Source organism: Gigantopelta aegis, chromosome 6 (genome assembly GCF_016097555.1).
Source record: "Gigantopelta aegis isolate Gae_Host chromosome 6, Gae_host_genome, whole genome shotgun sequence".
In the NCBI taxonomy this organism is placed as follows: Eukaryota; Metazoa; Mollusca; class Gastropoda; order Neomphalida; family Peltospiridae; genus Gigantopelta; species Gigantopelta aegis.
In genome coordinates, this window is record NC_054704.1 from 61,055,372 (window position 1) to 61,127,460 (window position 72,089).

The 72,089-nt window shown below is 36.7% G+C and overlaps 2 protein-coding genes across 2 annotated transcripts; one reads left to right on the forward strand and one right to left on the reverse strand.

Annotated features, from left to right (window-relative positions):
* Positions 1–2,328: 2,328 nt before the first annotated feature.
* LOC121376083 lies at positions 2,329–40,022 on the forward strand. Its single transcript, XM_041503861.1, has 10 exons — positions 2,329–2,472; positions 8,019–8,190; positions 12,644–12,741; positions 16,000–16,110; positions 18,722–18,886; positions 26,744–26,847; positions 28,885–29,002; positions 29,329–29,337; positions 31,215–31,370; positions 38,186–40,022. Exons 1-10 carry the CDS (start codon positions 2,400–2,402, stop codon positions 38,308–38,310), a joined length of 1,131 nt encoding a protein of 376 aa, XP_041359795.1. The 5' UTR covers positions 2,329–2,399; the 3' UTR covers positions 38,311–40,022.
* Positions 40,023–62,537: 22,515 nt separating this feature from the next.
* On the reverse strand, positions 62,538–66,103 carry LOC121374654. Its single transcript, XM_041501763.1, has 2 exons — positions 65,660–66,103; positions 62,538–64,827 (listed from the first exon to the last, which is right to left on the reverse strand). Exons 1-2 carry the CDS (start codon positions 65,950–65,952, stop codon positions 63,642–63,644), a joined length of 1,479 nt encoding a protein of 492 aa, XP_041357697.1. The 5' UTR covers positions 65,953–66,103; the 3' UTR covers positions 62,538–63,641.
* Between the last annotated feature and the right edge of the window lie 5,986 nt (positions 66,104–72,089).

Below are 72,089 nucleotides of genomic sequence, written 5' to 3' on the forward strand. Positions count from 1 at the left end.
TGTATAATTCTAAGTAATAATTTCGTGTATGTAACCATGTGGGGTTTTATTGGTGTTAATGATTATATTATACACAACACATATGCACCTAAACCTTTAGCTAGGAACTGTGGGGACATGCACTTACCTGTCTAAACATCTGACCTCTGACCAGGGACAGTGACGAGTATCTAATATGTGTTTGACCCAGTTGGTGGCTATTTCTTGTCACTCAGTTCACATTCTTTCACCTGTCACGAAGAGCACAGGTTGCTCTGCGTGTAACTATATAAGGATAAGTGCCGAACTGTATTTCTACTTTTCTAATTCATTTACTATTTTACTAGCATGCACAAAGTAACTAATTATAAATTACAAATAAGGTTTAAATAAATGTCTACTTCAATTAACATTAACTTTGATAAAGAAATAAACTGAATTAATATAAGTGTTAGAATTTGGGTGTGGCCCTTAAGCTGTAACTACAGCTGATATCCCTGTACTCAAGCTATAACTTAATGAGTGGCTATTAATTGTTTTAGTAATAAATGTGAATATTGTGTTGGGATGCATATTAAATTAGATTAGTATTATGTTATTTGTTTCTTGTAGCCGTTTTCACGTTTCCATGATGTTACTTCCCGTCATAAAGCCCACAGCTAAAGGTACCTGTATATCATGTCTAGGGAAACTGTATCACCTGCAATGAGGATAATGCTTGTGTATCTTACTTTTATTTTATTGTACTGTATATTGCTGTATGTGTTATTGCTGTTAGCTGTAAATAATCATTTAACATTACCGGCGATTGATTAAGGTTTAGTCGTTTAATAGTATTGTGTATTAAGCATATATTTGATGTTTACTGTAGCGATGTTAAATATTGCTCTGTGTATGGTTTTTTCTTTGGTTTAAGCGATTTGCTATGATCTGTAGATAATAACTGCTCAGCTCAACTTTATTTGTGTGCTTATATCCAATTAAAGTTCAATCACGCTATTCTGGGCACACACCTCGGCTATCTGGGCTGTCTGTCCAGGACAGTGGGTTGGTTGTTAATTGTTAGTGGTTAGTGAGAGAAAAGAGGGTGAAGTGGTCTTACACCTACCCATTGAGTCAATAATAACTAGACTGCAGAGTATATAGATTTCAATGTGTTTTAATACGGTGTTTTAGGGCTGTTTATGTATTCTTGAGAATGTATTTTATTAATGCCATTCAACTGTTTAACCATATTCTCCGGAATAAAGAACACTATCTATAACAATCTTCACCGATTCCAGTTGTCTGTTGTTGGAAAATACCAATGGAGCTGACGTAGGGACTGTGTGTGTTCTTAACACAATAATACAATTATAACCCAGTTAGGACGTATAACAGTTCAACTGCCCGTGGCCCACAGCCCCGGGACGTAGTTTCACTTGAGGGGGGAGGGGGAGTATGTAGTATGTAGTAGTGTTGGATTTAAGTGCTACTACTGGCAGTAGCTAGTGGGAATTTCCCTATTTGGTTCAGTTGGTAGAGAGCTGGGCCCTCATACTGTGTGTGTGTGTGTGTGTGTGTGTGTGTGTGTGTGTGTGTGTGTGTGTGAGTGTCGGAGAGAGAGAGTGTATGTATGTGTGTGTGAGTGAATGAGAGAGAGAGAGAGAGAGAGAGAGAGAGAGAGAGAGAGAGAGAGAGAGAGAGAGAGAGAGTGAGTGGAGAGAGAAACAGACTAACAGAGACACAGACAGACACGGGAACACAGGAACACAGACATATAAACACAGACAGACAGAGACAGAGAGAAGTATGCATACATACATACATACATACATACTCCTGAACCCACTCTGTACACGCGCCTGACATACATATCATTTTTTTTATCATACCGTTTGTCATTATTTTACTTATTTAAAAACCGTGCCCTTAGTCCGTCCCTTGATAAATGCATTGTACATTACTGTTGGGTAAGCCTCGTGTACATGGCATCGTTATTGTTACCACTGCAGAGTCGGGCTTTTCATATAGGTGTTATGTATAATAGCATAACAAATATGTTGACAACTTTACTATTCAAATGATTAATAGCACAGGTAAGTAGAACACGACTACCTTTGATGACCAAAAGTGAATGCCCGATTTCACCGTCATGTTTTCAACCCAGACCAATAGAATACACATTGGCATTTGAAGGCAGTATTGTTAGATGAATAATCCAAGATGTTTATGTTCGACTGTACTCTTAAAATGAGATTCCTCAGACGAATATATTTGCCTATACAAAAAAAACGGAAATTACGTCAATGCAAAAATGAACTTTGCTGTATACCTCGCTATGGTTACATGTAGTTTGAATAGCGCAGGACAGACATACGGGACAGCAAAATTAAGAAAGTGACGGGAAAGCATAGGTTTTGCATCTATGAAGGGAAAACATGAGATCGAATGTGATATCACGATTTTGTGTATTTCTTTATTTAATTTATTCCTTTTCTGGAGGCCTTGCAGGTAAGCTATGCATATACATATACATATACATGTAGTAGTTTTAAAGGTATACGACATCTGCAGTGGCGTATGTGTAGTAGGGGTAAGTAACAGATCACGCAACTTGTATTGGATTTAATAACATTTAATTTTGATACATGTCTTACTTTTAAAATACGGGAGGGCGGAACGTCACCCAGTGGTAAAGCGCTTGTCTGATGAGTAAGAATCGATCCCCATCGGTGGGCCCATTGGACCATTTCTAGTTCTAGCCAGCGACAGGTATATCAAAGCCGTGGTAGGTGCTATCCTGTCTGTGGGATGGTGCATATAAAAGATCCCTTGCTACTGTCAGAATTAACAAATGTTTGACATCTAATAGCCGATGATTAATAAATCGTCCTCTGGTTCTGTCGTTAAACAAAACACACTTTAACTATTTTAAAATACGGGTTGTCCAAAAATGATATAACAAAGAGGTAAATATATTAAAATTTTGAGTGCAAATCAATATCTTATAGAAACTTGAAGATAAGTTCAGTGTGGAATCGAAATGATTCTATCACATTTTGTCTATCAAATATATCTTTCCTTGCCGGTCCAAGATGACTGTGGGTTAACATTACGAATATTTATTTATAATGCTATGGTACTTTGTTTTTGTTTTATTTGACGACACAACCCGCTACATGATAGCACACACCACGGCCTAAGACATTCCAGTCTTTTCTCTCTGTAAATTAAAAAAACACATATTTTAATTTAATATCTTAAATTGTGTACATAATGGTTGGAAGAAGTTAAAATAAATTTTATTTATTAACCGTACACTACCTGGGATGTATTTTTATAATTAATTAATTTTCTATCATGCAATATTGTTCCTAAATTCAGTTTCTAAAACGTAACTTCATTTCGTATTTTACTATATAATTGTTTCACCACTGAAGTGTTCGTATGAAGTTTCCAAATGATCTTACATATCTCCATTGATATTAACTCTCACCCCACCCACCCCCACCCCTATAGTATAAATTACGATTTACTGACATATCGATGTAAACATTTTAGTAGTGATTGGTCTTAAAGGGACATACTCTAGTTTATAAACACTAAGGCATATTGTTTTACTATTAGAGCCGTTTTTGTAACTGAAATAATACTTTACTTAGATTTTATTGTTAGATTATCCATTTTCGTACATTCGAAGTGTTTTTTGGTCATCCTGGTGTTTTTACTATAACAAAATGCATTTCTGATATTTTTAAAAACGCACGTGCGTCTGAGAGGTAACAATTATGGAGTCGAGGTTTAGTCTATTTTAACAGGGTGTTTAACCATTTTAAAGTCACAGACTCATGTTTCACTCAATTGTAACTTTATCCAAATGTGTTACAGGTTTGTAGATTAACTAAACTTAGTGTTAATTTTCATGGGCTGAAACTAGGGTATGCCCCTTTAAACAAATATATTTAGGTAAAAACAATGTTTAAAAACGCTGGGCTTTCCCCCACTATCCATCCACCCCCGACTTATAGTGGTTAGGACCCTATTTATCACTGTGAAGACAAATTGAAATAAAATTAATGCAGGTTTGTGTTTGTGCATAAAATTGTATTAATCAGGTTTGGTGTATTGTATAAAAGAATGCGACGATATTTTGTACAGGGTGTATACTACCAAATCAAATTCCATAGACGACAATAGGAGTGCGCGAGTGCGAATAATGTTTACATGCTCATATACCACTATAGTTTCGAGCATGTCCGTCCCGGGGCCTGTCTGTGGATAGCCAGGGGCTGGTCCCGCGACCAAAATTAAATAGTGGGCCTTTAAAATTTCGATGCGCATCTCTAATTAATATAATTAATAAAGAAAATTCTACTCATTAAATTTGGTCGCTAGATTAGATCGGGTGGTCAAAAAGAAATTAAATAAAATCGGTGGCCTGACTCGGGATGGAGTTGAAAATGAGCAGAATTTTGAAAATAGAATTTTTTTTTTTTTTTAAATGTTACAAGCCAAAAAAAAAAAAGAATTGACTGCTCGGTCGAATATTTATATAATTTGGAGCATTTAAGAAGGACAGTCCAAAAATAAATAAGAGAAAGAAGAGAGGATCGGACTATTTAATAATATTAAAAAAAAGAAACAAAAGTAATTTAGACATAAACATTTGAACGAAGTTCTAAAATTTTAAAGTCCGATCTATATGTCCACGTGAGTGGCCTCGTTAAGGCCGTTAGGGTGCACAGCTTGTAGGGACAAGATGGGTTGCATCCCGTCAAGAAAACCCCTAGATTGACAGGTCAATAGACGTTAAAGGTGTAGTGCTGTGCTGAAGTACAGATCTCGAGAAGCCAGATCCGTCTGAACGAGAGAGAGAATCAGACTAGGGTATAGTCCAGTCGTCATGGGTTGGTATAGTGATGCGGACGGGCCCGACTCCGGAGGATACGAGATGGTATCACAATAAAACAAAGTAAAGTCTACAAAAGAGTAGTAGGGGCCGACCCCGCTTCCTATTTCTTCTTAGAGTGGGGCTGTCAATCTTCCTGTGCTGCTAGGACAGGCTCGGCAAGGCAAGGAATCTCGCTAAAAAAGAATCCAACCTGGTGGTGCAGACTGTCGAAACGAGAAGCGTTCCAGCGTTCAATCAGTTCCAATGGCCGCATACATCCCAGTAGAAAACTTCACTTCGCTGACAAAAAAGAACCAAGTGAAGGATTCCCAAGTCGAGCCGCGAAAGCACGTGCAGTGTGCACAAGCGAAACAAACACGTCTTACCGCGTCGAGCTCCAGACTGGGCGACAATAGGAACATATGTGGCTAAAACTCCTACCTGCAGCGTATCAGTCGGCATAAACGCCACAGATATAAATACAACCATCCCTCACCCTTAAAGTTAATCAGAAAAATGGGGCTCAAGCTGATCATTTCTGAGATAACGGATAGCGTCTATGACTACCGTAGTTCCGCACAAAATTCGAGTACTTTTTTACAGGTATCCCATACATTTCAAGCACAAGACTACTTCACACAGTGGTACTAGATGAAATAAAATTGCATACACTTTTTGCCCAGATGAAACTTTTTTTTTTCTTTTTTTTTTACAACTAACACATTCACATTTATCACCAAGCACAGGACTTGCGGTGTTCACTTCTCTATCAAAAGTTGGGTACACCTCGAACTTTGACCCAGCCGGAAGTTATTTGGTTTTATTATAAAATGTGATGTTCCACTATAGTTAACCTGATTGCCGATCTTCTGCTGGCATCTTCAGGACGATCGCGTTGTAGCTTTACCATTTGTAGGGGTGACCTAAGTTTCATAAAGTATTTCCATGTGATAATTATCAATGTAGATGAGGCTATGGAATCCAACGGCGACTCGGGCACAGATTCTGAGAAGATCTTAATTACACACCAACGATATACAAAGATATTAATTGCACACCAACGATATACACATATCTTAATTACACGCCAACGGTATACACATATCTTAATTACAAACCAACGATATACACATATCTTAATTACACACCAACGATATACAAAGATATTAATTGCACACCAACGATATACACATATCTTAATTACACACGAACGATATACACATATCTTAATTACACACCAACGATATACACAGATCTTAATTGCACACCAACGATATACACAGATATTAATTGCACACCAACGATATACACAGATCTTAATTGCACACCAACGATATACACATATCTTAATTGTACACCAACGATATACACAATTTAATTACACACCATCGATATATATACATAGATCTTAATTACACACCAACGATATATATACATAGATCTTAATTAAACACCAACAATATATATATATATATATATATATATATATATATATATATATATATATATATATATATATACTCTTCAAAAAAGTAGGGGAACTCTAATAAGAATTTACAATTGCCAAAATTGTAAGGTATATTAGCTGTGTGGAAGTTGTATATGATAATAGTAAATTAAATGGGCAAACATTACAACCGGTGGTTCAGTATTACAGTAGGTTTTATTATGACCAAAGATCTTGAAGGACGATTAGGGTCAGAAGTGAAATTTGGAAGTTGACGTTTTTCTCATCAGTAAATCGCAAATTCAAACAATAAAACTGACTAAAAACAAAACAATAACAACTGTATGATCAACAGAATGAAAAAGATTGACAGAAATAATATTCCACAGTGATTAATTGACCTTCTTGGAAATTGTCAAAATCGAGAATGACATTCCACGAACGTGTACGGGACAACTGCGTGATCAATGCACGTGTGTTGATAAACAGACCTGAACATTCTTTACTAGGATGTCTGTGGTGAAAACGAATGTTCGGCCTAATAGTTGATATTAACATCAATATTTCAGGTTCCCCTACTTTTTTGGAAGAGTATATAGATCATAAGTACACACCAAAGATATATATAGAGAGAGGTCTTAATTATAACAAATGTACATAGATCTTAATAATACATACCAACAATATATACAGACGTCCAAAAGAATGTATACCAAAAAAAAAAGTATTTCAATTCCTTTATAATTTGGATTATGGAAATTAAAGTTTTAGCCTTATTCCTTTGTTCCGATTTATCCAAATCAGTCAGAAAATCTTATTTATATACATAGAAAAACAAATCGGCGAGTAATGGATTCCTATATTTCCGTTCTCCGTTCTTGGTAAGGCCAATTTGGTTTTCTCTCTCCATATTTACATATATCTCAATATCTAAATATGATAAAAATTAGATGCTTGGTACTAAAATTCAAATATTCTTAAAGATTTTTCCGACTAATAAAATATTTCTACGATTAAACTTGCATATTAAATATATTTTTTTGTTTAGAATATCAGTGTCTGTATATTCAATGTGTTTCTGGTTGTCTTAATATTTGTAAGAAACCCAAACAGGATTTTGTCTTCAAATAATTTCGTACGTATTTTTAGGAAATACAATGACATTTAACAAATATTAGAACGATCAGAAACACGTTTAAAGGCATATTATTACAGGCCACTTTCCTATTAAATGGCCTAACAAAATATTACCTGAAACAATACACATTTGATTTGTCCCTAAATGTACTTTATTCAACCATCTACATAACCACCATACTCCACTTATTAATCATATTTTGTAAAAATAAATGAATTATGGCAATAGTCCATAATTAAAAAACTAAAAATTACCGAGAGGGTTGACATGGATTTCACTTCATCATGGTTCAGTTAGGTTGATGCGATAGCCAGATTTGGTTTTCAAACATTAATGTAATTTTCATTTATTATCCACTTTTAATTAAATAGGGCTGTTACATCTGTGACAGTATGCCTTTAATATACAGCGACTAATATTTTATGCAGAAAATTATATTTGATATCTAATTACAATCGTTCAAAAGTCTCTGTTAGTCGATAATATCTTAAAAATTGCAGCAAACTCAGGAATGTCCCTTTTTAAAATTGCATTACATTTATAAAGGTCTTGGTGAAAATAACTGCTCTCCTTGTATATAGATGGAGCATGCACGTTTCCTGGTGATATCTTGGGCTCGTGGGTTAGAGGAAGTGACAACAAAACATTGACCTTCAGTTCGTCATCCGTATCTGGGCTGAATATTACCTTTTCGGCGGTACACATGGACACATTTAATTGTGTTGCGTCCACGGGAACAAAGTATGTCATACGGTAAGGCAATTATCAACATACTTTTTTTTCAGAATGTGCACAATCTGTGATATGGAAAACCTAATAAAAGCTAGGAGACTACTACCGCTACTCTATAGGTGGCTCCACCCGCCACCACACAGCGGTTCAGTTGTTTTCTGTTTGCTGGTGTTTGGTGGTTGACTTGCCTTTATTTTTATTCAGATTAATTCTCAAGTTTTCTGTTCTTCCCATTTCACAGGCCCGAGCCTAGGAAACAATCTCCATATACTGAGACCAATCTTTGGTTTATTTGTATTCTATGCTTGCTGAGATCCAACTCTAGCAAATGTCCTACTATTAATTGCACGTGTGCCTGGTAAGTGGACTGATTTTTAATTTGCCTTTATCAGGGCACTAACCATTTACGATTTTAAACTACGTTTGTTGAGGTTCAAACCTAACAATATAATCTGTACTCCCCCAGTTACTATGATGTGTATAATACACACTCACCTTGAATTATTTGCACTCTCCTAGTTATTACTATACATATAATATGCACTCACCACTACTATGTTTGAATACTGAATACATTAATTGTCTCTTAAAAGAACTTTGGATTGATAATAATTTAAGTGTTTATTAAATAAAAACAATCCACATTCATTATTATACATATAATCTACAATCCACATTCATTGCTATTCATGTTTATAATATGCACTCCATATTCATTAGTATGCATATAATGTAAACACCACATGTCTTATACATCTAATCTACACGCCAAATTCATTATTATACGGATAATAAACTCTTCACATTCATTATAATACTAACACAGCGTAGTTTTTTTTCTTATGAATGATAATGAATTAACAGAAATCTCAAGTTTGTGATGTAGGTTCTTGTATTTTACGTTTCAACATTAAACATGATTAACAAAGTGAACAACATGGTGATACAGAGCTCTTAGGTGAACGGTAGAGTTGACATTGCGACTGAGACCTCAAGGGTCTCCCCTTGGGTCTCACCTCCTCTCTCTCTATCTCTGGGTCTCTATATTTCTGTCTGTCTCTTTCTGTTTTTCTTTTATAAAACTCGACTAAAATGGTTACGTCTTAATATTCCTTGAGAATTTATTTCCCGTCAATAGCATTTCTCTAGGCACTTACCCAGAGTAAGACCTCTTTCTAAATTGTGTCACATGATAAATTATAATAGTTAATAGTTAATTGTTGGCAGGCCGGGTATTAGCTGGGGCCTGTGATTTAGTTTCAAACTAATTAGTCTGGGGCCTACATCAACTTTCAAATTTCACTTCTGACCCTATTCGTCCTTCAAGATCTTTGGTGGTCATAAAACCTACTGTAATACTGAACTACCGGTTGTAATGTTTTGGTAATTGTAAATTCTTATTAGAGTTCCCCTACTTTTTTTTAAGAGCATATATATATATATATATATATATATATATATATATATATATATATATATATAATATGTATGTTCACCCAGACCAACAAACCATAACTAATTCAAATATCTACATTCTAGTTCGTGACTTTAATAGTCATAACCAACTTTGGGGATCCAACACCACAAATTGACAAGGATCTTTTCTGGAAGAATTTCTTAACAACTGTAATATAATATGTCTGAACTAGGGGTCTCTTTGGTTTCACATTATTTAGCCTCAAAATGTAAGTGGTACTGTCTTAATGAATTGAACACTGAATATGTTCCTATTTTAACATACTATATATAATGGCCCCTAAGATTGGTCGGACCGTCCAAATTTCATTCCTAAATGGATCTTCAATAAGGCGTACAGGCCTCCATTGTACGAAGAATATATTAATCTTAATACTAGTTCTATCTGGTTTAAAAACATTGATAGTGTCAATGACAAACTCACATCTGCAGTTATTAAATAGCGGATATGTGTCCCCTGGTGGAATAAGGATCTTAGCAACCTAGTTAGAACTCGAAATCGGCTTAGACACTCTGAAAAGGGACAAAGCCAATCCGCAACTACGTCAGGAATTTAAAACCGCCAAGTATAATGTGTCTAATGAAGTAAACAAAGCTAAACACAAATCATGGGAAGATTTCTGAACTTCAATTAACCAACAAAAAACAATAAACATTATTTTGCGAACTTTTGCTCAGAACAGTAGTACCGTAAATTTTAGCAATTCTTTTAAACAGTCGAAAAATTATTTTGAAATTTCTAATAGAATTCCATCTGATGCTAAAGTCAACAATACTTCTCTGAAATTTTATATTCCCTTCACACTAACTGAATTGATTAAATCCTCCACAAATAAGAAAGGTACGGCTACCGGACTAAATCAGTTCAGTTATGTACTCTCTAAACATATGCCCCCGAATCTTCTCGAAACTTTCCTTAAACTCTTTGCAAAAATAGTAGACCACCTAGTAGACCACCTAGTCTCCAAACTAACATAAATCGGACTTCAATAATCTCCAAAACTGAGCAGATAAATGGGGAGTAGAAATCTCCACCTCGAAAACTGCATTTAAAGATATACTTAATCTCAAATTATACAACAAAACAATCTCTCAAGTAAACAAAGTCAAATTCCTTGGTACCTTGTATCACCTTTGATCACAATCTTTCCTTTAAAACCCACATTAAAAATATAGTTACATAGAAAATATGTTAATATCATTAATGCCATTGCAGGTACTGAATGGGACTCAGACGGGACAGCACTTCTAATGATATACAACTCACACATTCTTTCACCGTTACAGTATGAGGCCCAAGTATTTAATGGAGCCCCCTTAAAGTACCTTAACATGTTATACATTGTTCAAAATAACGTAAATTACGTATAATAGCTAAAGCCCATTTAATCACACCTACCGATAGTTTGCATGCCGAACTGGGAATTTCCCTCTTTCAATCTGGAGGAAAATACTTCTGCTATTATAGTTATAATAATCGGCCAATAGAATGCATTAAATATCTGTTGCTGTTATTATAACTAGTTCATATGTTTGTTTTAATGGTGAAATTTCCATTTAACGTGTACATACAAAGGTTGCATTAAAGACTGCATTGCATTACATTGCATTACATTACATTGTATTGTATTGTATTGTATTTATTGTATTGTATTGTATTGTATAGATACCGCCTCGCTGTGAGCGGTTTAGAATGGGAATATTCTTGTTAAAATCAAGTCACAACGACTCGCTGTGAGGGGTTCAGAACTGTGATATTCTTGTTAAAATCAAGTCACAACGACTCGCTGTGAGGGGTTCAGAACTGTGATATTCTTGTTAAATTCAAGTCACAGCGACTCGCTGTGAGGGGTTCAGAATGGGGATATTCTTGTTAAAACCAAGTCACAGCGACTCGCTGTGAGGGGTTCAGAATGGGGATATTCTTGTTAAAATCAAGTCACAGCGACTCGCTGTGAGGGATTCAGAATGGGGATATTCTTGTTAAAATCAAGTCACAGCGACTCGCTGTGAGGGGTTCAGAATGGGGATATTCTTGTTAAAATCAAGTCACAGCGACTCGCTGTGAGGGGTTCAGAATGGGGATATTCTTGTTAAAATCAAGTCACAGCGACTCGCTGTGAGGGGTTCAGAATGGGGATATTCTTGTTAAAATCAAGTCACAGCGACTCGCTGTGAGGGGTTCACAACTGGAATATTCTTGTTAAAATCAAGTCACAGCGACTCGCTGTGAGGGATTCAGAATGGGGATATTCTTGTTAAAATCAAGTCACAGCGACTCGCTGTGAGGGATTCAGAATGGGGATATTCTTGTTAAAATCAAGTCACAGCGACTCGCTGTGAGGGGTTCAGAATGGGGATATTCTTGTTAAAATCAAGTCACAGCGACTCGCTGTGAGGGGTTCAGAATGGGGATATTCTTGTTAAAATCAAGTCACAGCGACTCGCTGTGAGGGGTTCACAACTGGAATATTCTTGTTAAAATCAAGTCACAGCGACTCGCTGTGAGGGATTCAGAATGGGAATATTCTTGTTAAAATCAAGTCACAGCGACTCGCTGTGAGGGATTCAGAATGGGAATATTCTTGTTAAAATCAAGTCACAGCGACTCGCTGTGAGGGGTTCAGAATGGGGATATTCTTGTTGAAATCAAGTCACAACGACTTGCAGTGAGGGGTTCAGAATGGGGATATTCTTGTTAAAATCAAGTCACATAAACGCCATGAAAGAATTAAATACAACCACACCAATACGATAGTTCGATATTACATTAATGCTAATAAACCTTATGTTAATTTACATACTAACAGATATGCAGTACAGTATTACTGTTTAATACATCAATGAAAAAAAACTTGGCTTCTGCACCGTTTCCTCCCTAATGTTAGCCCCCACCACACACACACACGCACACACACACCACTTGAGATATGGTTTACTACGGGTCAGTGAACCCCTAGTAATAACGGTAGTATTAATATCACCTCTTTACTTTTAGATATTCATTCAACCAAAACGCGATTGATCAGTATGCTTTCTTATGCTTCGATTTACAAAAGAAGAGTGACAACGTTTATTTTCTACATATTCTAACAGGTAGGCCTACTTATAGCTGATCATTATGTCTATGATTATGAAGAAGTTTCGGATTTGCTAACTCGTTTTGGCTTAGTAGGACATATTCTTAATATTTTTTTCACATATTGGGATTACTGATAATTGTCTACATAAAAGTGTTTTGTTTGTTTGTTTTTTTGTTGTTGTTTTTTTATTATTATTATTATTATTATTTAAATTTTTTTAATGGTTTAAATATCTCACAGTAAATTATTGTACGGGTCACTCTGTGGCAAGGTTGTTGTACTTTGTTTTATATAACTAACAACTGTGTCTGGGACAGAAAGTATAAATGCAGCACATCGCCTTTCACTAAAATTACTTATGTGGAATTTCAATATGGCACGTGTTCGGGCACCCGTTAGTTCGAATTGGGATTTCCCCTCAAAATTCAAAATTGGGGTATTAAGGAGAGTTATTGTTGTTGATTTTGTTTAAAGTCATATCCTAGAACATATTTCCAATGGATGTTACCTTTGGGCATTTCAGATAATATATAATGTTTTGTTTTGTTTTTCTAATTGTTGTTGTTGGTTGTTTTTGTGGGGGATTTTTAATTATTTCATTTCCCACACATGTAATACAGTTCAGGCCGTAGGCAGTCCAAAATGATAGGAGAGATTCGGTGATATCGGTTCAGGCCGCAGGAAATCCACAATGATAGGGGAGATTCGGTTATCTCACTTCAGGCCGTAGGCAGTCCACAATGATAGGTGAGATTCAATGATCTCAGTTCAGGCCGTAGGCAGTCCACAATGATAGGGGAGATTCGGTGATCTCAGTTCAGGCTGTAGGCAGTCCACAATGATAGGGGAGATTCGGTGATCTCAGTTCAGGCCATAAGAAGTCCACAATAATAGGAAGTCCACAATGATAGGGGAGATTCGGTGATCTCAGTTCAGACCGTAGGAAGTCCACACTGGTCGGGGAGATTCGGTGATCTCAGTTCAGGCCGTTGGACGTCCACAATGATAGGAAGTCCACAATGACAGGGTAGATTTGGTGATCTCAATTCAGGTCGCAGGAAGTCCACAATGGTAGGAAGTCCACAATGATAGGGGAGATTCAGTGATCTCAGTTCAGGCCGTAGAAAGTCCACAATGATAGGAAGTCCACAATGATTGGGGAGATTCGGTGATCTCAGTTCAGACCGTACGAAGTCCACAATGATAGGGGAGATTCGGTTATCTCAATTCAGGCCGTAGGATGTCCACAATGATAGGGGAGATTCGGTGATCTCAGTTCGGTACCTGTAGGAAGTCCACAATGATAGGAAGTCCACAATGATAGGGGAGATTCGGTGATCTCAGTTCAGGCCGTAGGAAGTCCACAATGATAGGGGAGATTCGGTTATCTCAATTCAGGCCGTAGGATGTCCACAATGATAGGGGAGATTCGGTGATCTCAGTTCGGTGCCTGTAGGAAGTCCACAATGGTAGGAAGTCCACAATGATAGGGGAGATTCGGTGATCTCAGTTCAGGCCGTAGGAAGTCCACAATGATAGGGGAGATTCGGTTATCTCAATTCAGGCCGTAGGAAGTCCACAATGATAGGGGAGATTCGGTGATCTCAGTTCAGGCCGCAGGAAGTCCACAATGATAGGAAGTCCACAATGATAGGGGAGATTCGATGATCTCAGTTCGGTGCCTGTAGGAAGTCCACAATGTTAGGAAGTCCACAATGATAGGGGAGATTCGGTGATCTCAGTTCAGGCCGTAGGAAGTCCACAATGATAGGGGAGATTCGGTTATCTCAATTCAGGCCGTAGGAAGTCCACAATGATAGGGGAGATTCGGTGATCTCAGTTCAGGCCGCAGGAAGTCCACAATGATAGGAAGTCCACAATGATAGGGGAGATTCGATGATCTCAGTTCGGTGCCTGTAGGAAGTCCACAGTGATAGGAAGTCCACAATGATAGGGGAGATTCGGTGATCTCAGTTCAGGCCGTAGGAAGTCCACAATGATAGGGGAGATTCGGTTATCTCAATTCAGGCCGTAGGATGTCCACAATGATAGGGGAGATTCGGTGATCTCAGTTCGGTGCCCGTAGGAAATCCACAATGGTAGGAAGTCCACAATGATAGGGGAGATTCGGTGATCTCAGTTCAGGCCGCAGGAAGTCCACAATGATAGGAAGTCCACAATGATAGGGGAGATTCGGTGATCTCAGTTCAGGCCGTAGGAAGTCTACACTGATAAGTGATTGAAAACTATATATATATATATATATATATATATATATATATATATATATATATATATATATATATATATATATTGGTTCAGGAAGACATGCTTCGAAATAAAGTAGCTTGGAGTGATCAAAATGTCATAATTTTGATTAGCAGACCCGGCGATTAAGAAAATATTAATTTTTAAACTTAGTTTCTCGAACATTTGTCACGGATCCTTCATAATTGTGTGGACAGTATTACCAATGATTAGCAACGAAATGGCTAAATTAAAAATAAATACATTTCAAAATCTCAACATGCCCAAAGATCACACGATGTTATTCTTCAGTTTTGCAAAATGTATGCTTAAATATTTATAATCAGCAATCAGAAGAAACTTAATGCCCTAAGTTTTAACATGTAAGCATTTGATATATTACATTATATTATATTTTAATGATGAAAATATATAGTGTATTTTTTATTTTCTGAAATGCTATCGTTAACATTATTTTTCACTCTGGCTCTTAAAAACATCGGCATTGATAATTCATATTACTGTAGATTCAAGAGTCCAGTTGTCACACATGTCTTTGAGGCGAAATACTTTTAAAACTATTGGCTATCAAAAAATACCCACATTTATTTTGCCATATTTCCATCTTTTGCAGACGTAGTTACAAATTTTATTTCTAATGTCGAACTGTTAATTATATGTATATAGCCCAGTGTATATGATTTGGGACGACTTCACGTGCAAACTGTTATTGATAAAACCTGTAAAATAAGTAGTTGTCTCCGCTCGCTTAAATATAGACTATCTAGGAAATTGTTGGAAAAATATACAGCACTTTTATCCTTCCTCTCTTTGACTACGCTGATATAATTTGGGATAATTGCACATTGCGTCTATCTCAGCAGTTTGAAAATATTCACCTAGATGCTCTTCGCACAAGTTGTGGTGCTGTTCGTGAAACGTCTCAACAAGCATTATATAAAGAAACTGGCTTCATGCATAGAAAGTGTTTGTAAATGAAATAACAGATGCTTTTTGTTTTTAGTGATTTCAAATCAAGAAATCCTAGACCAACGCCAAACAGAACCATACAGCATAGAGAGTGTTTGTAACAAAGCCACAGACGAAGTGGCCCACACTACTCTCGTCAAATCAGGTAACTATACTGTATTTATTAAAGGCATATATATTTACGGTTGGGAGTATTACAGAGAAACTGTTAATAATAAGTAATTGCTGTAAGTAATTTAGAAACACTTTATTTCATATTAAAAAGTCATACACCAAAATGTACTTTACTGTATTACGGTTTCGTTCAAAATGTACATAAGTTCTTTTTCCCTTTTTAGCCACATATTGCACCAAGTAGCGAATGCTTCAGTAACTTTGATTGCTATTAAATTGTTTGGGTTGTGTTTTTTGTTTTTTTAAAGCCAAGTTGGTTCTTCCAAAATTTCTTTTTATATTTTTTATGGTAACGAACTTTCTATTTCATCCGCAATATAATTTTATTCCATTTCATCTCATTTTTGTTTCTAACATACAGAGTAACAAACATTTCACAATAAATGATGACACAAATGAAGTGTGTCGTAACAGACACAGTACAGGCTGTTTCATGTTATTTTGTCGGATACAATTTTTATGGGAACAAGCAAAGCAATGAGTTGACATATAAATCATACACGGAAAAAATTGTGTCGTAAGAACTCCGAACAACAACAGTACTAATTCTCAATAAACTGGTGCATTCGATGTGACCCAGGGCGGGACGTAGCCCAGTGGTAAAGCTCTCGCTCAATGAGCAAATGAAGGAAGGATATGTTTTATTTAACGACGCATTCAACACATTCTATTTACGGTTACATGGCGTCAGACATATGGTTAAGGACCACACAGATATTGAAAGAGGCAACCCGCTGTCGCCACTTGATGGGCTACTCTTTTCGATTAGCAGCCAATCTAATTAAAATTAGTTCCACTATTACATGTGGATCTAACAGCAGCCCGTTGGAGCTCATGTCCAGTTGACCTTTCATTCGACCAATCAAAACGTTACTTGCAAAATCATGCCAGTGATTTAAAAAGAATTTGAAAACATTCGGGATTATGCCGAGGGTATACGAAATGATTCGTTTGAATTACGAAGTATGCCGGAAACTAATTTCAATATAAAATTTTATATAAAATTCGTTTCAAGACACAAAAAAACCGTGATGGTATAGCCATAAAATCTGTTTATACTAGTATACAATCCAGAGTTTATTACTGCACTTTCCCCCCTGTTTTTTTAATGTTGAAATAGACCAACAAGTAAATAGTCTCGCCCGATATTTTTAGAATTTGTATGCTCCCGAATAACGCTATAAAAGGCGAAGTGTACTTGGTCGATATTTGAATTGTTATTTATAGATGAAATGTCACCTGGACATGGGAGTCCATGCAATGCTGTTAGATCTACCAGGGTAGACCAAGTAGAGCTAAGTTTAATCAGATTGATTAGCAGCAAGGGATCTTTTACATGCACCATACCACAGACAGGATTGTACATACCACGGCCTTTGATATACCAATCGTGGCGCACTGGCTGGAACGAGAAATAGCCCAATGGGCCCTCCAACGGGGATCGATCCGACATCAACCGCGCATCGAGCGCTGTACCACTGGACTACGTCCAGCCCCATGAGCAAATGAAATTAAGATTTGTATATCATTCATTATTACGCAAAAAATGGCTGAAAGTCTACATATTGCAGTAGCGACAGTAACAAACTTTTAAAATAAAGGTAACATCCGGGAATATACAAGGAAAGTGGAGAGTGATGGTAGACAGTGGGAACTATACCATGTAATAACTGATTATTTGTTTTGCTTGCTTTCTGAGCTTTTATTATTTTTTTAAAGTATGGGCCACATCGAAAGTGAAAGTTTGTTTTGATTAAGACACCACTAGAGCACATTGATTTGTTAATTATCGGCTATTGCATGTCAAACATTTGGTAATTCTGACACATAGTCTTAGGCAGGAAACCCGCTACATGTTTCCATTAGTAGCAAGGGATCTTTTATATGCACCATCCCACAGACAGGATAGCACATATCACAGCCGTTGATATACCAGTCGTGGTGCACTGGCTGGAACGAGAAATAGCCCAATGGGTCCACCGACGGGAATCGATCCCAGACCGACTGCGCTTTACCACTGGGCTACGTCCCGCTCCGGGTCATTTCAAATGCACCAGTTTATTGAGAATTAGTACTGTTGTTGTTCGGAGTTTTTACGACACGATTTTTTCCGTATATGATTTATATGTGAACTCATTGCTTTGCTTGTTCACACAAAAACTGTATCCGAAAAATAACATGAAACGGCCTGTACAGTGTCTGTTACGATACATTACAAAAAGAAGCAGATTTTTTTATTTTTTTTTTTAACGAGACCACTAGAGCACATTGATTCATTAATCATCGGCTATTGGATGTCAAACGTTTGGTAATTATGACTCGTAGTCATCAGAGGAAACCCGCTACATTTTTTCTAATGCAGAAAGGGATCTTTTATATGCACTTTCCCACAGACAGGAAAGCACATACCACAGCATTTGACGAGTTTTGGTGCACTGGTTGGAACGAGAATCAGTTGAATGGATTCACCGAGGTGGTTCGTGCCTGCGACGCAAGGACCTCACACGAGCACTCAACCGACTGAGCTAAATTCCGCCCCCGATACATTACAAAGCATAACAGAAAATATCCATGTTTTACAGGTGCAACAAATATAGCCATCTTGTGTCCATCGCTGCTATTCGGATCGTACAACTACACTGTAGACAGCACTTTGTGTCCTGGCGACTCCCGCCTGGACGTGTGCATCGACAGAAAGAGTATCATCGTCAACTACACCATGTGCAGCGAGATTGTCGGCTATTCTGGTAAGTGAATTCCTCGCCAAATTGTTAATCCAGATTTAATTTTAACAAGCTCAGTGGTGAATCTGAACACAAGGCAGAGTCGAAAGACAAAGTCCTGGTTGCTTCCATGATCCAATATCAGGTGTTCGTCCTTAGGAGGACCGCCACTCCACTAGGAGGACCGCCACTCCACTAGGAGATCCGCCAATCCACTAGGAAATCCGCCACTCCACTAGGAGGACCGCCACTCCACTAGGAGATCCGTAACATAATGTTTCATTATTCCTGCACCGACCGTAGGACTGCCACTCCCAAGACTAGCTTAGAAAATCCAAACTTGCACAGGATAGAGCTCAACGGAATATATACAGCTGCTATGGCATGCATTCATGAGTCACTGTAATAAACAGTGATGGCATCCGGTGTTCGCGAATGATGAGCATATCCTGCCCCTTCGGTTGAAATGTACAGGATTTTCACCAAAAGGTGAAAAGGCATGTACAAGGTCAAAATGGGGTATTGCATCACACATCATTTTTGTTAGTGATACGTCATATTGTGAAATAGCCTAGGAGTGTCTACCATTAAAAAAAATGAAGGCTTACAGGAGGCTTGAATGTTATAGCCCTGATGATACAACTTCTTTACCAGAACTATATGTTAAAAAAGCACATTGATTTATTAATCATCGGCTATTGGGTGTCAAACATTTGGTAATTTTGACATATAGTCATAAAGAGGAAACCCGCTACCTTTTTTTTTTCATTAGTAGCAAAGGATCTTTTATATGCACCATCCCACAGACAGAATAGCACATAGCACCTACCACGGCCTTTGGTATACCAGTCGTGGTGCACTGGCTGGAATGAGAGATAGCCCAATGGGCCACCGACGGGGATCAATCCCACACCGACCGCGTACCAAGCGAGCGCTTTACCACTGGGCTACATCCCGCTCCCCGATATGTTGAAATACAGACACCAAAAGCTGGAACAGAAGAATAATTTCTCGACATTAAAAAAAAAATTACTATTGGAAAGCTAATCGTGAAGTCATCCCTTTTATCATACAGCTTAGTATGGGTAGAAGATCACAGTTATTTGCGCATCTACAGCTGAGATATATGCATGCCAGCCCCTTGCATCCTAAATGCCCATCTGTGGTTTAAAAATAATGAAAGATACAGGTATTTTTAGTCTCAAGGAAATTACAAAAAGGGTCATAATTGTAAAGAGAACTCATTTTAAATATTTGTAGTTAAATGTTTTTGTTACGTTCATCATGCATGATTTTGTGGTACATTTTTGTCAATGTTCACACACATAAAAACCATATCCAAGCGTGAGTTGGTGGATATCACACATATATTTATGAAAAGTTTGCTCATCAAACCTTACAAAAATCCTCATTTGAATGAAGGTTTAGCTACTCAATTTTTCACAAAATCAGCTCGTTTTAAAATTACCCATATTGATTGCGCCACATTTTTGCCACAAGGAGAACTCGGTGCATAAATACCAAGCCTCATTAAAGCTAAACCGTTTGCACTGGTTGTGAAAAACCAATTGTCATTTTAAAAAAGAACTCCTTGACTATCACTAAGCTTAACAATTTACTTCCTATTCCAAATAATTAGTCCTCAAACATGGGTCTGTGCAAAATCAACAGGCGAACTCTTTTTTAGCGATCGGGTACACAAGGGAGCTAACTGTATACTGCTACCATGGATGTTGTAAGAGCATCAATATACAAAAAGGTGAAATAGAACTTTTTCGCCAGACTCTTTTGTTTTGATTTAGCCAGATTAGTCAGACAAACAAATCGGCGAGTAATAGAGCACAGTTGATGCCTATGGGGATACCTACTTTCTGTCTATATGTCCTATCCCTTAATCGGACATATAATGAATGTTGTTAATTAGGAAGTCCAACAATTCACACGTCTGCCAACTGTTATTTTTCTTAAAGGGACTAAAAACTGTAACGGCAAATGTGAACACTGTCTCCAGTTGTGTCAGACAACACATGAAAACTGTAACGGCAAATGTGAACACTGTCTCCAGTTGTGTCAGACAACACATGAAAACTGTAACGGCAAATGTGAACACTGTCTCCAGGAGTGTCAGACAACACATGAAAACTGTAACGGCAAATGTGAACACTGTCTCCAGGAGTGTCAGACAACACATGAAAACTGTTCAAATCAGAAAACTATTAACATGTATCGCTTTATATAATTATATAATTATTTATGTAGCCCTGATTTAGTATACACATTTACAACAATAACAACAACAGCAACAACAAAAATTAAAATGTACTGTTGGCTTAATATACGTGGATGTGATGAGTCAGTATCCAAACGAAAAAAACACCAACTCATGAGTCCTACATATTTAATTGCATACATAAATTCCTCCCCAACTAACACATATACGTACTGCGATTGTCTGTACATCAATCATAAAATTTATAACTTTTTGATAACAACATTAAAATTATTATAAAATAATAAAACAAACATTCTGAGAGTATAGCTAAAGTATTTTATCGAGATGTAATGTATATAGAATAATACATGAGTGGTCTTTAGATATCATTTATCTTACAACGAGTTGTTTTAAAATATATCTAACGAGTAAAAGCGAGTTTGATACGTTTTTAAACAACGATCCAGGTTTTAAACAAATGTTAACATCTTAAAAGTTACTTACAGCCTTTGCACTTGTAGCTAACGCACGCGTCACAGACAATTGATTGTCAGGTTAACTTATACGTCACAGTTTTTGTCATTGTATGTATGGCATTGGTGACCTGGTCATCACCTAGGAGCAGCCAGTCGTACGTCTTGAAATTGTTAACACAATGATGTTTTCACCAACGGGTGTGTAAGAAATGAATGTAACATTTCTGAGAGGGTGATAGTGCATTAATGTTATTATACTAAATGTACCAATGTCAAGATACAGTGCACAACCAGTTGTGCTTGGAATTGAATATTAATATGTTACTGAGTGGGCATATCAATTAAATACTATATCATACTATACTAGTACCATACAACGTGTAGAGGAGAAGAATCAAAACTAAAAAATCAAAACCACAGGAAGACCCGGCAAGCTGGATATATATGTGATATAACAGAACTTGATATGTAGCTCTATGTGATAAATCTATGCACAAAGTTTCAGACGTGTTGCAAAAAAATCCCACCGACCTGAAAGTGTGATGTTTGTGATTTTTAAAAAACAAAGGGTTAAAAGCCCATGACAGTCAATCTTAAGCTGTAACTACAGACATACAATAAATACTGGCCTCGAGTGACGTCCACCTGTTTACCAATTTGAATAGTCACCTCCGTGTAGGCCTACAGACATTCAATAAGTACTGGCCCCGAGTGACGTCCACCTGTTTACCAAATTGAATGGTCGCCTCCGTGTAGGCCTACAAACATGCAATAAGTACTACGGGGATGACGTTGAGCTCAAGTCAACTACAGAAGAGTGGTTAATCAAGCAAGATAAAACCTTTTAGTTGAGTGGCGTAGAAAGACTTCCAGGGTTTGAACAGTCAGATCCACCCCCATCCACCCCGGAGACATGGTATGGTGTTAAAAGGGGCACGTTTGTAAAGTATAATCAAACTGGCAGAGGACTTAGTTATCCTGTTTACATACCCGCATTTACTACAGACTTGATGTAATGCGGTTCGTCGATATCACAATTGAAATTAGGTGTGAGTAATATACCATAAAGTACGAGATAATAGTCACAGAAAACATCATGACCGAATTTAGCTTCTTCAATATACTAGATCCTTTAGTATTATGGTCACTGGTTTTGAACCCTATTAGATCACTCTGAAAAATCGGTTTCAAATAAACTCATTGTTTTCAAATCATATTAAGGATTTTTTTCTTCTAAATAGCAAATTTTAATAAAATCAATCAAATGCTACAAGAATATCTGTGTATAGCATTGTTAGCATGGTACCAGTATGTCAAGAATACAGTGATAAGTACATACTTTTTGTGAAATCCTTTAGAAAAGTGGTTAAGAATACATCTAATTGGTTTGGAATCATGGTTTTTCATATTCCTCACCCTGAAGAACATATGTGTTCATATCACAATCACCTCAAAATATAAAATATTGCCATAGATATCTCTTTCGTTAATATGGCGGTAGTCATCTTGGCACGCAGCTTTGAAAGTGTCATTAAGTGGTTTCATAATCCCAACACCATAATGAATAAGTCTAGCCGTATGAACTTATGTTACCCTTCCGGGCCGGTACACCCACACACTTCACCCTCACCCTCGTAAGGCGGATATTATTTGCTACAGTGCTACAATACGTTATCAGACAATAGAACGAAAGGACTTTGTCACTGTAGGTTCTGAAAGTATAAAGCTTGCAGATGATTTGCTTTTAATGCAGGATACCGTTCAAGCTGTCCACAACACTAACGGACTGAAATTATTTGACCTATGCAGGGAAAGTGGGGTACGCATCTTGAATGGGCGAGTTGGCAAAGATAAAAATATAGGTCAATTCACTTGCGTTAATTACAATGGTCGTAGCGTGGTCGATTATGCAATAGCGTCCAAAGAGTTGTTCCATTCATTAGTTGACTTTGCAGTGCACGACCCAGGCACATACTCTGATCATTGTCAGTTGTCATTGTCACTGAATGTGAATGTATATATTAATAATATCGAGTTATCTACAGCAGTAAAGGACTTTAAATGTAGATGGTTGCCAGAAAAAGAAATTGAGTTTGTCGATAAACTTTCGTCTGATGAAATTATCGATAGATTAGATGAACTTGAATACAATATATTTTTACAAACTGATTTAAATGATGAATTTGTTAACCAAACTATGTTAGATTTTGTAAATATTATTAATGATGTAGCAAAACCCATTTTTTCTACAAACGTGTCATACGGTGTTACTCCGCGTTCCCAAGTAACTAGACAGAGACCTGACTGGTATTCGGATGTCTGTGAATTTAAACGCTGTGAATTTCTCAGGTTACTGAACGAGTACAGACAAAATGACTCTGAAGAAAACAGATTATTGATGGTACGAGCGCGCACTAATTTCAAAGCAAGTGTAAGACAGTGTAAACGTGACTTTGATTGTAAGCAGACAGATAAATTATTAGCAGCCAAACGTAATAACGTCAAAGAATATTGGAAATTGTTGAAAGGCGTGTCATATATAAACTCACCTAATATAACTAGTAATGAATTTGGGAGGTATTTCAAACATGTGAATAATCCGTCAAGTGACTTGTTTACTCCAGATGAAGATGTGATTGATTTTATTGAACGATATGCAAATAATGAATTTCAGGTGATGTTCGAAGAAATGAATATTTCTATTGATTGCGCTGTAATCATGAACGCTATTAACCAGTTACATACTCAAAAGAGCAGCGGACCAGATTGTGTTATAAACGAGTTTCTAATCAGTGGAAAAGATATACTATGTTCTTATATGTGTTCTATTTTTAATGCAGTTTTCAAGTCTGGCCACTTCCCACAGTCATGGGCGGATGGTTACATAATACCACTACATAAAAAAAGGAAGCATAAATGATGTTAATAACTATCGTGGTATTACCCTACTTAGTTGCCTGGGTAAACTTTTTACAAAAATATTGAACAATCGACTTACCTGTTGGGCTGAGAACTATTATATATATGTTGAAGGACAAGCTGGATTTCGCACAGGCATGGAAACAACGGATAATTTATTTGTATTGCATTCGTTAATAACACACTTCGTGAACAGTGGAAAACAGCTTTTCTGTGCATTTGTGGACTTTTCTATTGCTTTCGATTATGTAGTGAGAGACAATTTGTGGTATAAATTAATAAAATTAGGAATTAGAGGAAAAATGCTAAAATAATGCGCGATATGTATAGATGTACAAAATCCTTTGTGAAGGTCAACGGTTCATTGTCAGAACCTTTCCTATGTGCAACTGGTGTTAGACAAGGGGAATGTATTTCTCCGTTTTTATTTGCAATGTATATCAATGACCTAGAAGAGGAACTAATTACTAAAGGTGTAGATGGAATTGACATAGGAATGATGAAACTATTTATACTTTTGTACGCAGATGACATAGTTTTAATGGCTGAAAGTAAAACTGATTTACAATTATGTATAAATACTCTTCATGACTACTGCATACGTTGGAAACTTCAAGTTAATATCGAGAAAACTAAGATTATGGTGTTTCGTAAAGGAGGAAGACTGTCTAAAGATATACATTTTAAATATGGAGATTGTCTACTTGAAATTGTTAATGGACTTTCTTATTTAGGAGTAGTGTTTACCCCAAAGGGATCCTTTATTGAATTGCAGAAAACGTTAGTAGGTCAATCACAAAAGGGCATGTTTCAGATGAGAAAATATTTGAATCCATTTATTTCTTTAAAACCAAGTCATGTGTGTTGTATTTTTGATAAGTTGATATTTCCTATCTTATGTTATGGATGTGAAGTCTGGGGTTTTAGCCCGGCAACATACATAGAAAGAGTACACCTAAAATTCTGTAAACAACTGCTTGGGGTTAAACAGAATTGTCAAAACGATTTTGTATATGGTGAACTTGGTAGATTCACTATGACACTATAGAATTGTTAAGTTCTGGTTAAAAATGATAAAATCCGATAATAGAAAATATGTCAAAATGTGTTACGACATGATGTTAAATGACATTGTTATATTTCCTAACAAGATTAACTGGGCCATAAATGTGAGAAATTTATTGAATGAAACCGGCTTCTCTGAAGTATGGTTGAACCAAGGAGTTACAAACGAAGTACATTTTTTAAAATTATTTACACTGAGATTAAAAGACATATATATATACAGAGCTGGCGATCACGACTAGTACAATCTACAAGAGCTGTATTATATCGTAATTTCTCAGATACATTTAGTTATAAGCAATATTTAGACTGTGTGTATGTTGAAAAATTTAGATTTGCTTTGACTAGACTTCGTGTATCAGCACATAGGCTATCTGTCGAAACCGGAAGGTGGGAAAAGCCAAATGCTGTATTACTCGAAGACCGAGTATGTTATAACTGTAACGTTATTGAAGACGAATACCATTTTATACTTATGTGTCCTGTTTATAATACCATTCGTTTAAGATATAATCCTGAATTTTATACAAGAAATCCTAGTATGTTTAAATTTATTCAATTATGTAACAGTGAAAGTGTTCAGTTATTGAGGAAATTAGCTCTGTTTTGCTATAGAGCATTTCAACACCGAAGTAATATATTATATAATTAATTTAAAGCTTCTCCAGCATAACTCATGTATAATATTAATATTATTTGTGTGTGTCTATATCCTAAATTATTTAATTGTGTTGTATTAATTAGCTTATCCTCTTATTATTATTACATTGTTAGCATTTATATAATGAAATGCATGTATATATACACCTCCTGTTTTATAATGTATTTACTTAATGTTATTTTGTATGCTCAAGGGCCAGTTGGCCTAATGCAATAAAGAATATATATATATGAACTTATGTTACCCTTCCAGGCCGGTACACCCACACACTTCACCCTCACCCCCGTTAGGCGGATATTATTTGCTACAGTGCTACAATACGTTATCAGACAATAGAACGAAAGGACTTTGTCACTGTAGGTTCTGAAAGTATAAAGCTTGCAGATGATTTGCTTTTAATGCAGGATACCATTCAAGCTGCTTTAATTTTGTTCTTTTATTATTATTATTATTATTATTATTATTATTAATAATGGTAAACTTCGTTTACATTAATGGACACACATGAGTACGCATAATACTACTGACTTCATAATTGTTATCTTCAGCTATGGGAGAAATGGACTGCATTGGGCACGTCGTCAAGGGAAACACTACTTACCTGTCCGTGTATATCCGAGATACGACAGCAACATACAGGACAACGTGCTTCGTAAGTGGACAAAAGATAGCCTTTGTACATGTACTGTACCCTAGATAAATCACCATTTTGAAAGATTAATTCATATATTATTACCAACTCCAAATATCACGACTGATAAATATTATCACCAGATAAATATTTTTATTTCAATGTTTTTATATTGATCAATATATTGTACAGTGTTATCGCGAGCGACAATGATCTGTAGTAACAATGAGCCCGTCGTCATTTAGAAGTTTTTAAAAATATTTTACCTGTCAGAAAATCGGTTTACTTGGTAATTCTTGAATTGCCTTTTCGTTTTGCTCTTGGTATTACACTTTCATTATCAATTCTGTTATTAATATACACTGTGTGGGGATCATGCCAGTAGAACCGCTGAACACAAAATACGTGTATGCATACACACAAACAATAAGTTCTGTCTGAGATTCATCCTAACACATTCAGTTATTACAGCGTTATAAACAAAACAAAACCTTGACAGCACAGCACATCGTTGGAGAACCTGTCGTCTAAATAAAACACAAGGACCGCTTAACTAGTTAAGCCTGATTACAACTGCATCTAAATATTGAATCGGCAGAAGGAGATATGGAGTCAAAAACAGGGACAAAATGATCCTGTGGTTTTTTCCTGTACTGAAACATAACATGTTAATTCACACAACTAATTAATGTTTATTGAGCACGGTAATACATGATTAACATGTCGGCATTATTGTGTCACAAATGAAGTACATGATAAGGGAACAGATTTATTTCCTGTTGACTACTCTTCTTGATGTCAAAGACATGAATTTTTATATTTTATTATGTTGTAGAAAGAAAGAAATATAAAACATTATGGTGGACCCAAACAAATTGATTGGAACTCTTCTAGAATGTAGGGGCTTATTATTATCAGAACCAATACATGGTTGAGTAACATTTTTTATAGAATATTTATTTATTACTATGTATTAAGTTAGCATTGATACTAAACGGTGATTTTTAACAATTAATGATCTTTGATATTAAACTGCATTTAAACTAGCATATTTCAAACTTGTCCGTGTAATACGCGGCTGTCGTGTACATTTTACCGCTAGACGGAGCTCTTGTGACTTATAACTAGATCCCATAATCATATTACTGCCAACTGGCTTTGAGTACATATGTACCCTACTTAAAGCAATGGACAATAGCAAAATACAGAGTTTGACCTATAAAATAAGCTTAGGGTCATTTCAAGGTCATTATTGGATAGATGACACATGATTTTCTATAAAGGTTCAATACATATGGCACCTAACTGGACTAGTTTAGTTGTTAAAGTATTTAAGGTTAAAGTATTGGACTGGTGGCCAAATTTTAAAATGGCCGCCACGGGCTATATATCCAAGTTTTATCACAATGGGTCAAAGTATAATTGTACCAAATTGCATACTTATACTCAAAATTGTGTTTTGTTTTGTTTGGGTTTGGGGTGTGTGTGTGTGTGGGGGGGGGGGGGGGGTTTGGGGGGGGGGGGGGCGGGGGCTTTAGCAGCTGGTCTATAGATACTTACGAACAGAAAGAAGAAAAATGAAACTATGGGTGTGAGGAAACAGTAACCTTGCTTATTTTGGAATCCTTTTTAAACTACAATATTAAAATATTTAGCATTTAAAACGACAAAATCGAATTCCTGAGCTACATTAGATCTGGGATTCCGGTCCGCGTTTTACCATCACCCTGGAGCATCGATCTGTCACTAAAATACAGGGACCGAGTGGATTTGAGGACGACCATAATAACTTTTTTTTTCATACTATATAAACAAAAATAACTGATACATGTAACAGCTCATCTAAACATTTATTGCTACACTGTTTTTCGGATGCAAGAAAATATTTAAGTCCACCCCAAAAAAAAAAAATTCACAAGGCACCATATTCCTAAAATAGCTGTTACCTACATTTAAACAATCTTTCACGGATCTGAAATAATGTTACGAAATGAAGTTGAACCATATGTCATAAAAATGTTTCAACATGAACGCTAATAATATTGTTATTCTATTTAGGCCATAGAAAAGATGGATAACCAGATATTTATGACATCACGACAAGTGGACTGTGTTGTGAATCAAAGCCCAACATCCATCAGTGCACCTGGGAGGTCATTCAAGATGATTCCTATAGGTACGAGAGCAACTCACAAACACCATCGCGTTATTCTTACCAATCCTCTAGAATCTGTACCAGACACATTTCTGACAGTCACACTGAAGGCCCAACTAGAAAACAAATACTTTAAATCAATTATTTAAAAATCGTTATCAATATTCAAACATAAATTTAAGACAATTCATATTCTTCAGCTGAAACGTATACAATAATCAGCTATATATTGGCAAATATAAAAAAAAACGAAACAATTAGAGCATTAGTTAATTTGTATTATGTTAATTAGTAATAACATAAATACGACGAGTAAACGCACTAACAAACTTTGTTTCTGTTTTCAGTTACCTGCCGTAAGTATTTAAAAGAAGCCATAGACACTGATGTGAATGAAGACAGCAAGCCACGTAACACCATTCGGTTAAACATGTTAAAACAGACCAAACAGTTGGAAATTATCGAGTACAACGTCGTGCACTTAATATAAGATATGTACAATAATGTATATTGGGCAAGCGGTTCCTATTAAACGTTGAAAACTAAGACAACAGGTAACATATGGACAACATTTTATGCTTTTGTCGAGAATGTCCACGTCATTGTGTTCAACTGCCTGGTAATAAGAATTCTTGATTGTACGTTGATGTAATTGTCGATGATTCACAGACATTCACAGTCAATTTCATTATCAATTCTTTATTACCGTAAGCATTTACTTGTTGGTAAAAATGATAAATAATACATCGAACAAACGTGACAGTCGCTATCTTTCTTACACGCAAAAAAACTGCATTCGATTTCCAAGGAGAGTGAATTCAGCAGTCCATTTCACAATTGTTGAATAATTGGGAGATCCACACCATATACACTAACCAAACATGGATTTCAGTAGCGTTATCATCTTCCTTGGTGAGAAATTTAATGACAGTTTTTTTTTCCAATCTGGTCAAATCTTCAACCGTAATACGTGATCAGGGCCGTATCTCTACACAATGCAGAGTGGAATAGGCATTCGACAAAATAGTGATTGATTCCACGAATATCTATCTAGTGTCTCGTCTATAGGACAGCCACTCCCGGGGAGATCCTTTACTGGAGATTTCATCCTTCTTACAACGCCACAACGAGGACTGTCATTCCTAGACTAGTCTACTACATCAAAATTCTTATAGGTAATCTGTAATCTTGCTATTGTTTAATGATATAAGATCATCAGTATAGCGGAAACTAAAGTTAACGTTTTATCCAGATTTCTTTCTTTTGATTTCACCAGCTCAGTCAGATATTCATAGTTTCAGTAGGGCAGGTTACCGCTAAGCAATATTTTGTAAAGACGAGATGTATTAGTGATAGGACGTTTGTATTAAAGAATAAGCTTTCAAAAAATCTCTTACATTATGATGGCAGGCCACACTATGATATCTAGTTTTACAAACGTTTCGACTGCCCCTTGTCTATCAGATTTTTAATATCCAATACACGTTTTTAGCGCTAACCAGACACTCGGCCAATCAGTATAAAAATTATAGCAATGATAGACCGACCAATAACACTAATTCAACAACACTAAGTAGAATGCGATGCCACAGATAATGTTTTAAGTGCTTCTGTTTTTGTAGACGTCAGGGTGGCCGAGTGGATAGCATGCTGGACTGTTAAATGCCATGCGAATCGGTGCAGTAGGTTTGAACCATGCCAATTGACACTTGGGTTTTTAAAATTTATATTTCGACGTTTCTGCTGGTGTACTATTAGTCCCCGAGTACATCCTTAACCCCGTTATAATTTATAAAAAGGCTGAATATAAATACCAAATTATTACACTAGTTTTGAACAGATTGTTTGACAATACACATTCGTAATTATCGGTTAAAGAGATTCTGTTTTTGTAGAAATCACGCTGGCCAAGCGAGTGGATAGGACGCTGGACTGTTAAATGCCATGCGAATCGGTGGAGTAGGTTCAAAACTTGCCACTTGATACTTGGTGTTTTTAAAAGGTCTATATGCATGTACATGTATATTTCCACTTCATAAATTGTTTGTTTGGTCATATTAGCAACATTTCTAATACTCAAAGTACGTTTGGATAATAAAACATTACAAAACGAAGGTTATTCATCATAAAAACACAATTTATAATGATTGGATTAAGTCTTGCGAATAAAACTAATGAATCTGAAAAGGGTATTACAATACAAAGGACTGTATCTGTATTCCTTCTTTTGCAGCCTTTACCGATGAAAGTCAGGTAGTGGTCATAGTTGCTGTTGTCGTGTCCCTTCTTATCGTAGCCGCGGTTATTGGAGCGTTACTCGTTTACTTTCTGGTATTGAAGAAGCGGAAACCTAAAACAGCACCCGTTGCTGCAAGTCCATCATCGCCAAGTAAGGATCTTTGTTATTTTGTCACTTAAAATATTCACTCCGAAATATCGCAACGAATACACACTCAACTCGATATATTAAAGCTATTTTTCCAACTTCCATTAAACCTTCTTCAGACGAAACATGATACCCCGGTAAGACCCATAGCTAGACTATTTAGAGAGTAGGTGCTATTTTAGGCAAATGTCGACCTTCATTAAGAAAAAAAAATCGATCCAAATATTGTGGTGTTTTTCCAATATTTGTTCCAAAAGGGTGGCGTGGCAGCTAAAATATTCACATTGTCTAAGATGTCCCACACAAGAACAGTTTGACTGCCATATAAAATATGATATTAAAGGGACATTCCTGAGTTTGCTGCAATTTTTAAGATATTATCGACTAACAGAGACTTTTGAACGATTGTAATTACATATCAAATATAATTTTCTGCATAAAATATTAGTAGCTGTATATTGAAGGTGTTTCTGATCGTTCTAATATTTGTACTAGGTTAAATTTCATTGTATTTCCTAAATAAATAAAAAATCATACGTACGAAATTATTTGAAGACAAAATCCAGTTTGGGTTCTTATAAATATTAAGACGACCAGAAACACATTGAATATACAGACACTGATATTCTAAACAAGAAAATATATGTAATATGCAAGTTTAATCGTAGAAATATTTTATTAGTCGGAAAAATCTTACAATGCATCAAATTCAGGAATGTCCCTTTAAACAATTATTTGTAATAATTGCTTAAATTACATAAAGGCACGTTGAAATTGGGTTACTTAAATATTACAGAGGTCAACCTGTGTGTAATCATCAAAGTAAGCTTTCAAAAAGCATATATTAGAATTTTATAGTATTATTTATGAGGAACTATTTCCTAAACCGGACTATATCAAGCTGCTACAAGTAAACACACGACTGATGGCGGTGTGTTGCCTTAATGGATCTATATGGGTTTGCTGTTTCGACCAGTGATCTACGGCATGAGCTTTGTCTGCTATATGTGCTACGTATGACTGTTTCGACCAGTGATCTACGGCATGAGCTTTGTCTGCTACATGTGCTACGTATGACTGTTTCGACCAGTGATCTACGGCATGAGCTTTGTCTGCTACATGTGCTACGTATGACTGTTTCGACCAGTGATCTACGGCATGAGCTTTGTCTGCTACATGTGCTACGTATGACTGTTTCGACCAGTGATCTACGGCATGAGCTTTGTCTGCTACATGTGCTACGTATGACTGTTTCGACCAGTGATCTACGGCATGAGCTTTGTCTGCTACATGTGCTACGTATGACTGTTTCGACCAGTGATCTACGGCATGAGCTTTGTCTGCTACATGTGCTACGTATGACTGTTTCGACCAGTGATCTACGGCATGAGCTTTGTCTGCTACATGTGCTACGTATGACTGTTTCGACCAGTGATCTACGGCATGAGCTTTGTCTGCTACATGTGCTACGTATGACTGTTTCGACCAGTGATCTACGGCATGAGCTTTGTCTGCTACATGTGCTACGTATGACTGTTTCGACCAGTGATCTACGGCATGAGCTTTGTCTGCTACATGTGCTACGTATGACTGTTTCGACCAGTGATCTACGGCATGAGCTTTGTCTGCTACATGTGCTACGTATGACTGTTTCGACCAGTGATCTACGGCATGAGCTTTGTCTGCTACATGTGCTACGTATGACTGTTTCGACCAGTGATCTACGGCATGAGCTTTGTCTGCTACATGTGCTACGTATGACTGTTTCGACCAGTGATCTACGGCATGAGCTTTGTCTGCTACATGTGCTACTATTGTTTCAGTGATCTACGGCATGAGCTTTGTCTGCTACATGTGCTACGTATGACTGTTTCGACCAGTGATCTACGGCATGAGCTTTGTCTGCTACATGTGCTACGTATGACTGTTTCGACCAGTGATCTACGGCATGAGCTTTGTCTGCTATATGTGCTACATATGACTGGCATTTGGTACGACGGGGGAGGGGCGTGCGGGACGTAGCTCATCGGTATCGTGTTCGCCTGATGCGCGGTCGGTCTAGGATCGATCCCAATTGGTCTAGCCAGTGCACTAAAAGAAAGAAAGAAAGGAAATGTTTTATTTAACGACGCACTCAACACATTTTATTTACGGTTATATGGCGTCGGAAAGAAAGAAATGTTTTATTTAACGACGACTCTCAACACATTTTAACTACGGTTATATGGCGTCAGACATATGGTTAAGGACCACACAGATATTTAGAGAGGAAACCCACTGTCGCAACTTCATGGGCTACTCTTTCCGATTAGCAGCAAGGGATCTTTTATATGCACCATCCCACAGACAGGATAGCACATACCACGGCCTTTGATATACCAGTCGTGGTGCACTGGCTGTGACGAGAAATAGCCCAATGGGCCCACCGACGGGAATCGATCCCAGACCGACCGCACATTGAGCGAGCGCTGTACCACTAGGCTACGTCCCGCCCCTATACGGCGTCGGATGCCAGTACACTATGATTGGTATATCAAAGGCCGCGGTATATGCTATTCTATCTGCGGGATGGTGTATATAAAAGATCCTTTGCTACTAATGGAAATATGTACAGGGTTTCTTCTTTAAGACTATATGTTAAAAAAAATTGACATCCAATAGCCGATAAGTAATAAATCAATGAGCTCTAGAGGTGTCGTTAAACAAAACAAACTTTCAACTTTTGTTACCAAGGTAGCACATTTTGAGTCCTCATTAAATTTGCAATATTATATTTAGAATGAGTCCATTATGATAGAGGTTTATACTGCAGTTGGCTTGCCATAGTTCTGTTTCATGTTCGTAAACAGGTAATATTTTTAACAGCACTTACTCGGTGTCGTATTCAGGGCATACTTTTAAATAATGTTCTGTCTGAATATTCGAATACTCGCTCGTTAGATTTCTATTCGAAATATTGGAATAGTATTTTCAAGTATTCAAATATCTGGGAATTTTAGATCGAAAGTGAAAGTTACTCTAAATGAGATGGATACTGCGGTTTCTTTGAAATCTAAAATCGGCTCTGCACGCTGCTTGCCACATGCATTCAGTGCGGAACAAAGCATCTCTCGATGTTCATAATATTAGGAGTATTAGTATTTGACGTCATGCGGGTGACTAAAATTCATAAAACATATTTTCGATAACACGGGAATGGGCTACATCTATATAATTAATATATCAATTTCAACTCCTATAAACAACAATTACAAGAAACATTCTGCGATCAGTTTATACAACAATGCTTGTTCGGATATTACAAACTCTTTCTAGGGGCCAATTTTATACATTATTCAAAACGGAATTTAACTTCAAAATGTTTGACGAGATTATCGTACCAAAATAGATACTGGATAACTAAATTGCGAGCGTCAAATTCGAGATTAGCGCTCGAAACAGGTAGATGATTTAACATTCCTAAAGAATACGTTCGGTGAATGTGCTCATCGGGGTATGTAATTCTCATATTGGAGATGAATACCATGATTATTATTATATGTTCATTGTAAAAAATCTAAATATTGAAAACATTAGAAGAAAACTATATTTTGTAATATTATAGAACTAATCCTTTTGTTTTTAAAATGAAAGGTGTGCTGTCTTTTTGTAATGCACGATTATAAAAAAAACGGGGGGGGGGGGTTGTGGGGTGTTTAAATATCTAGTCTTGTGAACCTGTGAATTGATGTTTATGCGCATCTGTTAGCTATTTTGATTACGTACTCGATGTTCTATGTTATCTATAGTTATTCAATGTCAAGTTAAATTCCGTTTTGAATAATATATAACATTGGCCGCTAGAAGAGTTTGTGTGCGACCGTGTACTACTGTTTGTATTACTCACTTTGATTTTCTTCATGATATATATCTGTTTTTCGTACGTACAAAATAAGTGGACGGTACAATCTGGTTTGCGCTACTACAAACATTAGAGCGACCTTGTTTATACAGCCACTGATATTCGACACAGGAAAATATCTTTAACATGTAATTTCAGTCATTGAAAAGGATCCGTTAGTCGTAAACATGTTACACTGGCAGCCGACTCGGTATGTGGTCTCGTTAGTCGTAAACATGTTACACTGGCAGCCGACTCGGGATGTGGTCTCGTTAGTCGTAAACATGTTACACTGGCAACCGACTCGGGATGTGGTCTCGTTAGTCGTAAACATGTTACACTGGCAGCCGACTCGGGATATTGGTCTCGTTAGTCGTAAACATGATACACTGGCAGCCGACTCGGGATATGGTCTCGTTAGTCGTAAACATGATACACTGGCAGCCGACTCGGGATATTGGTCTCGTTAGTCGTAAACATGTTACACTGGCAGCCGACTCGGGATGTGGTCTCGTTAGTCGTAAACATGTTACACTGGCAGCCGACTCGGGATATTGGTCTCGTTAGTCGTAAACATGATACACTGGCAGCCGACTCGGGATATGGTCTCGTTAGTCGTAAACATGTTACACTGGCAGCCGACTCGGGATGTGGTCTCGTTAGTCGTAAAGATGTTACACTGGCAGCCGACTCGGGATATGGTCCCTTTAACTATGTATTGTATTGTCCTCCAGTTACATAGTGTCATGTATCCGAGTGGTGTTAAATAAATCTATTCAGTGTGTGTGTGTGTGGGGGGGGGGGGGGGGATACACACACACAAACACACACACAAAACACATTGTTTACTTACAACTTTGAATCTGTTGCTATTTGAAAATTATTTGGGACTACAATTTCCAGTGCTTGTGGCAAATATCCACGTAGTAATGAATGAATGAATGAATGTTTAACGACACCCGAGCACGAAAAATACATCGGCTATTGGGTGTCAAACTATGATAATGCAAATAAATAAAGTGATGATCAACATCAATATAAAAATTCAAGGTTTAAACAAAAACAGTGTAAAGAACTGTGCCAAAAATACAAATACAAATATCACAGAATTTTACGGACACCGAATTTTACTCTAAACTTCAATTTGTGCTGTATTGGCCATTCTCGAAGAGAATGTTACACCCCTGCACCACGGTGAGGTTACAGCACGTGCAGGGGACGTAGTAATGAGATAATGAGCTAATTCCAAATTCTGTAGTTATCTGTTGTTGCTGTTGTGTTGTTGTTTGGGGTTTTTTTTTTGTTTTTTTGGGGGGGGGGGGGGGGGGGGGGGAGGAGGTTTGAGAGGTGTCACCCGATATATATTATATCATATCATATCATATCATATCATATCATATATCATATCTCATTATTACATATATATATATATAACTGAACTGTTGGTAGTAGTTTTATTATTATTATTTTTTTTTTTTTTTAAATGTAATTTTGTTATATATATATATATATATTCCTGAATGAGCGCTTGACGAAGTTCGTTGACGTTAGCGGATGGGTTGGGACGACGCCTCAATCGTCTGTCTAAACTATCCCAGACATGCTCGATGGGGTTGAGATCAGGACTTTTAGCGGGCCAATCATCAATGAAATCGATGTTATTTGTCCTAAGAAAATTTACAGTGTCTCTAGCTGTATGAGAGGTGGCATTATCATGCTGAAAAATCGAGATGTTGGCGTTGTTATGGAACAGAAGAATGACGTGATGAGCGAGAATGTCATCGCGGTAACGTTGAGCATTTAAATTGCCATCAATGACGACTAGTGATCAACGATAACCATGGGCCATGGCTGCCCAGACCATGACACAACCCCCACCCCCGAAACGATCTCGTTCAAGAACACAACAGTCAGCATAGCGTTCATTTCTCCTACAGTAGACGCGCACCCTGCCATCACCACGTTGTAAAGAAAATCTGGATTCATCCGAAAAAAGAACGGTTATCCAGCGTCGCCGTATCCAACGAGTGTGTACACGTGCCCAATTAAGACGATTTAGACGATGACGTTGCGTTAAAACGCATCCGACGTAAGGACGTCGTGCATGTAAACCGTTCTCCCGCAGACGATTACGAACAGTTTGCCCACTGATTCGGTTATTATGAAGCCTAGGTGTGATAGCAGCAGTAGCAGTGGCAGTTTGGAATCGATTGCGCAAATGCGTGTTCATGATATAGCGGTCTTGACCACGCGTTGTAACACGCGGACGTCCACGACGTGGCAAGTCGTTGGTGCTTTCTGTCGTTCGAAATCTTACGCGAAGATTTCGTATCGCTCGACTAGAACTCCCAACATGCCTTGCAACGTCTTCTGTCGACATGCCAGCATCAAGCATGCCAGTATCAAGCATGCCAATCGCCCGTTCGCGTAAATTATTGGGTATTCTTGGCATACTAAAAATGCTACAATGTAAAAAACGTTAATTTTTTTACAAATTTTGAAGCGTTTTCGTTCACTTGACAACAATGTCAGTAAGACAAGTAAAACAAATTGACCGAATACTACACGGGACATGTCGAACCATGCATGTACGTGCAAATTGAATTTCACGTTGTCGACGATTAACAGTGCAAAAATAATCGATAAAATTCATGAATCCTGATAATACAGCTCAAGGCTAATACTACCTATATAATTTCATTACACAATGAATTCTTTAACACAACAAATACTATATGTACAAATCGGAAGTTTCTTTTTTTGTTCAGTATATATATATATATATATATATATATATATATATATATATATATATATATATATATATGTGTGTGTGTGTGTGTGTGTGTGTGTGTGTGTGTGTGTGTGTGTGTGATGATATAAACATTAATCTAATTGACACAGTTGTTCAGTATATTCTACTATATTTATGTTTCAGCAAATAAACCAGTAAGCCCTGGCGACGTGGAAACAACCAATGCTGTTACAGAGACCACTCCATCGCCAGCAGCAGCTACTAATGGCCACGTGATGCCCTTAAAAGATGAGAACACACTTTTATAAATGACATTTGGGGGAATACAAATAAAATACGTGTACTCCCGTAAATATGAGTAGAAACATAAGAGCTGAACAGTATAATTTGAACTGTTAATCCTGTACACCACTTACTTAGACGTTGTACTATGTATACGGTAATTCATCGAGTTTTATACCAAACAGTCCCAGACTGTGCTGTCCTCTGGTACTGATGTAACACATTTATTTTCAAACTTTCTCAGAACCACAGATTGAACTGTGTAATGTTTGTTTCACTGGTTAACAGAGTGGGTGTATAACACACTAAGAACTTCAAAAGGTTATGGGTGAAAACAGTCCTGGCCTGCTTGCTCTCGACGATAATGGCTGCTGCATACTTGTCTAGGAAACAGGGTCTCGGTCAACTCACAAGAGATTGTGTATTTATTTATTTTAATTATTTATTTATTTATAATTTATATATATATTTTCTTTTTATCGGCACATGCAAATAAAAATAATTATATAATATACTAGTGGAAAATGTTCCTATGCGTTATTAAAACCTCGCTGATACATTTTATTTTTTGTTGATACATTAACAGACAATCCATGTCCACAAAATTGCAGATAGGCCCTAAACACATTTCATGGTGATTATGATGGCTAAATGTACGTTAAAAATTCAATATCATGTTTGGCCACCATTTGCTTCGACACATTCGCAGCAACGGAAACCTTTGAAAGTTGGGGAAAAAATGTATGAATGTCTTTCCCTATCTTGCCCAACATTGGACTCAACTCGTCACAGCTATCTAAATTAAACCTGGTCCGAGTTCAGCTCGACCGACCAGAAAAACGTCCGATAGACTAGTTTATGCACTTAACGGTAAACGAAATGTCCACGCCAGGAACCAATCTAATAGTTCAAACGTTCGCTGGCTGAACTTGGGTGTTGGATTCAGCTGTAAAAAGCAACCTGCAATAGCACAGTCCTTTCTGCTGAACCAGACGGACTGCCTGCACCATAGTTGGCTTGTTCCGAGGTGATATTCTAACAACAGTATGGCAGTACTGCTGAACGCCGCGGCCGTACTGTATTAGCGTAACTAGTTGCGGACATATCTTCCTCTGACTGACCTTAACCCAGGGTGTTTCGGAATGTTCGGGATGTCAGACCTGCCGTTTGAAAGCCATTTCGTACGTAGCCTGTGGCATGGACGGCGTACTGACGTGGGCATCCTCGACCTGAACGATGTCTAGTACTCCAACACTGTTGACAGTCTCCACACACGCTGTATGATGTTCTAGGGAACATGAAAACGTCCAGCAAAAGCGCCGTACCCCCATTCCAACCACTGACATGCGCACAGCTCGAAAACGTTCATTTTGAGAGAGGCCTGACATGACATTAATAACGTTTAGCTACAAACAAACGTGTTTTGTTTTGTTTTGCTTTTCTTTTCTATTTTACTGTTTGTGTATTGTAATTTTGTATTGTGGGTTTTTTGGGGTTTTTTGTGTGTTTTTCGATGTTGTTTTGTTTTGAGTAGTGAGAGTAGACATCTAACAAAATATCGACAAATAGCAGTACACGATCCGAATTGCGAGTAAGCTCATTTCTGCATAACATAGCATGAACAAAGTAAAGTAAAGTTTGTTTTATTTAACGACGCCACTAGAGCACATTGATTTTTTCTTATCATCGGCTATTGGACGTCAAACATATGGTCATTCTGACACTGTTTTTTTTTTTAGGAAACCCGCTGTCGCCACATAGGCTACTCTTTTTACGACAGGCAGCAAGGGATCTTTTATTTGCGCTTCCCACAGGCAGGATAGCACAAACCATGGCCTTTGTTGAACCAGTTATGGATCACTGGTCGGTGCAAGTGGTTTACACCTACCCATTGAGCCTTGCGGAGCACTCACTCAGGGTTTGGAGTCGGTATCTGGATTAAAAATCCCATGCCTCGACTGGGATCCGAACCCAGTACCTACCAGCCTGTAGACCGATGGCCTGCCACGACGCCACCGAGGCCGGTAGCATGAACAATACGTGTAACCGACAGAACATCCATCGGATACCAAAAGGCGTGTCTACACGATCATTTCCACGACCAGATTTCAAGTAACCGCAATTTTGTACAAACGTATATACAGAATAGGAACTTTTTGTACAAAATTGTATTTACTTAATACATGTATATATTTGTGTGTGTGTATCTATCTATTTATCTATCTATCTATATATATCTATATATATATATTCGACATATGTATATATATACATTTCTTATACAGCTTTTGCACTGTGCTAGACAAACCTGTCTGACCCGAGGACTAGATAAATCTGTCTGACCCGAGGGCTAGACGATTTCTACATACGCGTGACGTCATAACTCATGCTTTACAACGATTAACGTCATAACTCATGGTTTTCAGAATTCTGTTTGCCATTTCATGTTTTTTCATTGTTTTAAAAATATTTAAACAAATTAATATTTTCAACTTTTATATTTACATTTGTTGTTACATTTTTATGTCGTTGCATGAGGTGGACTATATTTTCCTCGCGTATGATTAAATGAGTGTGTAGGTAAAATGCTTACGAATCGTTCTACAATAAAAACAAAATAATAACAAACCTCGTCGCTTACGTTTTGTTACTTTAAAGCCGCATGCCCTAGTTCCATCCAGCGAAAATAAATTATAATTTGGTTAATCTACAAACCTGTAACACACTTAGATCACGTTTTTATCAAATGGAGTGAAAAAGCAGGTTTTATATCGATAAATACCATGGGAATCCCCATGTCCCAATTGCTTGAAATAATTTTGAAAGTTAGTATTCTGAAGTCACCGGTAGATGTCGCTCGAAGCACAACAAGGCCTCAGACTTGGGGTGCGTTCCTTTCACCTCTCCTGGACATGTTCCAACTGTTCTGTCCTGGTTGTATCCCCTCTCCAGATATCGGTTTTAAGGGTTTGTAACGTTTTGTATTGAGATACTTACTTGTCTGAACTTTAATGTTACTGAAAATGTTCACGAACTGTGAAGAAAAATCTCACAAATGAACAACAAGCAAACGACAACAAATCGGATGTTGATTGCGCGAACCATGCACGAGAAAATAAACCGAACCAAAATGATAACGGTCACGTGGTATACCAACGTCTGTGACGTTTACACAGGAAGATTCCCTCTAAAAATAGATTGGACCTCGCTTGCTTAACGGTTTTTTCTCGAGTGCGCGCGGCATTTTAAGAAAGAAAAAAGAATGCATTTCGTGGTTTTACAAACATCAGGATTACCAGGATTACCAAAAAGCACTTCAGGTGAATGGAAATGTGTATTCTAAATAATAAAATGTAAGTAAAGTGCAATTTTATTTGTGAAAAAAATAGGTTTAATAGCGAAAAACAACGCCGTAATGGTTAACAACTAGCCGTAACTAGGACGTGTCCCTTTAATTAAATGGGCAAGAAAAATAATCAATCACCGTTGTGAGGTATAGATAAGGCAATTCCAACACTCGGGATAAAATGTTTTTGTAAGGGCCTCGGTAAACCTCGGCCCTCACAAAAAACATTTTGTTCCTTGGGTTGGAATTGCCTTATCTATACCTCACAACGGTGATAGATTCTATTAATGCACACACACACACACACACACACACACACACACACACACACACACACACACACACAGAGAGAGAGAGAGAGAGAGAGAGAGAGAGAGAGGTGGGGTGGGGGGGGGAGATACATACCAACTAGCACGAGTTAATATACATTATATCAATTTCATAAAATTAATAGTTCGGGTGATTTTCTACACTTAATATGTATGCGTGTTAACAAATATGTCTGAGAGACAAGCGAGGTTTAAGCCATCTGACTTATGGCTAGTAAGAGCTGGGTTTGTGTTCCACCTGAGGCAATGAGGCAGTGTTTATTCCAGTACTGGCTTCAACCCAGAGTGCTCATTAGTCAGGTGTAAGGCCACACACACCGAGTTTCACCCACTTCACGGGTGTCATTATGGGTGTGTCTCCCCCACATGGGGGATGATTACCCGGCAGGCACTGTAGATTCCGTATACCCCCAATTTCACAAAACATCGTAAGCCTAGTTTTGCACGTAAACGTAAATCTACGACTAAAACACAATTCTTATTACTATTATAGTACAACAAATAGAGTTATAAGTACATATATTTCATTTTCTTTGGTCAATAAAATGCTCCATCTCCCGTAATGATGTAATTTTCTGTGTGAAATAGATGCTAAACACGTTTAAACGTACGACCGGTATAACTGCTAGTCGCAGACGTAAACTTACGATTTTTGGTGAAATTGGCTCCAGGCTCGGCAAATACCTGTTAGGGAGTTCAACTGACAGCAACCGTAGAGCTTGGCTCAGGCAAATACTGCGGCTTCATAATTTATCTCACTATGATTAGTATAGGTGTACGGGCTCCCAGTTTTGTAGGGGGGCAGGCTGGTTTTTGCCCGAATTAAACGAAAATGCCCGAATCTGGATAACAATAATTACTCACATTATCATTACTACCAAACAGCTATATAGAATTGCAAATGTATCACTGCGCATTATACAGGGGGGGGGGGGGGGGGGGGGGAGAGTGCCCCAATCTCGTACGCTTATGGTGATAATGTAATTATGTTTGTGATGTCCTATTATGAGGGTATCTGCCTTTGTGCTACATATTTTGGCGTCTTTAAAGAAACATATACAATGTGTGTACGCGTGCGTGCGTGCGTGTGTGTGCGTGTGTGTGTGTGTGTGTGTGTTAATAGTTTCACCCACTAACGGGTGTGATTACCAGCCAGGTGTGTCTCCGGAGTGTTAAACCCAGATGGGGGATGATTTAAATGAATATCATCATCGCATAAATCTGTATGTTGCTAGAGTACATTTCTCGGGATCTCTTGGTAGACAGTTATTAGATTTTCAGTAATATCTACCGCATTCTTGGTCAGAGAAATTACACTTAATGTTCACACATGTATGTGCAGACCTGTACGATGCTGCGTTGTTAGATGTCATATATTCAAAGGCAAAAGTTATTGTGACATGGATTGTTTGGAGTAATACATTTGTGAATGGATTTATGGATGTAAACCAGAGAAAATGTGCATGAAACAGCTCAAATAAATGCAACCAATTAGTTGTTGCAGCGATTGCATGCTTTGTGCAAGAAACATGGAATATTCGGGAGAAATGCTGTCCAGTGTTCACCATAAAAGGCCAGACATTCAGTCGCACATTATTGCCACTCTGTTCAGCCTTCAAAAGTCAGAAAAACACCAATAGTGAACTGTTTGATGCAATTTCGTTATGCCACGCCTCAGTGAAAATGACAGATGGCGAGTCATAGGGATGCTTGAATCTGGAACCTCGCAGCGTGACGTCGCATGTCAATTCAACGTCCACAGAAACACCATATGGCACTTATGGCAACGATATCAACGAAACAACCAGGACCGTGTCCGTAGCGTCCGACCACCCGTGACAACCCCTCGCCAAGATACATGGATCCAAACCACGCATCTGCGAAACAGGTTCCAGTCAGCAACCCTCACAGCCCGTACCATCCCATTCTCCAGCGTTCAGTGGCCTCAATAAGACGACGGTGCCAGGCCTGTATCAATGCTTAAGGTGGACACACTCGCTATTGACTGCGTGGACTTCTCTAGTGATATGGCTCATTTGCATATGGCAGGTGCGCCCTTTTCATGGACTATTGCTCGTTTCCATACCTTCGGACATTTCTCTTTCCATGTTATAACGTTTCATACATGGCAGTCAAAACTTATCATCAATTATGTTTGTCTTTTGTGTGTCACAATAACTTTTGTTTTTTAGTATATATAAAATCTGCGTAATCTCTGCCGACCAAGGAGAGGGCCTCGTAAGTTGGATAACGTGTGCCCAGTCCTTTTGTAGATACGTGTATATATATATATATTGTATGCAATAAAATATGTTTTCAATTAAAAACCAAATGGTAGTCAAAGATTCCCGCTCTAATACAAGAACAATCCTATGTTTGACGTTAAATACCTGTACATTGACATGGGTTAAATAAATCCAGTCTCACTTCTTGTTTTGCTTTTCTTCCTTCTACACAAAACATCTTTAGTACCACAATTCAGTATCCTACATGTATCTATTCGATCAGTTTTGTTGTCGCATCTAATACCGTTCCTCTTACTTTATATTAGGATTATTAATACATTTGTAATTTTCCAGGTCTGTTTGTAGGTCAGTTACAAAATTCTTTCTCAAAATATATTTTATAGAATAGTTCTAAATAAAAGTATGCTGAATATTCATTAGGGCCTTAAATGTTAACTGTTATTAAAACAGGTATATTTGTTAATATACTTTGCCTGATATTGCATGGCCACATTGTATTTATAACACCTAAACCGACTAACTTTATTTGTTAAATAAAATTAATAGGCATGAAATATTACAGCCATGTATAAATTAATTTTCACAGAATAACAATAATAATAATGTGTGTGTGTGTGTGTGTGTGTGTGTGTGCGCGCGCGCGTTTCCTTAATGATGCCATCAGTTATGATGTTTTTGAATGTCCAACTAATTTAATATTGCAGTGATTGCAAATATAGTTTTATAACTGGTTTGTGTTTAAAATATCTCTTGGTAGCGAATATATATATTGTAGAATAGAGAAGAGTGATGTTTATGGCTTTGAAACTAAGCATAAATATTTGTCTTGAGCAATGCCTAAAAGTCGTCTGTTGTGAAATGTCTTAACAGTTTTGATTTGAATATTTGTTTAGTTATTAATTTATATTTCCAAAAATGTTACTTATTTGCTCTATTACTGAATAAACTATTATACTATCCTGATTCTGTTTCTAATTATTATTCCTCTCTTTTCATTGCGGACGATTCCTCGGAAACTACTCAGTCACGACGCCTCAGAGTTTATAATCCGTTCCACAGGGAACGACTTTCTTGATACTATGGAATTTACAAAAATAGTATATTTCCAAAAAAAACCTTTGCTTTTCTTCTTATGTCTTCCTAACTGAAATTATTTACACAAAACATGTTTATAGAATGATGGGATGTACTATAGAAGGTGGTGACTGGTGAACAGAAGATGCGCAGCAAATTAAGGAAAATTTTAAAACATGGCTGTCATAGACTCTTTTGGGGGTAAATCGAACTTATTTAAGCTTATTCACGTGTATGGCAGCCGTTAATATTTTTAAAATCATATACTATTAATATATCAACAGGAAATTATTTTGTTGACAAATAGTGCCCGTTTTGGATGTATCTATGTTTTTCTATTTCGAAATCAATAAACCAAACTTATCAAAACCTGCAACAAATACAATGTATGGTAATGTATGGAAGGACTTTCGAATTCACTAAAGATTTTTGAGGTGACAAATAATCAGAAGCAAACAAACATGGCTGCTTCAGTCGATTTAAAAAAGAAAATAAAAACAAAAAAAAAAATCCCGCAAGAAAGAAGGAACAACATCTGGAATTTAACAAAGTGTTTTTGATATGGTGAGTTACTTTTTCCCCTTTATGATATGTTAATGATAGTTCTTTTCTCATCGACCAACAGGTCGTTAGAGACTAAAATTGTAGTCTAGGTGATAGCTATATAACTTCTGTAATGTGCTGGATTCAAAGATTTAAGTTTTGAGGGCATACATTTATGCCTTCATCATTCGGCTGTATTTAAAAAATATATTTTCGTATTTTATCTACGTAATGTCCAAGCACGTTGTACTGGGCACACCTCGTCTATCTTGGCTTTCAAAGAAAAGAACATCAGGCGTCAGTTCAATATTCTTTGTCAAGGTAGGACCTGTTGCACATAATTTTATTTATAGTAAAATGTATCAAAGTACAATAAATTGCATCAGTCCAAGCTGAACGAATTGAAAACAAAATTCGAAATTAGGAAGCCCCATAAAATGATATTAAATCACTGAATGGATGTTATGGTCTACATGTGTAATAACAAAGAGTTACATTCTAAGAAGTCAAAGTCAAATCGCCTAAGCTTGTGATCAATGTTATGATAAAAAATATTTCTGTATTTTCCCCAGCCCCTGTAGAGAATAAATAGCCATGTCCTATGGTAAAATGTATCAAAAACTATTTCAGTGTTAAGTTTCGTATTAATAGGAGCAATAGGGGTTTTTTAATGGCAAAATACGTTCTTATGAAAACAAAGCAAAAAAACCCCCCAACTAAAAACCGACTAAAATAGTCGTTATACATGTACCTCTGTTGTGAGGAACGGGAGAACCTATGGGACTTTTGATACGTTGTTCCTAATGGTATTCTATTTATTTCCGGATTGGGTCTATTTTTTTATCTAATGCTCCTGGACAGCTGTGTGCATGTGCAAGCAGCTTTATCATCCATTTTATCATTGTCACGGCATTTCAAGATGAATATATGTATTTGTTAACGTAGGCCTACGAGATTGCACCTCGTCTCTTGAACAAATAATAACGACAAGTTCATAGGCCCTAGTTGGTTATGTGTTGTTATTTCAACTCCAACATGGACTTTTATTATACAAACACGTTACATAATGAAATCTAGTCTAATACTCTTCAGTGAGAAGTATATTCCAGAACACCACAACGGGAACGTTTATTAAAATACAATCACTGACGATTCTGCTTCAAGTTAAAATCATCGGCTATTGGATGTAAAATATTTGCTAATTTTGACAGATAGTCTTGCAGAGGAAATCCGCTACATATTTTTCATTAATAGCCAGGGATCTTTTAAATGCACCATCCCAAACAGGATAGCACATACCACGGCCTTTGATATACCAGTCGTGGTACACTGGCTGGAACGGGATATGGCCCGATGGCCCCACCGACGGGGATCGATCCTAGACGGACCGCGCATCAGGCGAGCACTTTACCAGTGGGCTATGTTCTACACCATTCTACTACAATTACATAAAGCACATTTCATTAGAGCATGAGGTACATTTAAACTAGTGTCCGCTCTTAGACGTTCTCTCCTACGATTACATACAACATATAAACAGAACAACATACCAGTTGTTTTGCCATGTTATTTATTGCACTCGTTTATATTGGGCAAGAATAGTGAACCATTCGGTATAAATCTTGCTCACTATAAACTCGTGCAATAAATACCATAGCAAACAGATGGTATGTGGTTCTATATTTATTACATACCACCTTTCTATATTATGATCAACAAAAGTTTAATTAAATAACACAACATACTTCGTCTGGAAAGTTGGTTGAATTTTATGTAATTGATGGCATGCTGAGCGTCCAGTCGACAAACACGACCAAGCCCTTTAAGCTACGTCACAGGAAGTGGTGTCGGGCGCGAAAATTAGAGGGAAAAAAAACTAGTGCACCAAAGACATCGATTCGTTAGCTTTATGGCATGCCCCAGTATTTGCAAACACTTCGTTCCAAACTTTTCGTCAGTAGTAGATTGTGTCACACTCACAAGCTAATCGACATTACTTTGGCAAGGAATCTAAATTTCAATTTTGAGAGTGGAAAATCGCACTTAATACGATATATTTCTGTCCACATGTCATTATCCAGTAAAGGAGCTGAATATGCAGCAGACAAATGTATCATTAAATATTGTGAATTACCTATGGCTTTCACAACTATTTAATTTTATGATGTATCATTCTGATGAAAACAGTCAGAGTGTTGCATCTTGATGACCTTTGACCACTATCCGACCATCAAGGTCAGCTAACGTCAAGAACATTCCTCAGATATCCCTTTGCAGTTTAGCCTTGGTAGATGATGAAATTTACCAAATGGAATATTATTGTTGCAAGTTCTTACCGAAAATCTAGTAATTTTTGGATTTTGTCAAAAGTTCAAATGTCATCTATGTACTTAATATGTTACCTTTTTCAGAGGTTATGATTTTCAAAACTTACCTAGGATATCTTCTTGCAGAAAAGCTAAATAATCTATCTTTATTCTGAGGTTTTTGGGTCTATTACAATGTTTGGGGGTCGTAATTTAAAGGCAACAGCGTCATGACGTTATAATTTGACCTCTTTTGATCTTGAAAATTATCCAATCTAAACCGTCTTTATTTTATTTTATAGGAAAAACTACTAGCTTCATTTCGTTGTATAAAATGCTATAATATATTGATATATCGCCAAGATATGTCAAATTTAATATCCCCATCCCCTAATTTTTGGTCACTTTTTCACCATGTTAATTTTGTAGATAAAGTCAAATTTGTCACTTATTGCCAGGAATCAGAATGTCCACCCTGATTTTTATGATGGCCCAGGTGGTCCCCTCACCAAATATGGATGGTGATTTAGGGGACCTTTCGTGCATGCAAACAGTTCCCAGCTCGGAGTATACACCAGTATTTGCTATGTATGACCAGCATTGTATTATAAGTTCTGTAAACTGACTAACTAGATACAATACTGTGAGGTCTTTATGGGGGTTATGAAAAACACTAAATACATTGAATAATGATGACGAAAATTTAACAGACTTAGTCATTCCCATCTGAGATCATAGGAAATATTGTTTTTGGAATAAAAATGGCAGCCACCATATTTTTGGGCCCTGTACAGTAACGCTGACTGCACATTGTAAAACAATTTTACAGTGTGACTAAGTTTATAAGAAGAGTGTCTTTGCAAAGAAATGACCGCCAGACTGTATTGATGCCTCTACCTGTTGACATAGCAATGCACCACCATGCAGGAGGATCTCACCAACTCTGATTCCGATAAAACGCTTGGTGGGTATGGTTTACCCAAACTCTATTTGCTTTAATTGATCAAAATTTGCTGAACATCCTGTTCACCAGTCGACCATTTCATGTGCTTCAAAGTGCTAATGGCTTGACATTGGACAACCTTGCACAACAGCATGCAAATGTAGGGCAATGTATCCAAGGGAGGCACCAGATGATTTTTTTGTTGTTGCATGTGCAGGGCCGTAGCTAGGATTTTTTTTGTTTGGGGGGCAACTGAGTAGTTAATAGTCTAAAACTCCTTAAACGGTTAAGAAGATAATTAGTTTCTATACTTTTTACCGGATTTTTGCCCAGCTATGGCCCTAATGTGTAGATCCACCAACACAAGTTTGTCAGTTGAGAGGGAATCTGAGGACAGTAGTATATACAACACATTGAGGTCGTTTTGTGAACTGCCCTAACAGGGTTTTGTGTTGGAATTGTGCTAAACATTCATTCATTCTTCCATCCATCCATTCATTCACTCAATCACCAACTCACTAATTCAGCCATTCGTTTATTTATTCAGGCATGTGTTGTTTGTGGATGCTAATAGTTGTATTATGACAACAACACATTATGACATAAGTCCGGTATCTTGATTTATTATTTTATACAATTATTTACAATTTGCAATTATATTTTATTTTAGTAATTTTCAAAACATGACAACTAAACTTATCAACAATCTAAACCTAACATTTGACATAAAATTTTCTTTTTCTAAGTCATATTACAAATATTTATAGATTTTTATATTAAAATTACATCCTTTTTAGTCAGCCATTTTGAATGTTTCTCAACACTACAAACAGTGTTATTGAACTTGTTAAGTGCTGTAGTTCTGAAGATATACAGTTTTGATAATGAACTGGCGGCCATTTTGAAAAACGGTCGCCATCTTGTTCCTACTAACTTGACAAACTTTCATCTTATATTTTAACAAACTCTAGACCGCAAATATTAATTTTAACCATAATGACAACTGTTATACTTCCGACCCCGATTACTCAAAAACTAAGGCTCTTTTACAGCCTCTGCTGCAGGACTATAATCCTGTTCAATTGTTTAGACACTAAGATTTTTGCAAATGCTACGTTTAATTCCTATTCAACCCTTGTTTTCTTTACATTTGCATGAAAACAAACCCAAACCCCGACAGGTTTTATATACAATTCATCATCTAAAATGCACGAAGTTGACTTATTTCCATGTTACAAAAATCTCTGTATGTTTTTAATACAGGTCCGTTCTCCTATAAATAACTATGGCTATTTGCGGGCGATTTGGTGCCACAGATTCGAGTCCTAGCAACGGCATGGGACAATATGTGAGGCCAGAAAGAATTTAATTATCCCCTGCGCCAGTGTGTTAATATCTATGTATGTAACAGTCAACCTCGACATACATACAGTATATAGATATTCATACATCAATACATATTAACCAATGCCAGGTCTGCCCACTATTTCATGCACGTAAGCGGGATCGACCGCATATATTGTAGGCCCCGTGCATGTGGTTGAGTTAAAGAGCATTGAAACTCCTCTAAACCGGACACCCTCAGGACCAAGTAAAAAACCGGTTTTAGAGGTATCTGGTTTAGAGTGGTTCTCTTCTGTACAGAGAAAAATTTCCGGTTTTGAGGGAATTCCGGTTTACAGAGGGTCCGTTTTGAGAGGTTTCACTGTATATATACAGTTGAATCTCGTTGGCTCGAACCCCGTCGGTGCTCGAGAAAGTGTTCGACCCATCGGATATTTCCGTAACATCAGTTAGAAAGTTGAATTAGATAGGTGTCAGGACGTTTCGGCCCCAGTACATGTTCGGCCCCTAATGCAATATACGGCGATCTAGTGTTCGTGTATACAGATATATGCTGTAATTGGTATAGTAACACTTTAGATGATCACATACACCGGTAATAATGTAAATAAAATACAAATTTGTAACATTAATTTGTCGAATAACCTTCATTGCGCGCGCACACACACACACACACACGCGCGCGCGCATACATACAATAGGCTTACACACATTATACACCGTGACACATACACACATAAACATGTACGTCATTGCGTGCATGTAGAATATCACTGATAAATGATATGGTGATAAAATAAGGAAGCGAAACTTACGTTTATTAAGTTTAGACTTTCATGTTTGTATATTACGTTTTAACATTGTTTCACTAACGATTCAAGCGGTAGAGAGTGATACAGAAAAAGAAAGAAATGTTTTATTTAACGACGCACTCAACACATTTTTTATTTACGGTTATATGGCGTCAGACATATGGTTAAGGACCACACAGATTTTGAGAGGAAACCCGCTGTCGCCACTATATGGGCTACTCTTCCGATTAGCAGCATTTATTTGCGCTTCCCACAGGCAGGATATCACAAACCATGGCCTTTGTTGAACTGTAGTAGCATCATCGTTTTGGAACAAATGACAACTGCATTGTTTTGGGTTAAAGGCTCTTTAATGGCTGACAAGTTTCCATTTTTATATCACCCTGTAACAATATAATTAAAATACAATATAACAATACATTCATTATTCATATATAAATCTCAGGATACACAATACATAATATTCCATCATTTAAATAATAGTATTTAACATGACATGACATATTAAAGTAATTAATGCATAATACAAAATATGTCTTATGATTACAACAGACATAGTTATAATACATACATACATAATATACATTATCATTCACATGTCCAAATAATGATTTAACATATGTCTCCATTATCACAAATTACAATACACAAGATATTATCAATCATGTGAAATACATACATGTCCTGAAATAAGAATTATATTATAAAAATACATATACAAATATTTTACATACCAAGTATGTGTCACCAGGGCAAATGGAGCTGGTCACACTTAAAAGGATTGACGTATCTCCATAAATTACAATAATAAATAACCACGCAGACACGTTATGTTTCATAATAAAATACAACAATCTCTAAAGTGTTCATCACCACAAACATATACTAGCACACATTGCATTCATATTAAATTATGTTTATCACATGTTTAGATTTAGATTAATCAAATTACTGAATTAATAAGAATTAATATTACACTATACAGTTTATAAAGTTATACAGAAATATATAATAATTACTTGTTATAAATCATGATTTAGTCAGTTACATTTACATTAAAGTATATGTTATTATAGTGTACCCAAACAATAAATAACCTAACTATAACTAACCTTAAATCTTCTCTAGAAATATCTTCCAATAAATTGAGCAAACATGAAGTATTAACTCCAGAAGAGCAAACTATAATGTGGACCACAATACCAGACGTACACCAGTATTTAAGGAAACAGTGAACTGTAATAAGCTATCATTTCAGATAAGAACACTAAAACCACATCAGCTTACACTGTACCCAAGCTACCGGCCTCGGTGGCGTCGTGGTTAGCCATCGGTCTACAGGCTGGTAGGTACTGGGTTCGGATCCCAGTCGAGGCATGGGATTTTTAATCCAGATACTGACTCCAAACCCTGAGTGAGTGCTCCGCAAGGCTCAATGGGTAGGTGTAAACCACTTGCACCGACCAGTGATCCATAACTGGTTCACCAAAGGCCATGGTTTGTGCTATCCTGCCTGTGGGAAGCGCAAATAAAAGATCCCTTGCTGCCTGTCGTAAAAGAGTAGCCTATGTGGCGACAGCGGGTTTCCTCTCAAAATCTGTGTGGTCCTTAACCATATGTCTGACGCCATATAACCGTAAATAAAATGTGTTGAGTGCGTCGTTAAATAAAACATTTCTTTCTGTACCCAAGCTGGAAACAATAGAACAGGACATGGGTGATAGTGGTGGCATGGGTGATAGTGCTATTGTTACTAAGTTGTGCAAGGTGTCATACATGCTTGTGCAATTTGTAACAAGCCAAGATACTTGAAAATAGTAATCAACTTGTCATTAAGAATAAAATAATTCAAGGTACACAATCTGTTGTAATTCATTACCTGTTTATGGAAATAAACTAATTAATTACATGAGAACAAATAAAACCAATGCATTAATATAAAACAATAATTATATACAAATATCCACAAGTCAATATTATTACATATTCCCCTCCTTCAAGAAATGGCGTCCTCGTCATTTATCATTATCATCAACAATAGAGGCAATTGCCCTAGACACGGCATCACTAATGTGTTCGAAAACTCCAACTTTAGCAAGTTGTTCCAGAAGTTTACATTTATTCTGCCAGTCTGGACGCTGCACATTCTGACTCATGACATACTCGCCAGATATTTGCCATTCGGGTCGTCTTCTGTCTCTTGTTGATCGTCTAGGTCGTGGTGTAGGACGAGGTGGTGGCTCCAGCTGAGGTGGCGTATCTGAATCATCAGATGCTGTAGCAATTCTAGATGTTTCTATGTCTAGACCATCTTCGACCTCTTCATCCAAGTGTTCTCCCGTAGTATCGTCCTCCTCAACTGAGGTTGTAGTATGTGGTCGTCACCACTGGAAGAAACACTCTCTGACTCAGCAGACAACTGATCGTCACCAGAAACCTGTGATTCAGAATCAAATATCAAAGCAGTCTGGTCACTATTGATTGCTAAATCATTAGGAGCTGCTAAAACAATCACCTGTGAGGAATCTAAGTCAATAGATTCATCATCATCATCATCATCATCCCGAGTTGGCTTTGCAACTGGTTGGGCAACTACTGTTCTATTTCTGGGTTTAGGTCTAGGTTGATTTGAACCTGGCAAAGATCCTATTGGCAGAAGATGGTTCCTGTGAAGAGTTCGCCGTCTTCCTTCACCATTCTCCTTTCTCACAACAAATACAGGGATGTCCTGATTAGGCTGAGAAAGAACAAGGTACACGTCATCTTCCCATCGATCAGCCAACTTGTGTTTGCCATCAAACGCAAGGATCTTCACCAAAACACGGTCACCTGGCTGTACAACTGCACCTCTCACCTTCATGTCATAACCTCCCTTCTGTCATCCTTGTGCAATCTTAGATGCTTCTGTCGCAAGTTCATATGACTGCTGAAGTCGTTCACGAAGAGCTGTTGCATAGGACGTCAACGAATGGTGTTGTTGATTGGTGTTAATCCCAAAAGCAAGGTCAATCGGCAATCGAGGTTCTCTTCCAAACATGAGGAAAAATGGCGGGTAACCAGTCGACTCATGCCTAGTGCAATTATAAGCATGGACTAGGGGTGCTACATGAGTCTTCCAGTCCTTCTTCTGGTTAGGATTCAAAGTACCAAGCATGTTGAGCAAGGTTCTGTTGAAATGCTCACACATGCCATTCCCCATTGGATGGTATGATGTGGTCCTCGACTTGTCCATTCCTAAAATTAAACAAAGCTCTTTTAACAATTTGCTTTCAAAATTGGCACCTTGATCACTATGTATTCGAAGAAGAATACCATTGTGCATCACAAAATGATGATAGAAAGCCTCAGCAGTTGTTCTTGCAGTCATGTTACGGGTAGGTATTGCCTGAGCATATCTTGTAAAATGATCCGTTATGATGAGAAGATGTTGGTAACCTCCCTTGGACGTTTCCAAAGTTAGAAAGTCCATACAGACCAATTCCAAAGGTTGTGTACTGGTAATACTTACAAGAGGAGCTCGAGCATTCGTTGGGGTCTTCCGTCTTAAACATCTGTCACAATTCTTGATCCGTCTTCAACATCAGCTGACATTCCAGGCCAGTAGAATCTGTCTCTGAGAAGTGACAACGTTCTATCACGACCAGGATGCCCAGTGTCTGTATGTAAACCTTTTAAAGCACCATTTACATACGTTGATGGAAGCACTAACTGAAGTTTATCTCAACCATCTATTGTTACCTTCATGTGAAGAATTCCTCTTTGGAGAACTAACTTGTCAAAGCTCCGATGCAATGAAGAGTGAACTCGAGTATGTGGATAGTCTTCACGGCTAGGCTTCTTCTTAGCTCTAACAAACTCTATCCAACTCCTCAACACATCATCCGACTGCTGAGCCATTCTCCAACCCCGATCTGTCATTCCATGGAAATCTGGTTCTTTCAGGTTAGCATCCACAACATCTGCTGATAAACACAAAGACTGTACAAAAGGTTGAACATATAAACAATTGCAAACAGCTTTGACTGACTCTGAGTCTATCTGTGTGGATTCCTGCTTTGTTTGTAATCCTGGCAATCTTGATAACCCATCAGCATCTGCATTATTCAAACCAGACCTGTAAATAATATCAAAGTTATAAGATGCAAGAGCAGCTAACCAGCGATGACCAGTGGCATCAAGCTTAGCAGAGGTAAGTATATAAGTCAATGGATTGTTATCTGTATAAACAGTAAATTTGTTGCCATACAAATAATCATGAAACTTTTCAGTCACTGCCCATTTTAAAGCGAGAAATTTTAAGCGGTGAGCTGAATAATTCTTTTCCGACTTACTTAAACCTCTACTAGCATAACTGATAACTCTCTTGACACCACCCTGTTCTTGATAAAGAACGGCTCCTAGTCCTTGGCTGCAGGCATCAGTATGTAGTTCAAAGGGCTTGGTGTAATTGGCATACCCAAGAACTGGAGGTGACGTCAATACTTCCTTCAACTTTTGAAAACATTCCTCCTGGCAAACTCCCCATTCCCATGGTCTCTCGGGTATATTCGTGCTTCTCTTGAACTTTGTAGAAGGCATCAAAGCATACAAGGGTTTCGCAATTTTAGCAAAATCTTTTACAAACTTGCGGTAATACCCGGCAAAGCCAAGAAACTGTCTAACCTCATTGTGGTTCTTTGGTGTAGGCCAATCCTTGATCTTCTTAATCTTGTCACTGTCTGCCTCAATACCTTGCTCTGAAACAATATGCCCAAGAAACTTGATCCTGGTCTTGAACAGCGAACACTTGCTTGGTGTTAACTTCATCCCAGTCTCCCTTATTCGCTGAAAAACTTGTCTAAGCCTGTTCAGATGTTCCTCGTAGGTGTCTGAAAATACAATAATATCATCAAGATATATCAAGCAAGATTTGAGATGGAGACCTTCAAAACATTCATTCATTAGCCGTTGATATGTTGCAAGACTGTTGCAGAGACCAAAAGGCATGCGGTTATACTCATAAAATCCTAATGGCCCAACAGTGAAAGCTGTTCTCTCCTTGTGTGTTTCTTCAATCTCCACTTGATGTTATCCACTCTTCATGTCCAGTGTGCTGTAATACTTGGAACCTGCGAGAGCATCGAACATCTCCTCGATCCGTGGAAGGGCATACGAATTCTTGATCGTCTTCTCGTTGAGATGTCTGTAATCGACGCACATCCGAAGTTTACCATCCTTTTTGTGAGCCAAGACGATGTTGGATGACCATGGAGAGTAGGATCTGCGGATAATGCCATTCGCCAGTAATTGTTGCAGATGATCTTTTACTTCCTGGTACATAGCAGGTGGAATTCTCCGATGTCTCTGCTTAAAGGGTTGATCATCTTCTAACTCAATGCGATGCTTAACAGCAGTTGTGTGCCCAATATCATCATCACCTGTAGAAAAGATATCTTGAAATTCATAAATAACATGCTTACCTTGTTCCAGTTGTTCATCCGTGACATCTGCTTCAGAAAAATTCATCTTTTGAAGAATAGAATCAAATCCACTATCTGAAAGAGCTCGAGATGGTATACTGATGGCTCTAGTTGTAATATTGGTAACATGAACATCCACATACATTTTGTCTTTACAGTTATAATTCACAATGGTTGGTACAATGTCAAAATCTTCAGGTATAATGGAACCTTTTGTGTGTTGAAGTAAAGCACATGTAGATCTATAAGAAACAGGTTTATCTACATACCCTGGCAAAACCAGTTCGCTGTTGAATGGAATCAGGATACCTCTAGAAGATGCACTTCTCACTCTACCCAAAGAAAAATGTTGTCTGGATAATCAACATACACCTGAAAGCCAGATACCATGGAGTATGAATATCTGCTTCCTGGAGGAAACGATTACCATGTTGTAATCTGCACTCATCCATAAATGTAGACAGGACATTCGTACCTAGAAGTAGTGGAACATTCATGTTATAAGAACTGTCGGGAACTACTAATAGAAGACATGGTTGCTTAATGCCATTAGCACCCTTTGCTTGTAACTCAACTTCGATATAACCATGATATGGAAGTTTTTGACCATCAGCACATTCAATCTTTAAAATGACATCCAAAGGATTCATGGCTACATCAGGAAAACTATTTTTATAAAAACTTTCAGAAATGGTGGATACAGTGGAACCAGTATCCAACAATGCCTTAGTTGGGATACCATTGACAGTTACTTCACTCTCATTCGGATATCCAACTAAATCAGATTCATTTTGTTGTAGATTGCTAATGGGGCGTTTAAACATAGAATCTACAGGTCGCCCATCCCCATAGATTGATTCTAGTTTAAAGGATGTCGGGATTGGTCTAACCTTACCCTGCATCCATACTTCAGGTGTCCTGGTTGTCCACAATGGAAACAAACTGGTTCACCTCTTGGAGGTTGACGCTGTCTTTGCTCGACAAACGGGCGCGACTGTGGCTGTTGTGGCTGCTGTTGTCTCCAGTGTCGATGTGGCTGCTGTGTCGTAGGTTTAGCATAGTTACTAGAAGAGTTCTTAAGTTTAGCAACATCGACTGATAGCTGTTTTATCATACCTTTCATCTCCTGTAGTTCAGATGTCTCAGTTGATGTGGCAGCTTTACTAATAGTCTTCTTCATTGGCCGTCTCTCTGACATGTCAGCTTCCATACGTCTCAGCGACCTCAGAAGATTTCCAAAGCTTCCACCTTGGTCGAACAGGTATGCTGACTTGTCTCTAAGATCTGCCCTAAGTCCTGACCACAGTTGATTATGCAGCAGTTCATCCCTGGATATAGGCGTGAAACTGTCATGGGCTGAAGCTCTGTTGAGAATCTCCTCAAGTCGACATGCCCATGATGTAACATCTTCATCTTCTGTGTGACGTGCGCTATAGAACCCTGAAAGAAGACTTTGACCACGGACAACACTACCAAACATATCTTCAAGTTTTGAAACTAATTCATTTACATCACCATCAGGTCCCACACTCATAGCAACTGTAGCAGCTTTACCACACAATGACTGCTGTACTACTCTAAATAACACCCTACGAGACAAAGATTCATTTTTCAATAAACCGTTATACTGATGTTTCCAAACATCGAACGTTGTTTCGAACTTGGAGTCACCTGAAAAGAAAGGCAATTTTGGAGGTTGATTTAAAGTAATGGAAAGAAAGAAAGAAATGTTTTATTTAACGACGCACTCAACACATTTTATTTACGGTTATATGGCGTCAGACATATGGTTAAGGACCACACAGATTTTGAGAGGAAACCCGCTGTCGCCACTACATGGGCTACTCTTCCGATTAGCAGCAAGGGATCTTTTATTTGCGCTTCCCACAGGCAGGATAGCACAAACCATGGCCTTTGTTGAACCAGTTATGGATCACTGGTCGGTGCAAGTGGTTTACACCTACCCATTGAGCCTTGCGGAGCACTCACTCAGGGTTTGGAGTCGGTATCTGGATTAAAAATCCCATGCCTCGACTGGGATCCGAACCCAGTACCTACCAGCCTGTAGACCGATGGCCTGCCACGACGCCACCGAAGCCGGTTTCAAGTAATGGATGTTGGGAAATCGGCTTTTGAAGAATCTGATGCATCTACTGACTGTACATAGCTAAACATCCACTCAACTAACTCTTCAGCACTATCTGCTTTTGGCCATGTTTTTAACTTTTGGAATGCTGAAACAAGTTGTCTAACTTCCTCGCTTGTAGGTTCAGACATGGTGAAACCGTAAAATTCACAAAAAATTAAAATGAAAAATTATGTACAGAAATATGATATATCACACCAGAATACAAGTAACTAAATATATTCAGCCCGTTTTATCCTGTGTATGACACTGAAACAAACAATGACTAAACTGGAATATGCTGCAAATAAACAATGAATTACATGGTTAGTATTGCAGGTGCATATAAAATTTAGGAAAGAAAAATGAAAGGAATAAGAAAGACCAAAGAGAAAATAACCAGCAACTAATACCACTGAAACAACTAATCCTACCACTAACTGACTGTTGTTGACTATAGATCTAACAACCTAAACTGTTTAAGTTTAAACGTACATAGTTTTTACTGTTTTTATCTTAGTAAACATTCAGCATTGTAAATATACACAAAAAAAAAAAAAAAAAAAAAAAAAAAAAAAAAAAAAAAAAAAAATTGTTGAAGATAAAATAAAGCCAAGACAATAATCAAAAGAACAAAAGAAAATGAAAAATACAAAAAATAATATAATAAACAATATAGTCCAAATGTATCAAAATACTTGAATATTGCGCAAAATAAAAATATATAATTTATCTGAGAGCTCAATAAATACTAATCACATGATCACATAAAATACAAAAATAAAACTCACAAATGACACAAGTCCATAGAAAAGTCAACACTGCAGCACACAATAATGTCTAAGTGGAATTCCTTTAAAATGTTCACAAAAAGTCAAGATCACATATATCAAGGATACTCATGTTAGGACGTCATTCTGTAGAGGGGTGAAGGTCAATCCTGTACTGTCAACACTCCATCCAAACCATCTGTCAACCCGTTTGTAGTCCCTACGTCGGCTCCAAATGTAGTAGCATCATCGTTTTGGAACAAATAACAACTGGTCGGTGCAAGTGGTTTTCACCTACCCATTGAGCCTTGCGGAGCACTCACTCAGGGTTTGGAGTCGGTATCTGGATTAAAAATCCCATGCCTCGACTGGGATCCGAACCCAGTACCTACCGGCCTGTAGAGTGATACAAGACAGAACTTACCTAACTCACGATGCAATCACAAACAACTCAGACTAGGTTCAGGAATTGTACATCCATATGAGTTTTTGCTGTCTTTTAAATGCTAGAACACCCAGGACAGCTTGGTTGAACTTTAATGGGATATAAGCATGAAAATAAAGTTGAACTGAACTGAACTAGAACATGTCTTAATGATGCTACTTTCAATTTACCTACCGGCCTCGGTGGCGCAGTGGTTAAGCCATCGGTCTCCAGGCTGGTGGGTACTGGGTTCGGATCAGAGTCGAGGTATGGGATTTTTAATCCAGATACCGACTCCAAACCTTGAGCGAGTGCTCTGCATGGAAAACATTCTTTGTGATCGTACTTAATTTCTGTACACATGTAACCCCTACTGACGTCAAACATTAGTGGTTCCAATTCTAGCCACATGTAAAGCGCCCCTATTATGGGAAGGGTCTATATGGAAATATAATTAAGTAGAACAAACGCAAAACAATTTATTGCAATTTATTAAATTATATTTACACAAACAAGAAAATAAGTTCATTTTCAATTTTGGATTATCAAAGCTAAATACAGTTTTGGTTGGTTGGCTCTTATTTATTCTTTAACACTCGGATATTATGTTCAATTAAAAATAAATAATAATAATCACAAAAAGAGAGAAAGAAAGAAAGAAAGAGAACGAGAGAAAGAAATTGCAATACTTACGATAAAATTTAATAACAAAACACAAATGACTGAATAATTTGATTTATAAAACAACAATAACCGGGTTTCGTTTCGACTAGGGTTATGGGGCCGAAACGTCTGGGGCCGAATGTGTAGCGGGGCTGAAAGGTCTCGAAAGCATTAGATACATATTATTCGAATCCGGGTCGTTTCGCCCTAAAACCATTTCGAACTCTGCGTTGTTTGGCCCTTGGTCATATTCACCCAGGGTTGGTTCGCCCTAAATCTCATTCGTACCGAGTCGTTTCGCCCTACAAAATAAATATATTTATTACAGTTTTGAAGTATTTTTTTCTTCTGTTTATTCATAATGAATATGAAAGACAGAAAATTACCTAATATTTGGTAATGAATAATGTCATTATTCATTAAAAAATATTAGGTAATTTTCTGTATTTGGATATTAATGCTTTATCAGCTGTTTACTTTCTGTCAGCTGAAGTTAGGCGAAATCAACATACCGACTCGGCGTTTTAACCTCAGCTGGGTATGTAGTATATTTAATAAAAAATCGCAGAACATCAGTAGTAGTGTGACTGTTCATAAATTAATTATTAATGTGAATGCATTGTCTGTATATTATTGATATACAGACAATATATACAAACTATTAATCTGTATATTGTCAAGATTAACCGTACTAAGTTGGGTGCATTTACAGGGGATCACGGATGTCTTAAATGCAAAATGTTTATCGGAGGTGCCCTAATAAAATAAAAAGTCTCTTATTTGGCACTCTCTTCATCAGAAAAAGTACATCTGCCCAGTTAACATTAGTTTTATTTTCAAATGGCACATTGCTGTCAGTTGCTTAGGGCTACGGATATTTTCACTAGCGCATTCTTATATGTCACAAAATATACTTCAATTTCAGACATAAAGCAAGGTAAATCAACTGTGTTGTTTGCATCTCCAGAGGCCATAACATCAAAATACTGGAAGAACATAGTGCAAGAGGTCTACGGGAAAAAACTGTGTGTAATTGCATACGACGAGGCGCATTGCATATCAGAATGGTGCGATATTCCCAATAAGTTATATTTTGGCATAAAATAATTTATTTAAAAGTCAGAGTCTGTTTACAAATGTTATAAATATGGTTTAAGATATGTCATGCTACATGCATTTCAGAGATAAACTATAAGCAGATCATTAATAATATCACCCACATACCTTTAGTTTGTTGACTTGATTAAAACTTACATACCTTATGTTTTATTACATAATGTGACGCATACATGACAAACAATTTTTTTTTTTTTTCAAACAGATACTTAATATTGTGTTTACATGATATATATATTGTATAGATATATATATATATATATATATATATATATATATATATATATATATATAATTGATTAATTGTGTACAATTAAATTACAGGGGCTTGGATTTTAGAGACGATTATAGAAAAGTGAGTGTTCTTCAGAGCATCTTTGAATGTCCAGCGTTGATTTTAACAGCTACTGCAACATCAGACATAAAGGCTGACATTGACACTGTCTTGGGATTGACTGATGCTAACGTGATTTGCTCTTTACCAGACAGGTAGGTTTATGTTATCCATACTAGACAATTATTGTTGCGCCACTGCATTCATTCTAATGTAAATAGTTAAATGTTATTTTGACACCTGTCAACATGGTATATATTTTGTTTATGCTTTGTTTGAAACTTAATGGAAAACAACAAACAGTGAATTGCTTTTTGAATATATATATATATATATATATATATATATATATATATATATATATATATATAACACTCAGGTTCTAATATGCTTTTCACAGTCTGTTAAATTTCTAACAATTTGTAATATGGACAGTTGCACATAATGTCTTTTCTGCTGCATGCATATGTGTTATTATAAATGAAACTATCATAGTCAGTATGAATCAAAACACATTAAAATAATACCAAAAACATCTTCTAACTACAGCCAATTTTTTTACCATTACAGGCCTAACATCATGATTTCTACACTAAAATCTACTGAGAAATATGAAGAGGAACTCAAGTGGATAAAAGATGGCATTTTACAACATGGTGTACACATGAAAAAAGTTCTTGTATATGTCAATTCAATAAATATGTGTCACAGATTATACATATGGCTACATTCAACACTGAATGAAAATGCATACACAGGCGATGTACACGTTGAAAATAGACTTGTTGAAATGTATCATGCACATACAGACACCTGCTCCAAAGAGCGTATTATGGAAAAGTTCATCACGCCTGGTGGATTTATAAGAGTTCTGATAGCCACTGTTGCTGTGGGTATGGGCATTGACATTCCAGACATATCGATAGTTGTGATATGGGGTCTACCACCTACTTTATTGCAACTTTGGCAACAAGCAGGTAGGTGTGGAAGAGATGGAAGAAAGTCTTTAATGATATGTTATGGGTATCCAAGAAGCACCATACAACCATGTCAAACATGTAAAAAAAGTAGCAAAAGAACATGCACCTGTCCTACTAAAGTGTACTTGCGAGACCTTGTATCCACACCAACTTGCCAACGAGTTTATTGTCTGAAGTACTTTGCTTTATCTCCGGATAATGAAACGGAAATTAAATGTCTAGGAAACAAGTCTGCTTGTGACAACATGTGTGCTCAAAGCTGTCAATGTTTAGGTTGTTTGTGCTGTTACGTCTGTTGCTTGAAATGCACATGTCCTAGCAAAAACAGTACACTACTAGCCATCATAGAATTTTACTTGACACAAGCACAGTAATGATTCCATGGCAGTTAACTGGATTAATGCTTGATATGTCACATGTTTGTACAGAACTGATTACATATCATTACAATGTTTCAATAGTTCAATGTTTCATTTCAATATTTCACTGTTTCATTTCAATATTGATTTTTTATGTTGCTTATCATCAGTTTGTCACAAAAAACTAATTATCTATTTTCATCTCTCTTGTTTTAGCCAACGTTTCCATGTGTTTGTCCATTCTTTGCCTGAATTGTTTTGGGTTTTTTATGCCCCCTTCTATGTAGAAATTTTCAAATCCCTTGAAAAATCTCCCAGTCTTTACTTGGAAAAGTTCCATATGGTGTAGCATTCCAGCCATCCTTAAAACATCTGGTGTTCTGTCAACCTTTCCATGTTTTCTCATGGGAGTTGGTCTGCTGACAACCTTCTCATCAAATACTCTGTCAAGTATCTTGCCTATTCCAAGCATTTGACTGTGCCTACCTACAGTTTTCTCTGTTAGCTGACCACCAGCCTTTCTACTATTTTCTTTGTATTCATTGTTTAAATGCTCGCAATGGAGATCCTTTGGTACATTTTTACGTTTACCTCCATGAACATTCACTGTTCTTTCCCACAGAAGAGCGTGTCTCATTCTTTCAGAAGTAGCTCCTGCTATATTGGCAAGCAACCTGTGACCAAATATGAAATATTTGGGGTGATGTTTGTTATAGAAATCAACCATATCAAACTTCCAGTGCATTATCATTCTTGGTCCATCATTTTCAATAACTGCATCATGCCTTGCAATGTCATTTAATCCTCGCCAAAGCAACCTCTTTACATACAGATTTTGTATGTCGATGAATTTGTTCATAGTTTTCCTTGTTTTCTTCGTTTTGTTTGTGTTACTGTATGTTTTACACTCTTCTGAACAAAACCAATCCCCTTCAGGAACATCGGCTTCGTCCATTTCTAAGCATTCCAAATGGAACCATGATCCAAATGTACAGGCCGTGTTGTTACAATAAACCATTGTTCCACCTATGTCTAACTTACAAATACAGTACATCCCAGTTTCTGAATTTTTGTCACTTGCAACATGGAGAACATTCTTTGTGTTTGATGAATAAAACACTGAGTCAATGATCCTGTCAGCAACATCGTCCATATAAAGCTCCCTTTCGTATTTGGAGTTTGGTAAGCAAAGTGGTACAGATGAAATGTTGTCCATTTCGGTAAGCGACATAAAGTTCAAAAGTGTCAGTCCTTCTGTTGAGAATACGAGAAGTTCCTCAGCCTTATTGAAACATTCCATAATGTTTTTTGATACACCTGTGTGATCAAAGACCTGTTTCAATTTATATAATGTTCCTTTCTCTCTGTGGCTTTCAAATTTAAATAGCTCATCATAGGTATCCTAAAATGAAAATGATTTGAAATACTGATTACTTATTCATACATTGAAAGGAACATTATCACGTTGATATGTAATGATTTGAGATATCTCTATGATTCTTAACTGTAACATATTTATTACCTGAGGGCATTCAGTTAATACAATCTCTTTTGACACATTTTGGTCTTCTTCATTGAAAATGAAAAAATTAGTCCAGTTGTTTGGAAATGTAACAATGTCCGAATGACATTTTCAATTTGTGGAGACAACATGAAAATAGGAAGCAAACATACTTCACCATGTACATACACTAGTTTGATCATCTTACTGGCGATCGTTTTGATGGATATTCTTATTCATTTGCCCATTGCTATATTTTACTATTAGCATAAATGTATATTTTATGTGTGCTTTGTCCAAGACAGGATACCACAGACCAAGGCATTTCAATTAACTGTCGTGAGGCACTGGTTCGAGTGGGAAGACCCCCAAGTACAAATCAATACATTGTCGAGCTATGCATCTGTTAGATTTGCGATTAAATTATGTAAATGTAAAATGTGAAATGACTGGTTAGTTAGGGATCAACTGACAAATTTAAACCAATGACATGCATGGTTAACCAAGCACGGATTCAGGAAGGGGTACAAGGGGCCCGGGCCTTCACTATTTTGGGTCAAACAACATTTATTACAGAATATTAGAAAAATCCAAACTTATTCCGTCCAATTGTCAAGAATCTTTTATTTCTAATTTCCAAAACATTAACGGATTTTGGACCCCGCTATTGAACAATCCTGGATTCGCGCCTGTTAAATTACAGAGCCTGAAAGAATAAATCACTTACAATTTCACTTTTATAAGACGCCTGTTGGGAGTACTGATGTGAAATCGACCATTCAACATCCACGTTTTCAAAAACTGGAATGTATTTCCTTAGAATTCTCTTTACCATCGTCTTCAGCTCATTCTTCAGTTCCAGCTCATCTGTGACTGAAGGCAACATATCTGAAAGACTAATTTGTCTTATGTCATCTGCACTTGGCAATGTGTTTGACAGGCCATAACTTGCAACTCTTTCTAATGTGGCATACGACTGCACCATATTCAACATGGTATTCTTTTTTCCCCGAACGTGATGTCTGACACCAATCTTCTGATTAACATTATCAAACGTTATATCAAAGTGAAAATGCTTGTTAGCATCATAAATAGGTATGTTTGCACTTTCAGATTCAATGGATTCAGATGGATGGGACCCTGGAAGAAAAAAAAAAATGTATAAGAAAAGAGAAGACATATTTTATTATCAATTATTTGTATACTAAAAAGAACCCAGCTGAAAGTTTGCTTTTCTTTTTTTAATAAACAAAATGGTATGTAGGAAAAGCAAAGCATCAAAGTCACACGTCATAACATCCTCTTTGGACTAAGGAATAAATGTGTGTATGTTGGAAAATTATGAGACGTTTTTGGGAAGGTCTACAGGACGGTTTCTTTATAATAGTTTTATTGATACAGTCTACCAATGTTAGAAACTGAAAGAAAAAGTATTGAATTACTGAATAAAAGAATCCTGAAACATATTACGTTTTTTGTCTTATTTCCATACATACATTTTCTAAGCAGGTAATGCCCATCAATATTAAATGATAAATATTTTCAATGATCACATACCAACAATAACACAAGTTTTGTTACAATTCATTGAAATGAGTAAGTAATATTTAATTTACACGAAACATTTTGGAATATGGACTCATTCCTTATACTATTAAAAACACGTGTACATTGGCAGTACTTGAATTTACCGCTCTGACAATCGACTGACCCGACTAGCATGCCATTTGAGAGTTCATTACTATAATCGGTTGGAAACTGGAATTCCATTAACCGTGTTTACGTATATGCATTGTCTAAAACTTCGTTCAAAACACTTACATTATTATTGGACAATTTTTACATTGTAATTGGGCTAATTACACAATGGACAAACAATCCAACGGCAAAAACGTAGACATAGTAAACACATCTGCTAAAAATAGAAGGCTAGGTAGTCGTATTAAAAAAATTGCAATGAAAGTTTAAATTGATTGCAAAAACCCATATATATACAGAAGACACTACTACACAATGTTTCAGTGAATATGCTGCGACAGGGTGAACGTATTAATACTTGTACTTGGTGTATGTTTGTGTGTGCACCTTCAGAGATATTAGGCGATTCTCCGGAACATGCACCCAACTCTGCACTCGGTTCGGAGCTCATGTCCACCGTTTCATCTTTACTTTCATTGGTGTTTGAGCTTGTCTCTGTATCAAACGTGTCAGCTGCAGACAAATCATCCACCTCCCCAACGTCCTCCCAGACATCATCCAGTGTAGGAAGTGCATCGACTGTTTCATCTCTTACGCCTTCATCTTTTTTTTTGAAATAAAAATGACAACATGTTATATTTAAAAAATGCTATTTAATTCAACAGTTAGTTTGAAAGTGTTCTATTTTAAAAATACCGGTAACTTCGATAATCACTGCCTGGTAATCTCGACCCAATAATCTCGGCCGGCATCAAAGTGTTATTGGATGCAAAAAACTAATTGTATTACTGCTTTGAGTTCTTAAAGGCCATCAGCGATACGTATTCGTTATGCGATACCCAAAAGAAGTTAATTTAATTTGAGGGTTTTTTTTCACTAATTATATTTTACATGTATTGTTATTATTATTTAACTAGCCTAGTATTCACGGTCCAACATATCACGGAAAAGAGTACTGACGGTTGCAAACTTACGTGATTTACGTGAAATATTTAAAATACATATGTATCACTGTAACTATGGCAACATGAAGCAGTTTTCATGATTTTATAGTTGGGATGTCAAACTACACATAGATATACAAACATTTTCATTTAAAGACTTTTTTTCATTGTATTGAATTATATTGGTTTATATTACATAGATGCATCTATATTAGTCTTATGGCACCATTTAAGATACATGTATATGTTAACCTTTTTTAAAATATTATATTATATTTAATTGAACTTAACAAAAACCTGCTCTCTTGTTACATACATCTTAATATGAAATATTCCCGTCTTTTAGAAAACCTTCATACAATGCCTACCTACGCTAAAGAATTTGACTAAAAAAGAAATGGGTGAAAAAAAATCAGTAACAAATAGATGTGCGCCGAGATTACCGGGTCGAGATCACCAGTCCGTAATTACAAGTCCGGAGTTACAAACTACTGCGACCTTATTTTACATCAGTCTACAACAAGATAAATTCTTCAAACAAAATGAGCAATTTGTAAATGACACATTTACTGTATGCATCCTAAAATATATTGTACAACTTAATAACTGTAACTTCGATTGCAGCTTCAATAGACCATTTTCAGTGGAATATTTCTATGTATAGCATATTAATAGTATATATATTCAGGAATAAATAAATTCTGTTTTGTTCATTTACTATATAAATGCATGTGTTGAATACATTGAAATAAAATGTACATTAGTTCTGCTATCATGAAACATTATACGATTGGTACTAATATGTACAAATACTTTATATCACGAAATCTGTTATAAATAATAGTTTAATCCAAAGTTGTAGCCTTCTATTTCTCAATAATGTTCAGAAAAAGTAGATTCCACCTTAAAAATAAGCAGTGCATAAATTTCTTTGATCTGCATTTAGCTTTCTTCATATCCGCCATTACTTCAGTGAAACCAATTGAAGAATAATTTCAGGAAATAGATTCAAGCTTAAAAAACCAAAGAAAACTATATTTCATTCATATTACTAGAAATGGCAAATTTATTCTCTGACAATATATTAATCCCATTGAAATGTATGATGACCTAACCACTGCGCCACCGAGGCCGGTTGATTCTACAGACACTGACAGGCTTTGATCCGTTTTTGATGTGCATCAGAGTCGGTGCATGTCTCGCCAAATGGCTGTGACCCGACCGCCCTTTGTTGCTGTGATTGTTATGTAAGACAAGGACTGGAACTGGTTGCCGTGATACAAACAAGGAAAAGCAAAATTAAGTTTAAGACTAGTATAGGAGAAGCCACGGTGACGTCACATGTTTTGATCACGTGGTACCGCGCGAGCGCTGGTAGGCAAGAAACCAGTTGACAATACTGGCATTAGTAGTAATGAACAATCGAATGTTTTTCCGTCAATTAAATCAGTGTAGACTAGTTTTGATGAATGGTATTTTGTCATGGTAATTTCATACGTTGTTGTTAGATGCACAAGTCACTGTAGTAAGGATTATGAAATTAGTTTCATCAAATACAGTGGAAGCGAAACGTTGAACAGTTAAATCTGACAACAATCAACTTTGCCCATCCCACAACGGAGATCGTCATTTTATACAAGGTTTGTTGTATGTTATTCATTCGTAATACTAATACACGTCAGTATTTATTGAAATGAAAATTGAAAAGATAATAAAAAAATAAAAAATAAAAATAAAAGCCCCCACCAAACTGACATGGAAACAAAGATGCCCTGTGAACAGTAGGCCTACCCAGTCAATCGACAAACAACGTTTTATGTAACCTTTTTGTTTGTATTGACAGATCCATTATAGTGGGTAAAACATAAAATCTGAAATATATATTTTATATTGTATTATGCCATAAAATATGTAGGTGCTGGAGTATTTATATTTTTAATTAAATAACAGGGAGTGTGTGTGTGTGTGTGTGTACAATCAAGCATATATATATTGTTTCATATGAAAATGGTTCTGAAATATTTCCATTTATTAATTATATTATATGTTAATTATAATGTTTTACTTTTTGTATTGAAGAAGTGATCCACAGGTGTATTGTGTAATGTTGTAAGTTGATTTTTTAATAATAAAATAAAAGGTATAAACATTTCAGGGTGGGATATCAAATGTATTAAATCATTTGTTTTGGGATTTAAAAATAAGTAAATACTAATAATAAAACTGGATATTGATCCACAAGTTTGGTGATAGCCACCATATTTTATTAAAAACATAAATTATGTTACATGCATTTATTATATAGTTATCTGAATTTGTTTGCAGCAAATAAAGAAAGAAAAGGGGAGCTGATTGTATTTACAAGTATTATTGTCATCAGTGACAGATGTCAATATGTCTTCACAAATACATTTATGTGTATTCAAATATTTCAATAATATTCAATATACACAATATAAAACTTTCATACTTATATATCATAGAAATTTACCAACTTTCTTATTTTTTTCTAGGTATCAGTGATCCCTGTTTGTGGACAAAAAGAGAACCCGGCAACTCTTGGATGAAAAATGGGCCTTTCACGATGAAATAAGGGCGTTTAAGTTTTAGGGTGAATTATAGGGATGCTAAGGAGAACACTGGTATTGGATTCAGCGATTCTTTTCTACAGTATCTCATGTTTCTGTGCATAAGAAGGATACCAGAACCTTTTTCACTGACTTTCCAAACTACCATGTGCAATATTATTGGGGCTATCCAGTATGTGATGATGACATTGATAACACTTGGATTTAATCTTTTTTTACCAGGATCTCTATTTTCTAATAAAACAGACTTTACAAAAAATCATAAAATTATATCGAGAAACAATAGACAACACATATTTATTATTTTCTTTTTCTATTATCATTATAAACCATGATCAAATGATATTTGCATTGTGTTAATGTGTGTCTTACATTTAAACATTGTATTGTTACCATTTACAGTAATTTGTTGTGTTTTAACTGGTTTATTAATCAGGTTGAAAGTGATAGCCTTTGAACTGTGCCTCTTGTCAAAGGTAACTGACACTGTTTTAGATTTGAAAGGAAGGAATCTTTTTATTTAACAATGCAAATCAAGTCATTTTAATTACGGATATATAGAGTCCGACATGTTTAGGGATCACACAGATAATATTAGGGAGGAAACCTGCTGCTGTCCACACAATGGATTACTCTTTCCGATTAACAATAAGGGATCTTTTATATGCATCAGCCCACAGACAGGATAATAAATAGTGTAGCCTTTGTTACACCATTTGTAGAGCACTGGCTGGAATGAGAAATAGCCCTATAGGACCACCAACAGGAATCAATCCTAGATCGACTGCGTATTAAACTATGTCCTGGCCTGCATGGGATTAGGCGATTAAAATATTAATGGCAATTTTTATGTATATATATATATAAAAATAATGCTACAAAATGTTCTGAAGATGTAAAGCACAAAGGTGAGGGACCAAGTAAATTAAATTTGAGATGTATCCGGTTTAAAAGGCTAAGTTTTCTGTACTAATATTTTAAAAAGGGACGCTGTAGCTAGAGGGAGAAATGTATGTGTGGTCATGGAACATGTATGGAAACTAAATTTAGGTTCCTCCATTTTAATACATGTGTTAATATGTATCCGATATCAACAAGTTTAAGGAATAAAAAAGGACTTGATAAAATTAATAGTTTTAAAAGTTTTTGTAAAGTTTTCTAATAAGATACTTGCTTAAATTTATTGTTCATGAAAAGCCTTACAAATGAACCAGTAGACAAGTCTGATGTGTTATATATATATATAACTACTGTCCTATATACTGTCTACTGGTTGTTCATTTGTAACAAATGTTCATATATATATATATATTATTATATATATATATGTATGTGTATCTATATGTACATATATATGTATCTATATGTACATATATATGTATATGTATATATACATATATGCATATCTATATCTATATATATATATATATATATGGGTTATTTAAAATTGTTTAAAGAAATAATTTCCTTTAACAAAGTGTAGGCCAATTATTTTTCTTTTAAACAGTTTTTAAATAAAAAATATAGGCTACTCGTTTTTTATTTTTATTAGTTTTTATTTGTGTGTGCGCGCGCTCGTTTGTAATGCTTTACTTGAAATATGGACCAGACGCTTTAAAAATACATGGACTAAAAATATTTATTCAGGTGAAAAGAAAAAGAAAAAAAAAGGAAGTTTTGCTATAGTTTTGAACTCGGTCAATCGTCATATTTTATGGGTGGAAAGAGTACATGTATCTCCTCCATACAGGAGCTATGTAGAATAGCGTTCCCGTGCTACAAGCGGTAATTTAAGCACGTGTTGGCCATTCTTTGCTATTCACGCTACGCTAGTTCGCTTTGTTACTAATGGACATTATGATAGACTTCTGCCTACCAGATGCGCGCGCATGCTGATACGT

Coding starts and splice junctions, on each gene's coding strand:
- LOC121376083 (XM_041503861.1), top strand. CDS start 2,400: ATGAGATCGAATGTGATATCACGATTTTGTGTATTTCTTTATTTAATT. Junction 8,191..12,643: donor GGAACAAAGTATGTCATACG/GTAAGGCAATTA, acceptor CTTTACTTTTAG/ATATTCATTCAACCAAAACG. Junction 26,848..28,884: donor CATACAGGACAACGTGCTTC/GTAAGTGGACAA, acceptor TATTCTATTTAG/GCCATAGAAAAGATGGATAA.
- LOC121374654 (XM_041501763.1), bottom strand. CDS start 65,952: ATGTTGAATATGGTGCAGTCGTATGCCACATTAGAAAGAGTTGCAAGT. Junction 64,828..65,659: donor GATTTATTCTTTCAGGCTCT/GTAATTTAACAG, acceptor TAAATTTGAAAG/CCACAGAGAGAAAGGAACAT.